The sequence below is a fragment of the Ceratosolen solmsi genome, unplaced genomic scaffold (genome assembly GCF_000503995.2).
Source record: "Ceratosolen solmsi marchali unplaced genomic scaffold, CerSol_1.0 scaffold29, whole genome shotgun sequence".
Lineage (NCBI taxonomy): Eukaryota > Metazoa > Arthropoda > Insecta > Hymenoptera > Agaonidae > Ceratosolen > Ceratosolen solmsi.
The window spans coordinates 2101537-2173625 of record NW_011948417.1 but is presented as its reverse complement, the minus strand read 5'-3'; the positions used below and the strand labels follow the sequence as shown (position 1 = coordinate 2173625).

General features: G+C 23.8%; 9 protein-coding genes across 9 annotated transcripts in view; all 9 read left to right on the top strand.

Moving 5' to 3' along the window:
- Nucleotides 1–6854, top strand: part of LOC105359620 (CAR1 transcription factor) — a 10200-nt gene extending 3346 nt beyond the window's left edge. Inside the window, exon 2 of the mRNA XM_011496249.1 lies at nucleotides 4576–6854. Within this exon, the coding sequence (XP_011494551.1) occupies nucleotides 4576–6813 (2238 nt within the window). The 3' untranslated portion in view covers nucleotides 6814–6854. The remainder of the gene's footprint in view (nucleotides 1–4575) is intronic.
- A 5020-nt stretch (nucleotides 6855–11874) lies between these two features.
- LOC105359961 (uncharacterized) lies at nucleotides 11875–18005 on the top strand. Its single transcript, XM_011496732.1, has 3 exons — nucleotides 11875–12127; nucleotides 14152–16779; nucleotides 16873–18005. The coding sequence occupies exons 1-3, from the start codon at nucleotides 12107–12109 to the stop codon at nucleotides 17944–17946; spliced, it is 3723 nt and encodes a 1240-aa protein (XP_011495034.1). The 5' UTR covers nucleotides 11875–12106; the 3' UTR covers nucleotides 17947–18005.
- A 3147-nt stretch (nucleotides 18006–21152) lies between these two features.
- LOC105359960 (uncharacterized) lies at nucleotides 21153–29025 on the top strand. The gene is made up of 5 exons (XM_011496731.1): nucleotides 21153–22348; nucleotides 23855–23980; nucleotides 24029–24355; nucleotides 25291–25650; nucleotides 28742–29025. Exons 1-5 carry the CDS (start codon nucleotides 21172–21174, stop codon nucleotides 29005–29007), a joined length of 2256 nt encoding a protein of 751 aa, XP_011495033.1. The 5' UTR covers nucleotides 21153–21171; the 3' UTR covers nucleotides 29008–29025.
- A 1260-nt stretch (nucleotides 29026–30285) lies between these two features.
- Nucleotides 30286–33971, top strand: LOC105359619 (uncharacterized). Its single transcript, XM_011496248.1, has 5 exons — nucleotides 30286–30427; nucleotides 31521–31778; nucleotides 32087–32283; nucleotides 32850–33087; nucleotides 33728–33971. Exons 1-5 carry the CDS (start codon nucleotides 30410–30412, stop codon nucleotides 33827–33829), a joined length of 813 nt encoding a protein of 270 aa, XP_011494550.1. The 5' UTR covers nucleotides 30286–30409; the 3' UTR covers nucleotides 33830–33971.
- A 3763-nt stretch (nucleotides 33972–37734) lies between these two features.
- On the top strand, nucleotides 37735–40250 carry LOC105359959 (proline-rich protein 2-like). The gene is made up of 4 exons (XM_011496730.1): nucleotides 37735–37746; nucleotides 38195–38268; nucleotides 38946–39178; nucleotides 39940–40250. Exons 1-4 carry the CDS (start codon nucleotides 37735–37737, stop codon nucleotides 40248–40250), a joined length of 630 nt encoding a protein of 209 aa, XP_011495032.1.
- Nucleotides 40251–45948: 5698 nt separating this feature from the next.
- Nucleotides 45949–48144, top strand: LOC105359618 (uncharacterized). The gene is made up of 3 exons (XM_011496247.1): nucleotides 45949–46014; nucleotides 46789–47251; nucleotides 47785–48144. The coding sequence occupies exons 1-3, from the start codon at nucleotides 46009–46011 to the stop codon at nucleotides 48090–48092; spliced, it is 777 nt and encodes a 258-aa protein (XP_011494549.1). The 5' UTR covers nucleotides 45949–46008; the 3' UTR covers nucleotides 48093–48144.
- A 6673-nt stretch (nucleotides 48145–54817) lies between these two features.
- Nucleotides 54818–58227, top strand: LOC105359958 (uncharacterized). Its single transcript, XM_011496729.1, has 4 exons — nucleotides 54818–54842; nucleotides 57050–57175; nucleotides 57258–57367; nucleotides 58045–58227. The coding sequence occupies exons 1-4, from the start codon at nucleotides 54818–54820 to the stop codon at nucleotides 58225–58227; spliced, it is 444 nt and encodes a 147-aa protein (XP_011495031.1).
- A 3142-nt stretch (nucleotides 58228–61369) lies between these two features.
- On the top strand, nucleotides 61370–63335 carry LOC105359617 (mantle protein). Its single transcript, XM_011496244.1, has 4 exons — nucleotides 61370–61432; nucleotides 61864–61987; nucleotides 62087–62256; nucleotides 63183–63335. Exons 1-4 carry the CDS (start codon nucleotides 61421–61423, stop codon nucleotides 63321–63323), a joined length of 447 nt encoding a protein of 148 aa, XP_011494546.1. The 5' UTR covers nucleotides 61370–61420; the 3' UTR covers nucleotides 63324–63335.
- Nucleotides 63336–67535: 4200 nt separating this feature from the next.
- LOC105359957 (zinc finger protein 512B-like) lies at nucleotides 67536–69524 on the top strand. The gene is made up of 4 exons (XM_011496728.1): nucleotides 67536–67567; nucleotides 67652–67757; nucleotides 68183–68461; nucleotides 69387–69524. The coding sequence occupies exons 1-4, from the start codon at nucleotides 67536–67538 to the stop codon at nucleotides 69522–69524; spliced, it is 555 nt and encodes a 184-aa protein (XP_011495030.1).
- The last annotated feature ends 2565 nt before the right edge of the window (nucleotides 69525–72089 follow it).

Here is a 72089-nt window from a genome sequence, read left to right as displayed (position 1 = left end):
ATTATTTATTTAATTTGTGTCCATGTGTACAATGCATGATTTTTTTTTTTAAATGTCTATCTAAACTACATTTCTAATTTTCTATTGCTTATTTATGTGAGTAATGAGCAACCGATCTTAAAGAAATTTCAAACATTAAACGTGTTTATTCGAGTGTATATAATTTTATTTGTTTATGATTCGTGTGAATTAATTTTTGGAATTGTGAATAAAGGTGACATAATTTTACTTTAGAAAATATACGATCAAATTTATGAGTTTCTACATAATTTAACATGAGTAGGTTAAGCTTATCGGGGTCTATTTTGCTATTCACGAGTATTTATTTTTATGTTTATAACTATCTTTCATATCTTAAGTTAGTATCTTCCAACAGAAGTTGGAAGATGCTTCATAAAATCTTGTCATTAATCCATTAGATCATTAATTTCTAAAAATGTATAGTATCATAATCATAAATATAAAACTTGAACAATTAATTGGTATCGAGGAGTAATAAAGTGAAATCAATATTTATGTTTTTAATTTGTCAATTCTTTTATATTTTTTTAAAAGTTTGTGTGCAATAATATTTAAAAATAAATATATTAATGATTATTCAGTTTCTATGTGAAATATAAAATAATAATTTTGTTTCATGATTTATATCCGACAAAATATTAATTATAATTAATAAATATCGCTTGAAAAACAGTCCGTATTTATGTGTAATATTTATATGTAATTGTAATGTATAAATATTAATATTGAACAATATTAAGTCATGATTGATCTGATTTATAAACTTTTAGTAATTCGTAAATGCCTAAATTTACAGAAGTTTATAGAGAAATGAAAATATTTGTGAAGATAAAAAAGAAGGGTTAATATGAAAAATATGTTTATTATAACTAAAACTGATATATTCTTTATTAAGTATTTATCCTTTGTCAGCAATGTTATTAAACTTCTATCACTTGATTAAATATTTTTTACACAACATTTTGAACTTTGTTCATAATATTTGATTCTATGAATTCAGATTTTTGTACAAATAAAGTAAATATGTGTTATGCAACTATTCGTTTATCAAAATGTATTTTAATATTACAATATATTTTCGATGAAATAAAGTCTTATAATCAATTTTAAACGTATGCCTTTTCTATGAAAATTTATTCCTAAACATGGATCACTTTCCATAAACTATTTATGGAAAAATATTGAAATTAGCTTAGAATATTCATAATTCATCATTTTTACAATAGTTTATCCTTTTATTTTTATTCTCGATATTAATTAATAAAATTATATTTATAATTTATATTCTTATTACCTAAATCATTTTATAATTTTAACGAGTCACCTGTTATAACATTTGAATTGAATTAGAATGTTCTCAACGAAGGTGAAGGTCTTCATAAGATATATGCAATTTTCGTTGATTATACTTTATCTTGTAAAAAATAAGAAACAAAATCTGTGTAAATTATAGATTTAAATTTATTCTTTTGTTTTGCCACAAATTAACGCAGATCCTGTAGATTACTTACATTCTCGAGATCTTCATAATATATAATTGAAGAAGTAGAATGATTAAATAAAAGATGATTATTATTTGTATAATAATGATAATGTAATATAAAATTAAGTAACTCCTTGAGTAGCATAATATATGAGTACGCGAGTCTAATTAATTACTGCGTGTGTTACTTTACTGAGGCTTAAACTTGAATATGGTTTACGGATAGTTCGACGCGTAGGATTACTTCCTGGAATTGGTGTCCCGTAATTGCACAGGAGAAAGTCGGTTAGTAACCTCAGCTGCCGCTATACGCGCTTTCGGTCTGCACCTGAACATACATACATTACAAATAAAACACTTATATAGTCTTGCGGCAGCGGAGAGTAAAGAAGATTCGCGTCGATTAAATGTGTTGGCTACGGGATGTCTCTTACGCGTAAAAATGCGGTCCACTGTCAAGTTATAACACGAAGGAGTGAAAGTCCTTCTCAAATCATTAATTCTATGCTCTTCTTCTTTCGCTATACGTATGAATACGTAATTCTAATATTATATTTATATGAAGCAATCATTTTTTTCGGACCTTCACTTTTTATGATTGACTTTGTTTAAACGATCTGGAGATTGAGATTTTTAAGACGTTTGTATTACGTTGTTGAGGTATTTATGGTGAAGTTTCATAACTAAAAGCATTACAACTATATAATTAATAAAATCATTAATTATATTAAACGTAAGAAATTGTTAAAAAATGTAGATGTAGTAAGATATAATTCATTATAAACGAGTACAAAATAATCGTTTTCACGATCTATTGATTAGTATATAAATCATTAATTTATTAGTTTTATTAGATGCGTGACCACAGATTGATGTATATTTATCATAACAATTGAATTAAGTTTATTCAATTTTACAAATTCTTTCTTATTCATACAATTTTCTAATATCTAAAATTGAAAGTTTTTTTTATATATAATAACACAATATATTGTTTTGTTCATTTTTATCATACGAGTAAATAGAATTTTTAAGGATATTAAACAATTATGTATGTTATTTAATGTTATTTAATTGATTTTAATTTTTACTCTCTATAAATAGAGATTTCTAGTTGATTTTGGCCATGTGCAGCTGCATGATCCGTATACAAATTGATATAGGAAATTTGAATAATACATAAAATAATATCATTTTTATTTAGTAGTGCAATCGAACAAAACCAAGTATAATGAAATGGTTGGTAGTCACGGAGATTCAATTTCACGCGCTATGATACTTGAAAAGACTAGATAATTTTTTCTTGATATTATCTTTTACGAAATAATTTAAGATTTGGAAAAGTAAAAAATAAGAAATTCTTGGGTAAATGTTCAAAAAGTTTTTGAATTTCTTAATGGAAATCTTTTAATGATTTTAATGATTCTCATATAGATTATATAGTAGGATAAATGAGCTTAGATGGTTATCTAAAAAGCGCATCGTGATCTCCGGAAGCGAATATTTATATTCTTTTTAAACTAGGACAGCGTACTCGTAAAGTTAATGTCTCACTTACGTTGATGTTATATACTGGTCATAGTTGTTTTAGTATAAATACGCGTTTCTAGATATTATACAAGAAAGTTACTAGATTAACAAGATTACTAGAGAACAGTCATTATGTAAGGACAGTTTCTCGTACATATAAGATATCGCGTGGGATATGTTTGCGATTAAATGTTTTTTATATTAGCATATGTAGTTATATTGGCTAAATACATACGGAATACATATGAAAATTTTTAACTTATTAATTATGTTGTCTTAATTTAATTTAAATCATGTAAAAATTTTGTTAAGGACTTGAATAAATAATACATGAAATATTAAATGATCTTCCAAAAATGCAAATAAATTATTTATATTGTAATTGTATCGTAATATTGAATGCTTATGTCATAACACATATGTAACAGTACCTAAAAATTTATCGTTTATCTTAAATTTACTATAAATGCTTACATAATATAGAAATAATAATAATTTAAAAAATTATATTTTATATAAATATAACTTGGGTAATAAATAAATTGAAAATAATTAATAAAAGATTGAAAATAAAATTGAATATAATAAACATATTTCTTATAAATTAATACATAAAAACCAGCATATTAATTAATAATTGACATTATGAGATGGAATGTCAAAAACTTATCATTGTGTTATTATTATTAATCAACTTACTTGTCTAATTTTACTTTTCAAACTTTCGGAATTTACATTATAAACTTACGAAAATCATTAAAAGCGCATAGAAAAATGAAAAATAATATAAGCTGAATAACTCTTGTTTATTTCTAATATTCCCTAAGTGATATAGTTAATATTTTAGAATTATGCATTGAGACTATTTTTCTATAAATTTTTAGAAATTGGTTACATCTTACAATTAAATAAAATGTGTTGAAAATTGACAATTTGTAAGAATCATCCTTTTTTTCATTATTATTATTCATTTTACAATTAACTATATCATTAATACAGACTTTATACAGACAATATAAAAAAAAATATATTATTCTTTTGCAATTTCATTATATCTACTACAGAAAGCATAAATCTATGACAGCTATTTAAATTACTATTTTAATTTTTTTGAAATAAATAATATTTGTTTGTATAATTGAACTTTTAAATAACAAATTGAAAAATGATAGTTATATACAAAAATTTTTTATATATAGAATTCGATACTTACACTGAAATTCTACTATATTCACTTATCCGAATGAAATGAATATGATATAATAAAAATAAAATTTATGAAATTATCGCAGTAGTCATATTAAACTCAGGATAATTTGATTGTTACCAATGCTTCGTACATTATTATTAAAAGGTGAAATTAGTATTTTTAAAAATGTTTGTACTTGCTTTAGTAATTAATGTAATAATATATATATATATATATAATTATAAGATAACAAATAAGGATTTTAACGCACACGCACGCACGCATACAAACACACACATTTATCAATGCCATTATCAATATATGACTGTTAACCATATTAATTTATTTATAGATTACCTGTATTCTAATGGTAGAGATGGTATATGTACAAGGAACTTTGGAAGTGAAATCAAAATCGACAGATAATATAGAAAATCATAGAATACAATTTCCGGAAGAAATAAGTGCAAACGGAGTATTTGATGAAAATTCGAACGACGATCAACTACCGATTTTACCCCCTATTATTCTTTTGGATTTTGTAAATGGAACAAGTCAATCATTCAATTTTACAAATTTAAATGATGATAAGTCCAAACGAACTATTGATGTCAATCTCGGTTACGGATTTAATCAGAATAATCTTTTTAATGGAAAGCATAATCTTTATTTTCCAGCTGGTAAAACAGGAACTGCCGTCAGCATTGAAGAATCTATAAGCCCATTTGAGCCAAAAACAGTTACTGAAATTATCAAACCCATATCAGAACAAATAGATGCAAATGTTACCCACGCGAGAGATAAATCTAAACCATCGGTTCTAGAAGCATTACCAGATCCTTTACCACTACAAAACGGTCGTGAGCCATTACCTATCTATCCGCCTTATCCACCATATGGGCAACGTACAAAGCTTCAGAAAACATCGTCTCAAGATTCAGGTCAGCAGGCGAGAAGACCACCTGGACAATTTACTAAGTCGCATCCTACAAATCCCGGTTTAGAAAATTACAATACATTGTTTGCAACTTATGCATCGATGAAACCAGCTGGTTACCAAGCTAGCCCATCCCATTTATCTGCATCTGGAAATACCAATAATTATGCAAGACCAATGACGTCTCACTACCTTAACAATTACATAACTGATATTTATAGCAATAGTGGGATTAGCAACGGTAATGGGGGTAATACTATCACTACAAATAGCGGTACGAATAATCAGAACTCAGAGAGACAGGAATATAATCTGGCAAATTATCCGAGATACACAGTTGAAAATGGAATTAAGTATGAGCATAAAATTGTTTGGAAATATCCAGATGGCAAAATTTCAGAAACACCACCTATGTCTTATGTAAATTCTTATTCTGAGTATGCTGAGCAGCATAAAGTTAACGGAGCAAATGCGGATAATTCACATGTGTCTAACGATTATCAATTTAATCCAGTAATTCCCAAACAGGAACAAAACGCTCAAGGAAACAGTTACACTTCTTATACTGCAGATGCCCAGAATAACGTTTACTCTCAAAAACCTGTTCAATTTCCAATCAATCAAGAACAATCAATCGGAGATAATCGAAAGGAGCAAAGCAAATTCATTTCCTCGTCATCCGCAGCTGTTCCAACTAGAAATCATTATGAATCTGTAAATACATATAATCCAACTAATTATCAAGGACAATATGGCTTAAGGCAGAATCCTAAATATAATTCTCGGAAACCAATAATCAATCATAAGATTCAGGATGCCACGTATAATAATCATAGGCCAACGACAAAGTACATCGTCAGTAATCCTGATTCTGAATTAAGTTATCAGGCTGAAAATGTACAAGAAAATTTATTTTCACCAAATGGACAAATTAACAAAGAAGTTTTAGCTAAGTATTCCCCCGAAGCTCAAAATTATTTAATGAAAGTTTTCTCGTCAGGAAAAACTACGATAAAAAATAATCACGTAACTGAAGATACAGGAAACTATGCCAATACAGATTATTCTCATTTACTTAACTATAATCCATCGATTACACAATATATTAAGAATCCTTCGTCTATATTAAATGCACAACCAACATTTGTTCAAGTTGGTAATTCACTTGTTCCGGTTATTATTCTTCGAGTTGATGGCGCGCCGCCTATACAACCAAAAGTAGGATCTAATATTAATTTAAAAGCCCTGCTTCGCCAATATTTAACTCAATACGCAACTAGTGTATCTAAGGGAAATGAGAATACAAATTATAATTTGGGAAATGTTATGAATGTTAATGAAGCTTCCTTATCTCAGTCAAATCCAGTTGAAGACTTGAAACATTTAACCGAAAGTCTAGCTTCTTTACGTCAACGTGGATATCGAGATCCAGATTTTACAGAAAATTATACACGTAGTTATGTGCAACAATCGCAACCATCTTATCACGATAATAGCCAAGCAACGCAAGATTATTCAACTAATTATAATCGATTTGTAAAAGATTATCAAAAGATTCATGCCGGCCAGCAAACCAGAAAATCGCAAACGAAAGTGAAAAATGTACAGATTATTGAAGATCCCAGGTATCCAGGATATAAATATAATAACTAGATAAAAAATAGAATAAGAACGTTGAAATAGATTACATGTGTGACGATTGAAGATTATATTATATATTGAACATTATATTTCAAAATTAACAATTCTTAATGCCAAGTTACAAATGCCATTTTATATTACAATTATATTCAATAAATTAATCATAAATGTGCTCTTGTAATTAACAAGATGTATAATAGGATTTTAATTAAAAATTTAACGTCATTTTTTCCGTCTGTACATTCTGTATTCATTATTTTCGAAATTATTGTTTAGCGCAACAGAAACTATTTCACACTGTAATTGTGGATGGTTCACTGCAGAATTATTAAAATTATTCATTTTCATGATAAATTTCCATATCTATAAAAATAAATGAAATAACGCCAGTATTTACGAGTATTGAAAATTTTTATAACCTAGATTTTATAAGGTAGAATAAACCTTATTTTTATAATATTAGATAAAGAGTATTTTGAAAATGTAATTTTTAATAACTTATGTGTCTTAAGATTTTATAAATTAATTATTGTATGTTATACTTCTCATAAATCTTATTGCGTCATTTGGAAAGATATAAATTGTTTTAAATTTTGAAAAACTTGTACTAAGTTCGTCTAAGCTTTAATTTAAATTCCGATGCATATATTTTTTTCTAAAACAGTTTTACAAAATTTAATAGCATTTTAAAAATAAAGTAAAGTCTAATTTATAGTTATTAATATATGAAGTTTCATATTAAACAAAATATTATACGCTCTGCAGTACATACAAGACAAAATATCTAACATTGTATATTGTCAATAATACTAATATTGCAAGTTAGATTTTTACGTTTATATGGTACTCAATCTTCATTTATCATGATTATTATCATTACAAATAACTAAATTCATACAACATTAATTTCGAATGAAAATATTGTCTCATACATTTTGTCGTATGTGATATTATCAAAAATTTTCTTCATGGAAGCTACTAATAATTCATAAATAGAGAATAGTTCTACAAACGGTACCTGAATTCTTAAACTTAATCTTTCTTTTAAAAGATTAATATACGTTTAATGTATAAAATGTGCAATATTGTATGTACAGCAAACAAATTGCATAAAATAATTTAATAAACATTGAATAATTTTAGATAATATGTTTATAAAATTAGTAATTGTAAGTGATTACTATACAGGTGATGATTATAATTCGCCAAATTTTTATACTTCACAAAGGTACCTTATTAAGCATAAACCTTTGTAATGTATATTTATAAATAAGAATTTATACATAAGAAATTTTGTATTTGAATAATAAAGTTTCATTATAATGAATTAATTTTTTTTATACGTGTTTTTAATTATTTCACTGGCCATCTTCTCGTCATATATTTAAATAGAAAAAAAAAACTTTTGTTTACTGTAATTTTGAAATAATAAAGGCTACATTAGTTAATACATAATTTTATATTTTTTAATTGGTTTTAATCTTTTCTATAATAATTTTATAAACCAATCATTGCGGGACTTATACGAGTATTCAATAACAGCATATGAATATTGACGTGTACTTTCACTCATACACGTGTAGACTAAATTATAAAAATTAATTATTTATATTATTTAAGTTTGTTTTATATACGATAAAATGCGTAGTACGTCTAAGCTTCGTGTATTTTTAATATTAAAAAGTCAGTGAAAGTAAGAAATCACAACAAATTATAAGTTTTTCATAATGATATATATGCTGTATTGAATTTCCTTTTATAATTGCCAAGTAATTCCAAGTAATTAAAATTACTTTAAATAATGCTAATTTTTTGCAACATAAATTTTTATTCTACTAAAATAATCTATGTTTTTTCGTCAGTATTTATTATTAATATTTTTAGTGGTACACTAACCATTTGAATTCATTACTTAATAAAAATTAAGATATGTATATATATATATATATATATATATATGCAAATTTTCATTAATAATATGCGAATCACACATAGTACTCAATGATTATCGATAATACATATACAAAGTATTCTAATTAGGGTTAAATTAGGTAAATTTATAAAGATTGACTTAGTTATAATCATGGACTTTAAATTACCTTATACTCAATGTAAAAAAAATATAATAATATATACGCTCTATGATTTTCTCAAGTGAGATTTAATAATATCTTTTAATTTTGTAGCAATTAGCCTCGAAAGATATTAAGGGAAATAGAATATTATTTATAAACTATACATGTTCATTCTGGGGAAAATGTGTGCACTTAGCCATTTGCTTAATTACTTTCACGTTATAATATGCATATACACTTTTATGTTTGTCTATGCTTTACTGTTCGTTCTAACATTTTATATTAAGCAAAAAAAGTAAATTGATAAAATGAACAATCAATTGTCCAAATTTATATTTATTTATAACCCTTTCACTAATCTAATGCGTAAATATGAATATGTAAATAGTATTTGATCGTTTTTTCAAGTATATGAAGGTTCAACGAAAAAACTGATTACTGCAAACTACAATACGATAGTAGTAGAAGTTAATATTATTATTCTCTCACATGTTTCATTTCAAATTTTATAGTACGCGTATTAAATATGTATATATATATATATATTTGTATAATCGCATGACGGGGAAACAGTGTTATTTTTATCTACGGTTTCATCTGTGATAAATTATTTTTCGTTATAATTGAATCAGATTATTAATTGATTTTAAATTATTTTATGATCTATAAATATATTTATATAGATTTAAATATAGATTTCATATTTATATCTGTGTCTTCGTAGACTGTATTTTATATTAAATTTGTAAAAAGAAATAAATTAATTAATTACTTTACTACCTAATAAACTATATGTAAATTCATTATGATTATTTAAATAATAATCTTCCTGATTTGATATTTAATAATTACAGCTCAATACTTGTATAATCATTGAATGGACTTCTTTGTAATATACGTCATCTAATGAAAGATCAAAATTAATATATTAAGTCGCACTCATAAGATAACATGTGTACATAAGTAATCTTGCGTAGTTGAACATATCCCAGAGTGAAATTTCGCACGTGCAATCGTGAAAGATATTAGGTAGATAGAATTCAAGTGCAATCCGCGCAACCTTGGATTGTCTTTTCCACGTGCTTTTGCGGTGATAGGCAGAGCATCCAAGCATCGAGCATAATGCGTGTGTTTTAGAGCGGATACAAACAGCAAATGAAAAAGTAATGTCCAATGAGTCTTAATGAATTATATTAGGCTTTTTATGCTCATTTTAAAACTTTTATTTTGGTGTGTAGCAATGAGGAAAAAAAAAAATAAGTGAAGACAATAATTTTAGGTTATGTATTTTAAAATTAGAATATAAGTGATTGTTGCCGTGGGAATATATTTTATTTAATTTTCATTTATGTCGAGTGGTTATAAATACAATAATCAATATTTTAACATTTGGAAGTACCATAATTTGTGATCGACTACTGCATAATGGATAATGAATTTTTAAATAAATTCTTGAGGCATCGCTCCTTAATGTTCTTAATTTTTAAATCTTAAAAAATCGGTTAAACGCAATTACTGTTAGTTACCAATAAAGATATTACAAAAGTCTGTTGAGCAGCATTTATTTATTTAATATTGTTATAAATTTAGAATATTATAAATGCTTAATTATAATATTATCTTTGGTGTCTTGTTGTAAGGTTTATTATTCGTTTCCTTTTATAGATTACTATTTTTACATTATAATTTTTAACATACTTACGATTACTTAATTCCGTAGATTTATTTACATTCTTTATTTAATTTTCTAAATTAATATTAATTTTAATAGCATATTTAATCTGAAATAAATTAGTCGTCGTTACTAAATACGTAAACTTTCATTTTCAAGATGTTACTTATAGTTAATAGCTTACAGTTAAGTACAATTATAATATATAATATATCAAATGTATAGTATATTTATTTGATATATTGAAATATCGTAGTCTTATATCGTAGTTTAATAAGGAATGGAGTCTAGATCTTTCCAGTACCACAATAAATTATCTGATAATTACGCTACAACTACCAGTGTACTTTTAAATTAGATTTTTCGCACCTTAAATATATAGTGTAGTACTCCTCGCATTTAGCAGTACATATAATACGATTTATGTTTCAGTGTTTCTTAAAAATTTGAAGAAAACCATTTTAGATTGAAGTTTATCAATATTAATAATAGTACATTATAATATGGCCTATAATATAAAATAAACATCAGTTTCGTTTTCTGTTATAGCTCTAATGTGCATCAAAATGTTTATTAAATATTTATGTAAAAAACATGTCCAACTATAGTAAATAAAATAGTGAAATTACAATTTTAATTATATTTGAAAGTATAAATTTCCCTTTTTTAATACAGAATATGTATATTTATCTTTAATATTATAAAAAAAAAATTATTCACTTTTACTAATTCTATGTTGCAACGAATAAAGAATTTTTTTATTGGGAGCACAAGCTAAAGCAGATACCGGACAAATCGTAATTGATCATGTACGTGTAATTTAATACGAAAAATATGAAAATGGAAAGTCAAAATTATTCTTATTGAACAGATATCGAAAAAAAAATTAATGACTCTTATAATCAACTCTTCTATTTTAAACAGGGAAAGTAGGTAAAACTGTAGAAATATAGGCCAATACATATTCATGTACATACATATAAGTAGTTGCATCATACATATGTATACATATTTCTAAGAAAATTTAAGAAAAAATATCTGATCTTGAATTTTATTTATTGATTTATTATTAGTTTTTTTTTTCTCCAATAAGATGTAGGAATTTTCATTTCACTCTAATTTCGCACTATATAATGATTCGACTGAATTATATGTATGCGCAAGTATCCTTGCGGACAATATTTATCCAGCAATCTGGTAGCTCGCATGTTGTAAATGAAAGTATCTTCTACGTGGTGGCTCTCTTCGCTATCCTATAAGATAATATTTAGAACGAAATTTTTCTCTTGGTTACCAGAGTGTATAAAGAAAATTGCGCATCCACTATGCGGCTCAGTTATCGTGCGGAGGCTCGCCACGCAACAGGCTTCGTCTGAATAGCATAGTAGTGAAGGATCACGCGTTTTATATCCTTGATCTGTTGTCTTATTCTATTTTCAATTTTTGGATATTTGCAAAATTTCGCGACCAATGTGTTCGTGCAATTGCAGTGACCCGTCTCTACTGGAGAAGTAAAAGACTCATAAGACCGGATTTGTGATTTTCAATCAGGGTCAAAATGATCTTTCATGCTGTCAACGTAAGATCTTAAATTTTTTATATCGTAAAGATCTCAATATATTTGTAGAATTGGACCTACTCGTACTCGATTGAAAATGTTTTGAAATTTCGTAATATAATACTAATGTCCAATTTATCCATTTGAGATATATTTATTTATTAACTCATATTAAGCATAATATTATGTGCATTAATTTTCTACTCACGTAAAATTGCACTTTAATGAAAGGGAATAATATAATGAATATTATTTTACAAGAATCTATGAATATGATCGGTTAATAATATATCATATTTTCATATCATTATAATATTTTAAAGAAAAATTAAAATTTCTAAAGTAACAAAAACAAAATATAAAAAAATTAACTAAGGAAGAGATTATTAGCAAATACAATTTTGTATTTTTATATAAATGTAATTCGATAGATTTCACTTAAAAAAAAAAATTAATTTATAACTATAGAAATTTATCTATCATACAAGGACTTATTTTATCACAAATAATAACAAAAATAAAATTAGAGAAATAATATTAAAATAGCAAATAAATAATTATTTATGAAAATACTTTAACTAAAATAATAGATTATTTTGAGAATATAAAACAGAATGCTAACAAATGATATATCAATAATATATTCATACATATAATAATATAAATATTTCTAAAGTAAACCAAAGTAACATTGATTAATCTTCACATGTACAGTCATCGTATACTATTATATATAATTTAAATATACTTTTGAATTATTTAATGCTTTACTTAAATATTGTATAAGTTTTATTATTATTTTATTGGAATATTTCATTTTTTTTATGGAGAAAAAATTTGTTTCCTATTTTCCGTTGGGACACCAAGCTATTCTAGTTACATGATTGTACTTATAGTGTGTTAATAATATTGATAAAAGGTGAACATAGAACAGATAAAATTCATTGAATTAAATATTTCAAATTGATAATATATTTCAATGAAATAAATAAAATTATATATAAATAAAATTGATAAGGTATTGTATATTTTTAATCGGCATTTAAAACGAAAAAGAAATTTCTTAGAGATTGTTTTATATTTTAGTTGGACATAATTTATAAATTAATTTTTACATAATATAATGTACATAGGTATAAAAACATAAAAAATTATTACAAACAATAGAAAAATTATTACGATAAAATGAACGATATTTTTTCTACTATGATTTTGCAAATAATTAATTTCTAGAAGAGCGAGATCTAGGACTGCTTGTAATGGCAATATAATTCATATATGACACATTTTACTATTTTTTAAATCTTAAATTCGTTTAACGGTAAATTTGAAAATATTCTATAATGATGAAATTAGAAACAAATTTTTTCAGCTATAATTTTAATTCCTTCCATGTATTTTATAGAAAAATATGCGTAAAAAATATTCCAAACTGATATATATATATATAATTTATATATATATATATATATATATATATATATATATTAGTGTTCGATTGAGATAAAAATTAAAAAAAAAATGTTTTGTTGATTCAAAATTAAAAGTTTTAATAGTTATATGAGAATACTAAGAATATTAAAAAGAAAAAAGAAAAATAGTCTTTCGATTAAATATGAAAAATACAATGTAGAATTATTCTAAATTACTCTGTTTAAAAACATATAAAAATTTTCAATCAAATATAAATGTATCACGAAATACATGTTTATATATAGGATTTGTAATATCAATGATGATTGTAAACTTATGAGAAAGTTTACAAAGTTTCGGTTTCATGCACATTTAGTCCTAATTTGTATAGCCTGCATGTTTGCTCACATTTTACTTTTCTAGTCTGCTTTTCTCTTCTTGGCCATTCTTTAACTTTCAACTAATCTTAATACATATTTTTTTAAAAATAAGTAACTACTATAATTAGTTAAATCAATTATTAATCCCTTCTTATTTAGCAACAGAATCATTAATTATGAAATTTTTTAAATATGTATGAATGACATGATTCATAAAAGGTAAATACGTGATTTTTAATTTTTTTATTCTAGGTTCTACTTTTTTTATTTCAATGGCAATCTATTGGATGTAAAAATATAGAAAATCTTTCTATTGAAAGAATTCTTGATCAAGTAGCGATTCCAACAAACATTATTAACAATTTTTTACATAAACCAGCAGCATTACCATCGCAAACTATTAATCCAAATGAACGAATTGATACTTCGGTGGTGCATTATGAAAATTCAAATGGCTTTATACCTTTAGTAGTTTCAACTCAGTCGTATGAACGTCGAAAAGATAAAAAAAATATCACTAATTCCAGCATTGACACTTTAGATGAATCAAATTTAGAAACGAAAAATCCTTTAGAAAATAACCAAAGTTTTTTAAATTTACCTAATTCAAGCAAAAATCGCAGATTGTTTAATGAAAGAAGCAATCAAAATGAATTTGAATTATTAAAAGTTGGCAATGAGACGCCACCTATTGCTAATTATAGTTCATTTTTTGAGAATTCCCAAGAATTTTCGTTGCCCGATACTTTTCATGTAAATACAAATTTAACTAAGTCGGTTAAAGTTAAACGACGAGAAAGACGTAATCGGATAAAAAATTATTTAAATAGACATGACTCTATAAATAAAAATAATAGACATCAGCTACATAGTGGACCCAACGAGCATAGACAAATTAATATTAATCATCAAGAAGAAGAACAGATTTATTACAATCCAGAAATAATAAGAAATTATTATTCGCAGAAGACGCTTTTACCGAAAACTAATCATAATGCATTAAGTATAGAAACAGCAAACTTACAATCTAACGGTAAAACGGAAAAAAAAGAAGAATATAATATGAGAAAACCAACACCTAAACAAAACGAGCAGATTTTGCAATTTAACGATCAATCTACTGAATATATTACTTCTACTTTAAATCCTTATACAAATTCAAAAAATAAAATTGATTCAACAAATTTAGAAGAAGGAGTGCATAAGCCACTATCACACGTTGAATGGATGAATAGAAATTATGAATTTTCTAATTCACGTGATTCTTCGGAAGAGAATTCAGATTATAGCGATGAGATCGAAAAATCGCGACGAATAGAAAAGACAATTAAAGAACGTCCTCGTCATTTTAGTTTATTGAGGAAAACACCGAAAGAGCATAGGCAAGCATATGTTAATGCGTTTGATGATCAAGGGAGAAAGTACTCTCGAACACGATCAAAATCGAGGTTGCGACAAAAGCCAAGACCAGCACAACTGATAAAAGATGATGATAAAAATGAGAATGAAGAAAGTAATTCTAATGAAAATACCAATGTAGCTACCAATGAACAGAATTCTAATAAAGACAATGCTTGGAATCAAATTTCTCCAAATGTTGAAGTATCTCGCTCGAACAGCTTTGAAATTAATCAAATCGAAAAACCTAAGCTTCATATTGTGCCTTTGAACCTTTTGTCAAATTTCGATCACGCCACAGCTTTAGATAATAGCCAAGGATTCGATATTACAAATGCTATGATTACTGGCTTTGTTCCTGAAGGATCATTAATTAGTACAGTCGCTCCTTTGCTAAGTTCTTCTGCAAATTATATTATCTCGAGTACAGCAAAACCGCAACTAGATATATCAACAGAAGCTGCTGACATTATAGTCGGTCAAAGCTCATTTCACAATCCGGTACAAACTGTATTAAATCCTAATAAATTGCAGCAAAATCTTTTTAATCATTATTTACAAAGTACAGTCGCCCCTACAGTTTTTGCTATTACTCATCATCCTGATCATTCGACTTCGAGTATAATACCAAATCTGCAACAGACATTGGATAAAATACAATCATCCTTTCCAACGAGTCAGCAACTTATAACCAATAAACCGATTCATCAATCTCTTGCTAATTTATTGCAAACAGCAGAGTCGAGTGTAAATACACAATCTTTAGTGTCGTCTAACGCAGCTGAAAGAAAAAAATTACATTCGCAGCGAATGATTCAACCAACGACGAGCCGAAGTCACACAAATATGTTTGAATCGAAGAAGAAAAAATTTAACAGTAATAGTGGTGAATTTCTAGCATCAGCAAGTTTATCTGTAGATGCAAATGTAAAAGACGATAATAGCAATATTAACAGTAATACAAAAAGTGATAATAATTTTAATTCTCAGAGTAATCAACAGATAAGTGATAATTTTAATACTTTATTACAATCTACCATGGTTCCAGCTATTTTACACACTGGAATTGGTCTGATTAATAATCAAAATCAACATCTAATAACGAATCCACTTTTTTTAACAAATCCGCAAGCAAATCAGCAATTAATTAAAGTATCAAATGCTTTGCAAAATTCAGTAAAACAATTGCAATATGACATACAAAATAATCGTTATCAATTGGCTAGTATTCCGGGAATTGATAATAATGGAGCTGCGAGTAATGCTGTTGGCATAAATCATAATTTCATCAATCAGTTGCAGAAAGCACAGTTACCAATACTTGGCACAAATAATGTCGAAATCGTTAATCCAAATTTAAATGCAAATCCATATTCAATAAATCAAATTCCCGCTGCATTAGTTACCACACCAATTCCAATTGTCACCACAGCTGGCTTATTGACAACAAAACAATTTTTGGCATCAACACAAGAGCCCGTGGTAAGCTTACAAAATTTTGTTAATTTCTTAACTCAAATAGGTACGAAGAAGCCAAATCATCATTCACAAATTAATTTGTTTCACAATTCACAGGATAATAGACCACTCTATAATCCAATAAATTTTCTTCCAAATTATGAGCTTATAAGAAATCAATCTTTTTTGAATAGCAACATAAGAAATGACAATAAAAATTATAATTTTATACCGTTAGTATCGATTGGAAATCAATATAAAAATTCCCAAAAAACCGGAGATGACTTTAAAGATAAACATAGGCTTAGCTTGGATCTTGAAAAATATGCAGAAGAAATGTTCAAAGAATCGTTAAGAACAATTTATAATTCTCACAAATGGAATAATGATCCTCCATCGTTAAAAAATGTAAGCCTCGTTGATAATTCCGATTTTGCAAAATTACGAAATGAATTACTTCGAATAAAAAATAATATGCGAGATTCAAAGTTTTCAACAGATGTATTAGAAGCTCATCATACAGAAAATAAAATACGAACAACGAATCCTGGATATGATTATAATAAACCAGATTCATCGTTCGAGCAGCATAAATACGGCAATAAGCCCTATTCTGACGTAGCGAAAAAGCCGCAACATCATTCTCACCATTACAGGCATAAATTTAAAATTAATGATTTTTTGACCCCACCTAAGATCAATTCTTTTGTTTCAAAAAATCCTTTACATGATAAATTACCAAAGAAACGACCTAGTCAAGGATCGCGTTTAAATACTAGACCGCGTCCAAGGCAAGGAGTCATATCTTATAAGTCCAAAGGTACCGAAGCAAAGGCAAGCACAATCGCAGGATATAGATATCCTTTGCGCTTAAATCAAGACAATAGTCCATATAGTCCGACAAATTATAACCGAGATTTACAATCTTACAACTATCCGTCGCTGATTGGTTCAATTTCAGAAAACGATAACTACAGAACGTCATCCGATTACAGCTCGTTAGAAAAGGATTATTATGATATTAATCATCCGCGAACACATAACTTATTTGGTCTTCTGATGAAAAATACACAGTTACCTCCAGGCAGACCGAATAATTATAGAAAACAGGATAAAAGTGGTGTATCAATGACAGGAGAAAATAAATGGATCATATCGCAAGATCATGAAAAGGGATTTCAAGATGTTTAAAGTATATTTATAGAATATGTAATGTAGATAATCGATTTATTGATTAACTATCTTCTGAATATGAGCTTACATGAATAAAAAAAAAAAAAAAATTATAAAGAATAAACTGATATCAAAGAATTTTCAGTCATTAATGATATAAATAAAATATATTATTAACTAATAATTTAGAAGATTTTTATCTGATTTTGAAAATTGTTATATATTTATTTCCGTATGTAATTTAATACTTAATGAATTACAAATTAATATTATTACTTTTACACCAAGTAAAATGTATATTAAATATTCATATACATGTGTGTGCGTGCGTGCGTGTGTGTGTGTGTGTTTAATGTATTCTTATGTAAAACATAATTATTCATGGGTTCTTAATGCTTCCAGTACTTATATTTTATTATTATTTTAATTAGTTATCATCTCATATATACATTAATTATATTTTATTAAACCGTAAAGGTAAAAATATACGTAATAAATTTTAGTTATTAATTCAACAAATAATTATAACATTATTATAATTATAATAATCAATTTATGTCAAATAAATTTATAAATCAATAAATTTATTAGTAATTACGATAAAAATTATATTGTAAATAAACAAATCTAATAATATATTTTATACGTTGAATATAGTGACTTATTATTTTCCATTCTATAAATTAAATTGAATGTTCTACAATAATTAATACATTTTTATTTTGATGTTTAATAGTTCTGTGAACAGATAAAACTGTTTTTATTATTAATTATATGCATGTTATTGTGCAAAATTTCTGAAAAATCAAAGCAGCTTCAAAAATTACCGATGTAATTTTAAATTAAAATATTTTCTAGTAGTTTTATGGATATATAAAGGATATATATAATTGTTATAATTAAATTTCATTATTAGATATATTTGTCAAATATTTTAATTAATTGTTTTAATCTATTAATTCATAATGAATGGGAATAAATTTATGAAGGTTTTATAATATAGATATTTTTATTGTTTGTGATATAATAATAAAAATGAAACTTAGATCTCGAACAATATGCAGAAAAAGTATAAAGTTAATAATAATTTATAATTCGCAGAAATAGAATAATCATCCATTTACGAAAACAAGTGATTATATTAAAAATTGTATATTTAAAATGTGATTAATATAAATTTTTTTTTTAATTATTACATGTTTAATTTAGTATATGTTTTATTTCTATATATAATTCTATATATTTAATTCTATATATTTTTTTTTCTGTATATATCATCATATATATATATATATATATATAATATATGAATTAAGGTGAAATTGTAGAAGATTGAATTAAATTTTTTATGAATTTTAAAGACTATATACAGTTATTTTTATACAATAGCGATCAGTGAGAAAGCTCTAATGGAGCAGACAAAATATACGCCAACCCACAACTTTTTTTACAATATTATCAATTTATCATGCATTATTTATTTGGAAAATGGAATTTTTATTATAATATTAGATAAGAAGAAGAAAGCCCATATTATGATTTTTTAATATAATCGGACTATTAAAACAGTTTTTATTAAAGGAATGTAATTTATAGAGTTAAATATATATTTCTAACATCTTCAAATAATATTAAAAAGTATACTGATTAAAATTGCAAATTATTTTATTCATATAATGTATTATGTTAAATTCGTATAATTAATATTTGGATTTATTATTTTTGAATATTTTGACAAACCAATGTGTAGTAACAAAATTTTAACAAAATTTGTTTTATGTTATGTATAGATTTAATAAATTCTCTAAAATTAAGAGAATGTTAGAAAAATCTTTAAAATTTTATCATATAAGAATCGATTTTACTAAACAATAATTTTAAAGTTATCTAAAAAATATAAATATATATTTATGTCAATTATCTCTAAATAAATGCTATAAATAAATATGTACAAATAACTGTCAAGTTTTATTTACTTTCATTACAATTGTATCTTATTTTATGAAACAATTAAACATTATGGAAAAATAATGAAATTATATTGAAGTATTATTAGCAGTTCATTATTTATCTTAGAATCAGATTTGTATTTTCAATAAAATTATTTATTGTATGAAAGTAAAATATTTTTATTTCGAGCAAATAGATTCGTTCATATAATTTTCTTTAAAATGATCATATTCTCTGATTATTAACCGCATAATGTTATTTATTTATTAAATATAAAAAGATTATATGGTTTCAGCCTCCACGAGGCAATAAGAAATTTAGTCTCTATCATTAAGTTCGAAGGATCGGCAAAAATGCCAGTGACGCATTGATTCAAAACGCTGGATAGTAGCGGGTAACGATGGACGTTAAAGAGATTAAGTTTGGTTATTCTTTTTATAGCTGTTTTTATTGAATTTAGAAAAGTGTAATCCGTTCCATTGTTTCGCATGAATAAATACAGAATATAAAAGAGCTCAAGATGCCGATGCAGTATCAGTTACGATTATAATTTGTTCTTCGTCGAATCGACCTGATGGATAACATGTTGGTACGTGATGTTTTTGTTCCAAAGCTTTTGTTTAATTAATTGATATCACAATTAAGTGTTAAGTGAATAAAAGTGATTCATTTAATTAGTGATATAAAACTGTTCAATTTTATTAATGGCATTACTTATGAAATTTTATTTTTTATTTGTTTATAATTTTCATTTGTAATAAAATTAAAAAATGCTGATATCTATGAAGACAGATATATGAATAATTCTTTAAATTTCCAAGATTCATTGATTTTTTAATCTAGGCAAACTATAATTATATATTGAAATATTTATATATTTGTCATAACAGATTTCCAATTTTAAGATATCAATTTTAATTGTTTTCATATTGAATTATTAATTAAGACAAATCTTTTAATAAAATTAATTTTTTTTTTTTTTTTTGCATGAAAATCTAATTTACGTTACACGAACTACAGATTAAGCAATTGTTATTTCAGATTCGATTGATAATTATTTTCTTTGGTCTAGTAGTGAGGTTATGTTTAGCCAAAGAGAATGATTCTGTTTTATTAAAAAACGATAGCATCGATAATTCGTTATTAAACTTAGAAGTATCACATAAATCAAAATCGAAACGCGAACTCAGTGAATTGGAATTTAATATGAATCTCTCTGATGGTTCTAATATATTTCACGATAATAAAATTAATAGCCTCACTAATCATAAAAATGATAATATAAACGGATTTATGACTCCCACATCTATAAAAGTAAAGCGTAGTAACTCTCAGAGTCTTGGGACATACGATCAAAACTTCGAATCTTCAAATTATCATTTAGCTTCTCAACCAACATTAAAATCTAAAGGAATTGCCAATCATAATAAGGATCAAGATGCTTTAAGTCAGGTTCATCATATTACCTATAGTAATCAAATAACACCCCCTTACTTTCAAAGTTTTTTGAATCAGCCAAATATTGCAAACAAGTTTAATACCATTTCCAGAGGAACAGAACATAAATCTCTCGCAAAACATCAATACAAATTTCATCCTGAATATACTGAATTTCCTTCTAGTGTACCTGTATATCATTCTATGGTACAAATACCTATCCAAACTATCACTACGAATCATCATAATCCAATCCAACAAGCAGGATCACAATATGCTCCATATACGGCACAATTAGTACAGAATTTAAGGGCTTTAGAACCCGTTTCCAAGAATTTCACACCATTGAACCGAAATATACATCAGCAACCATATCATCAGCACCAATTAAACACCTATTTCCAGAATATTGATCATCAGCCTTTCAGTAACGTCCAGTATTCAACACTTCCGAAAGTTGAAATAAATGGTAAGAAAATTACACTGCCAATTTTACAATTGCAAGCTAATCAACAATTTCCCGGTTATGTTCAAACAATCGAACCAAGTCCAGTGATATTTAGTTCTGAAAATGCTTTACAGTATAAAACTAATCCAAATTTTGACATATCTGTCGATTTTATTCAGCCGAAAAATATTAATAACAATTTGAGAACAAACTTAAATATACCGGTTACTTCATTACCATATAATTATGGTTCAAGATTGACACAAATTCTTCCACTTCGAAGCTCAAGTAGCACTGCGCAATTTCCGAAGTTTAAAGGAGCCAGTATTGGACAATTACCAAATAGAGCGTCTTCGAAATATCCCAATGATTATCAGGAGTTCAAATTACAAACTCAGTTACATTTTAATGGAAATTTAAATAATAAACCAAATAATATTATAAAACATGAGTTATATAAGAGACCGTTGGAAGAAATAAGAACAGATGTTGAGGTTATCAATAAAAAAAAACCAATACCACCTTTACCTAAAGATGACGACGATGACGACGATGATGAAAGTTCTGAAAATGGTAGCGATGAAGGTCAGTATTTGTTATTAAATATATTTAGAAATTTATTTCATTTCAATAATTGATTCTCTAAATTACATAAAACGTAGAGCAACAATAATTTTATTAAGAAGCAATATATATACATTTTTTTATTTTTAATTACAAATTATTTTTATAAGCGAACAAGTTCTCGAAGAATATAAATTAATGGAGTAGTTTATAAAATATATCAAATATATTTATCAAAATAATATAAATAATTTTATTGTAATTTTATTGTATTAGCTTATATCGATATCCATACATTTTTTTAATTTAAAATTTCATTAATATTTTTATTTGATGAAGATATTTAGGAAAGAAAAATATATACTTATTATATTGTAATTATATTAAAAATAAATTTTGTATTTTTGTGCTAACTAATTAGAATTATTTCAATATTGGTTAATATTATGTGTATTTAAACATTCATATTTTTTAGGATGGTATATTTTTATATTATATAGGGCAATAATAATACATATTTATTTATATTGATTGAACAAGAATAATTTTTATATTTATTATAATGTTAATTTCAATAAGAATTATTATATTGCATCAACTGTATAACAAATGACAATCATAAGATTAGTTTTTTTTTTTTTTTTCAAGATATCAATATTGTTAATAGTATTTACTCGTAATATAATTAAAATTGTAGTTGTACGAGATGGGCTAAGATTAATTTCTTATTTATTGGTAATTTATTATAATAAGTAATCAGTTGAGCAAAATCGTCTATAAATTAAATCTGCAACCGTAGTATTTTCCATTCAAAATATATATATGCAGATAAACTACTGTTAAATTAAACTAATTATTTAAGCTAAGGAAAATTTAAAAAGTTTAATTACAATTTTATACTTATAATAAGTTTAGTATTGACTATCATTCTCAATGTTTAAGCAACATGATAAATTCAATTGGTAAGTAAACATGAATATGATATATTTTTCTATGAGAATAATGGATATGAAAATTTAAAATATTGATTTGCTTCAAATTTTACTAAGTCAATTAATTCTATAATTATTGGAATAGATACTTATATTTACATAAATATTCTTACTCTTATACTAAATATAATAGTGCTAAATTAAATTATAATAATTACCTTTATAGATAATTTTTTTTTAACGAAACAAATGAAGCTTCTTTTATGTTAGATATAAATATATATTAATATAATATATCGTATATTAATTCAATATTAATAAATAATGAAAACACTTAAAAGATCATAGCTGAAAAATATCTGAATTAATTAATTGCTTAAAGCCTTTTAATAGCCTTATTTTCATATTGTACAATAATAAATAATTTTTAATATAAATTATAATAATATATTGATATATATTTCATGCATAAAATTAAATAGGATTGTTAATTAATAACACGCTACGCAATTTTTGATAACAGTAATTTTCATGATAATACCGATATAAAAAAAAAATTTTACAAAAAAAAAAATCTGTTTTAAATGTATTGTAGGTTTGAAAAACACGGACAGTTACTTTCCAAAATATGAATACGATGAATTTCCCGGATTATCACGAAAATATGTTAAATTATCTCACTTACAAGGTGATTTTTATCCATCTAAATTAGTTCCTCTGAGTGAATATGATATAAAATTTGATAAACAAAAAAAAATGTCCATACAAGTTAATAATGATGATGATGAGGAGGACGATGATGAGAATGTGAATTTGGCGGCCAAATATCGTTATCGTGTAAAGTCTAACTACGATGATGATGGTAATCTTAATGATGATGAAGAGCGTGATAGTGTTGAGGATGCATCTCAAAGTAAATATACAACGCAATCAACGCAAGAAAAATTCGAGAATCAATCTAGTAATGAAAATAGCGATCAAGAGGAGGATATACTACAACAAGATAAAAGGGAGAAGATAGTGGCGTTTGATCAGGCACAAAAAAAATATAATATAGAACTGGATAAAACATTCAGAAAGAAGCAGAATAAATTTAGTAAGATAAACATTTTTTATTTGCTAAGAAAAGTTTGAAAATAATATATAGATTTTACTATTTTTGGTATATTTGATATTTTTCTTATTTCTTATGTTCATTATACGCAATAAAATTAAATTACTACTTTTATTTTTTAATTGAAATTATATGTTTAATAATTTATTTTATATAAAACTCGCATATCTTAAATCATTATAGCACATATCATAATTTTGTAAAAAGAAGTAGAGTTTTTTTCAATAAATATTATAAATAATTAAAAATTTGATCGTGTATTATAATTCTAAAAACTAGATAAGAAAAATGTAATAGCAAATCAACAACGTTTTTTTAAATATCGTAAGGAGTCATTGTTAAATTTATATTTTTTACAGTTGAATATTTTTGTTATATATTTATGACTTGTGAAATAAATAGTATAATGATTATTCATAATAATCGCAAAATTTTATTCATGCTTCTGATTTTATTTCTGGCAAAACAATAATTATTTGAATCTTATTTTGATTTTACATTTTAATACCAGTACTCTCACGAAATACTTTATTCACATTAATATAAATTACTGAACCATTAAAATTCTTAATATAAAGTTATAATATTCTTAATATATATGTCTAATTCTATTTATAATTAAATAATATATAGTTCGTTATAAATTTATGATGAAAGTTTCTTAATTTCTTAATTATTAATTGATTTATAAATATATAAATAATAAAATTAATGCCTGTGGAATACCTTAATAATATGCAATCCTATATTTCTATTGCTTTTTATAAATTTTTTAATGTAATTTTTCGTTTATAAAAGATACTTTTTTTTAAAAGTAATGAAAAAATATAATATTTATTTAAGAGATATAGGGAAATTACAGATAAAAAAAATTGAAACATTTATTTTGAATAATGATTGAAAATTAATGTGTTTAGATCCGCCCAGTCACCAAATAAAGGACTACGTAAAATCAGAAGAAACTCAAGATCCTCCGTACGTTAAACATTGGATGGACGATAAACTTGAAATGCCTGGAAAATCATCTAAAAGGACACAATATAATTATCATGACGCAAACGATGACCCATCTATCAAAAGTTCCTCATTATCGAGTTCAATACGACACTTTCCGCAGAATGATAAATTATTTGATAGCGTTGGCCACGATAAAAGCCAAACAATATCAAAGAAAATTAAATCACCTCAAATTGTTTGGCAAGAGTCATATGGACTGAACGCTAACAGTCGCGTCGATGAAAGGGAGTATCCGACTCTACGAAAAAAGAAATCTGAAGGTGAGCGTTCATCAAACATATTTATTAATATGTAGTAAACTACGAATTACAAACAAATCATATATTTTATAGATAAACAAGTCTTTAATGTACAAGAAGATTTTATGACGATATTGTTCCAATTCTCATACTTTCAAATAACGCTTATTTAAAAATAATTTAAAAATTGCCTTACAAATAAATAATTTTAATCCTGAAATAACCATATATTTTTTTAAACTTATTATATAATTTAAATATTATGTTTTCAATATCTTTAGTGAAAATGAACTTTTATAAAAAATTTAATAAGTGTTATTATTTTTTTTTATGATATAATACTTATGACACAAGCGGTATAAAAAACAATAAAAACTGATTTATTTTTTAAATATAACTTAAATATTTTATATTAAATTCGCCATTTAAACTATTTTAACATTATATCGATATCAATGATTTTAGTTAACAACATATGTTTATGATTGAATTAAAATTTTAATATTAATTAAGAGAGTATATCATAACGTAATTGTTTAATTTTTTCGAGTATTTTGCTGCATAATAAGTATATAATTCTCCAATTTTAGTTTTTCAATTTTTTTCCTTGGCCTATGTATCTACTACATAGTATGTTAAGAATTATTTATTCCCTTCGATAATTGAAAATTGAGTTTAAATACGTTACTTCTTCATACTAATTTTTCTTTTAATTATATTTACATATTATTTAAGTTTCCAATTCATAGAAAAGATAATCATGTAATGAATTTTAATGTAATAACTAATTAATTTAAATTATGTTTTCTCATAGTGAACAAGTAATATTATCTGATACACATTGTAATAATAAGTTACTCAATATATTATTTATATATTTATTGAAAATATGAATTCATCTATCGTGTTCTTATTATTCTGGAATAGTTTTGAACATTTTATACTGAATTATTTTCAATGAAATTCAAAATAATTTATGAAATAGGAGTATCAATTTTTAACGAAATTTCTTTAAGGAATAAAAACGAAGGAACGAAGAGTTTCCTTCAAATAAAGATTTCTCTAATTATTGCGAAAATTTTCTTGAACAGCATATTTAATCTTCAATTTTCGTTTTCAATTAAAATTAGATATTAATAGCGTTAATTATTAAATAAGTAATTAATTGTAATGAAGTTTTAATGAAAGTTTCTTGAACATAAAAAAATTGTATCTAATTAAACGATTTAATCATTATAAGGATAAGGTATCATAATTTTTTAATAAAATAACGGATGTATGTAATTTGCAATAATTTTCAGTTCTCAATATATTAACATACTTATTCATTATAAATATCCTGAATTTCGATTGTATTAAAATGATAGAATGTAAAGAAAAATTATTACACTTAGTCTCGACATTAATTGCATATTTCAGTAATTCTATGGTTTTAAATTAGATTAATTTATTAAAATTATATATATATATATAAATACTGACATTGTGTATTTATGGTAACTACAAATTTTTATAGAAAATAGTTGGAGCCAAGATTGCTTTTTATTTAAAAACATGTCCATTAATGCTTGAATGATGCTTAATGTTACAATTTAGTGTTCCATAGTGTTCTTATGATAGACTCCAAATATTTCATATTTGAAGATAAATAAATTTCTACGAAGGAAATACGATATATGAAATATTATTTTTAATTACATATTTGATAAATACAGGAGATAAAGCTGAGAAATTGTTCAAAGATTTAAAATTATTTTTAATACTGATTATAAATAATTTTTTATTTTATCAATTAATCCGTTTGTAGGTAACAGAATTATTATTACATTTCTGTACTCGTGAAATTATACTTGTTCGAGTAATTAAATTTACGAATTAACACTCAATGTTATGGAAGAATATAAAAGATATACAGTTACAAGAGTTTTATGTATAATTACAAATAATTAACTTAAGCAATTAACAATCAGTTTTTCATTCGTTATCGTATTGAAACTCTTAAGTAGACTCATTTTTAAAGTCTTTATATATTATTATCATATTTAATACATAATTTTTGGAATTGACTTCATTTTTTGTGATTATGTATTAATATATATAATTTTATTAATATTTAATAATTAATATACATTATGTATAATATATATATATATATATATGCTAGATTATATATTATATTTTTATATTTATAAACAAATTTTAAACAAATTTTTTAATACAATAAATAAGATTTCAAATATCATATATATGATTAATTTAGATATTATCGAGAGAAAAAATATACAAAAAATAAATACTTAATTTATTTAAATGGCTCTGCTTACTTCATTCAAAATTAAATTTAAAGAATCGAATAAAATTAATTTTCATTACATATAATTTAAATTTCATTACATTTAATTTAAATTGTGATATATATGTGATAATATTTGTGGGTAAATATCCTTTTTTTATTTAATAATCTTATTATTGACACAAATATTCTTTTTAGAATTTAAAAATCTGTATGTAGATATAATTAAATATCCAATTTCATAAAATATTTAAACCTATTTTCAATAATTATATAAATTTTTAATCAATAATTTATAAATATCAGAATTTTCAATATATATAATACATAAGTAAATTATGAAAATATTATATACAACTATAAAATATTATATATAAATAGTCAATATTTCTTGACTAATATTTGGCATCAATAAATATTTTTTAACATAGATTAATAAGAAAATTGAACGAACAATAATTTTATGTGTACCGAAAATACTTAAAGAAAAAATGGAATTCATGATTTTAGTTTAAGAACAATAATTATTTTAATCAAAGATCAAATTTTTATTAAACGCTCTTTGTTTCCTAGATATTTGAGAAACCAATATCGCAAGTCAATGTCACAAGTATAGTAATTAAAATATTATATTAAAAATAATTCGATTCTGAAAATATATACATTTTTAAAAATGAGATTCTAATGAATAGCTTCATAATAAAAACTCTCGAACAATAAAAGATATCCAAAATTTCATTACGTTTACAAAATTCACTACGTCTTATAAGATTTTAAAATCGCCTAAATCTTGAATAATTTTTTCTTTTTGTACTTTAGATGTTATTAGTCCTGCAAAGACCAGAAAATTACCACAAGAACGTCTGGCGATATTATCCTTCAAAGCATCAACGAACGTGCCTAAACAACTAATCAAAACTGATAGTGGATCTTCGGCATTGAGTTCTCATCCTCTTTGGAAATTCGAGGATACCTATACTAGATCGTCTAAGCCAACTCCAAGATCTTTAGTTCAAATGAAACAAGATCTTTCTGATTCACTTTCAGGTCACGCCGAGATTTACTCGAATAGTAAACAAACTTAAACTATTCTGTACGATATTCTGCTCACAAATTGTTTTAATTAACAAATTCTATAGAGTGTGATTTTTCATATTTCGGAAATAACAGACATTACGAAAAAATATAGTACTTACATATTAATTTTCTTAATTAGATTTAGAAATTTATATTAAATATTTGTTATTAAAGTACATGCTTACAAAATAGTAGTGAAAAATCAAATTGGCCTATTAATTCTAATAACTTTTAAATTATCAAATAACTAAGGTTGACCAAAAACAGAATATCGATTATATTTTATCTCTACAATTGAAATAAATATTTAATAATGAATTATAAACAATTTTAGATGTAAAATTTACTTTATATGAAAATTGACAGTCATACGACTGTAAAAATTTATTCTAAACAATAATTATATTACGTTTTTATTTTAATAAAATTTAAAAGATATTTGAATATTGTTATAGATAACTTAAATGGTTTTTGCCAAAAAAAAAAAAAAAAAAAAAAAAATATATAGGTATATGTTAATTAAAGAAATTCTATTAACTATTATAATGGACTGATAAAAATTCGAAATTACTTTTCAATATTTAGTTACGAATAATTCAGTAATGCATTTGATATGAAAAGCTAAGTATATATTGTTTTTTTCTTTAAACAAATTTTGAATATATTTTCTATGTATAAAATAATTGTATTATTTCAAAATTAATTTTGTATTATTTTAAATTATTTCATTTTGAAGAAATTAATGCTGATTAATATATAAATTTACAGTATATATAATAACAAATAAAAGGATAGTATTTTCCTATATTAAATCGAGTCTTTTTTATTGATTTATTCAATTCATTGATCATTATAATATAAAAATTTTATATTAAAAAATATTAAGAATATTAAATTTTATACAAAATATAATTAAAAATTTTGTTATTTCTTTTCATTAAATTATAATTATATTAAAAAAGTACATTTAAAACTTATATGTAGTGGTATTAAAAGTAATATATCATTAAAAGTAAGAACATGGTTTGGAACATCGAAAATATCATTATTTTAAATACCAATAACAATTACTATTGAATAGTATGAAAGTAAATATTAAAAATTGAACAAAAGCTTATCTTGAAATTGAAATTGTGATTACTTCCGTAAATTCGTTATACGAAGGTGTTATTTTCTATACTTTCTTGGGCAGAATCTCATAGAAGTGGATCAATTTTCGTTACGTCATTCCTATATCCAATTTATTACATACTAAAAAAATGTCATTACTCCGTAAATTAAATAAATAAATTATATTTCTGCCCATTGTTCAGTAAATAGAGAAAAATTTAATAATTTTGCGATAGGTATATAAACTGAGATCCTAGAAATTCTACATCGCATTGTGACATTGTACACGAATTGGGCAACATGAATACATTTTTGATAGTGAGAAATAAATTTATTTGTTGTTTAATATTTCTCTTTCCATGATCTTTTGTTTTATTTTGTATATTATTCAAAATTTATTTTCAAAAGGCTAATATTATTTGTACTTAAATAAGTTTATAATTAAGCAATTAGATGTTCTATTATGAATATTTTCAACAATTTCATTTCCACTTCTTTACTCAAATTTAACGCAAGTTTTCTGATATAGAATATAGAATAAATATTTGAAAGTAAAATTCCGTGACAATGTAATGATAAAATTGAATAACGTATATTAAAGGTCTAATTGTCTAATAATAAAACGATAATTGCTAGAGATTTATGTTTTAATTTTAATTAACGTTACTATCATATTAAAGAATTAAATATGTTATTATTTTATATTCGTTTGAAACATGTATTTTGTGCTTTAACATATATAATAAAATATTTTCATTGTGGATCTTGATAAAAATTGAATTAATAAAAATACATGTGCATTATCAATATTCTCCTAGTATTCGAATAAAAAATTTATGATGGAATATGTTATTTTCAACAAAATTTAAATATTGATTATATAAAATAATTACAAAATACGTAAAAATATTGAAATAATTGGATTATAAGTACGTTGATTTCTACTTTAAAGATAGTTAGTTTAGAAAATGAAAAAAAATAATAATTTTTCAAAAATGAACAATAAAAACTACTTAACTTTTTTTTTTTATAATTCAATCTTATTGAAAAATAGATATTATGTTTGTAATTGCATTGTATATTATAAAATCAAAATTATTTAATTAGAAACTGTATTTAATAATGTTTTTTTTTTTTTATTTTATAAGTAATGCGTCTGAATAAACGAAAAGAAATTAAAGAAAAAGTAAACAATTGGAATTTTTAATTCGCTTTATTGAAGGGAAAAATCATTATTGTAAAATATAAAAATTGAATATAATTTTCTTTTATGTAAAAAAATATGTTTTAGTTTAAAAATTAATAATTGCTCATATTTTAAATAGTTATAGTTATAAATTAAATAATATATAAGCTCGTATATACATATATATCTGATTTTAAAATAATAACGAAATTTGATCACAAAAAGATTATTTTCACGGTGACTGTGGTTTCGGCAAAAAACGGAGAAAATTCATTGTCATCCAAAAAGGATAAAAGGGGTGTCAATTATTACGGGCAACCAACCTTGAATGTAGATTCGCTTAGTAGCTTTCCAAACATTGAATTCGGAACTGAAATTTGGAATCCAAGTGGGTTAATATCGCCTTTGTGGAAATCAGCTAACCTGCCCGATTTAACCCTCGGTAAGGTGCAACTCCAAGCAACGCATAATTTAGCTTTACAGGTAAGCTATGTGATCATTGATCTAGACAGAGTATTAACTTTTTTTTTTAACTAAAAAAGCTTACGTCAATGACGAAGACGGGCAAGTAAAGTCTCAATGATATTTTAATATTAATAATCTTTCGAAAATCGGTTTCCTTAACGATCACATATTCATCAAACAAGTAATTATTACACTTTGACACATTGATTAAAGTAACCTCATTATATTATTAAAGATGATCGAAAAATTTTCTACAAAACACAAAATGCGCTTGCAATCTCGGTCTGCTGTGAAAATTAATTAAAAGTATGCGATATACTTCACAGGCTTTGCACGATGCTCGATCTGGTACTCCTAGCATCGTATACTCTCCCGATGTTATACGAGCTATCCAATTCGCTAAGGAAGCTAATAATAATGTACATCTCGCGCAACAAAGAGTCGACGATGCTAAACAAGCCGCTATCCTTCAGCAGAGAATTGCTCTATCAAAGGAAGCCGCTGCTCGAGAGGCTGCTCACAGGTATTCACTAACATATTTTAGCATATATTTAGAAAGTCGATATTATACTTCTGTCCTAACTATTACTTTCGTAATTATTCGTAATAATCATACGCATTTAATGTCTCAGCACAATCAAATAGTTCACTCGTTAGTGGCATACGTTTAAATAACTCATTAGTCACTTGTTCTTTAATGAATTAGTATGGAGCGAGTGTTTTTTTTTTCTTCCTTTTTCTTTCCATTTATTGCCTATTTTAATATGAAAATTAATAAGCAACGTTTCTATGATAGTCAGTTTAGTAAAAGTTAGCTCGTCGCAACTTGACATACACCATTTACTTAGTGTAGGATTGCAATCGACCGTCGAATGGTGCCCTAAGCAATTCGCACCTCCTTAAATCCTCCATTATTAATTTCGCAATTAAAACTATTCACTATTGACTTTGCGAAAATCGGCACATTATTCGATGTTCCGTGCAAAGATAAACGGCAATGACAATTACGTACTACCCGCCCCCGATAAAAGCCATCCCACTACGCATATGAAAGATCCATGTAGATTAAGAAGATTCTCCTGACTTCAGATCGGCGGAAATTGCCACGCACGCGGAGTTGGAAGCCAGGACCTCGGCCAAGCAATTGGTAGCACTGCAGCAGAGACTCGCAACCCTCAAGGATTCCGTGGCAGCGGCGCAAAGATACGCGGCTGCTCGTGAAACCGCTGCGGCTGCGGCCATCCAACGCAATGCTGCCGACACCGCTGCCGAGCTGCGCAAACAAGACGTGGACCACCAAGTGATGCAGAGCGAACGCGAAGCCAAGGTTTGCACGACCCTTTACGTGTATACTCCTCACTACGGCGAGATGATGGGATTCGAGATGCTTTCAAAACATTAATCTGCATCGGTGATCGCACGTTGGCACTTTTGCCTTTAAGCAGCCCCTTTGCTGTTTCATCGGCAAAGGCGTTAATTGATTAAATACGAACAGTGAAGAATCGGTGGTACATTTTATTTCGACGAGTAATGCAAATTATTAAAAATATGAGGATTTTATATCACAATAGGGAAATTCAGCTAATAAGGAAAACAATTATAAGAAATTATAAGCTCTTGATTCGTATCGGACAATGACTATTGAGTTGAATAATGAAATTCTTAGTAAATCATACAATAATACATCGTCATTACTTTTTCATAAATAATAATTATGAATTTTAGTGAAGTTAGCTGTGCTAAGTATGCTAGTTATGCACAATTACAAAATGTATTCATCATATAATTGATAGACATGTGCGAATAAAAAGTCATTCTTTGAATGGGATACCTAATTAACATTGAAATTGAATTGTTTCTGCGCGATATTAGGTTCGCAAAAAGAGTCGAAGAGAATATTTGAATCACAATACCTTTTTATAATAAATAGTAATAAAGTATTAATTAATTTTTTCTATATTTCTTAGGCTAGGGACTTAGTGGCAGCAAAGGAAAACGCAATTTCACAGGCGTTGCACAATAATGTTGCACGAAAGCACGCACCTGTTCATCACCCTTGGGGTCGATAGACACAGATTTGCCTCTATGAGATATAATGAAATATAATTATACAGAAAATTATTAATTTTCTAGCTGCACATCAGTATGAAATTGAAATTAAAGTGCTCGGTGGAGGCCCGATATTATGTCTATCCAAGAAATTTAATTGTTTATGCCTACATTTTATACATACTTTATACATACTACATATATTTTCTAATAAATAAATATAATTAACAAATTTTATATATAATGTCTATTTTACTATTTACACATCTTCTAATAAATAATGTTAAATTATACTAGTTTAGACTCACAACAATATGTAAATATTCGTTACATCTTGGCGTATGTGTAAAAGTTTTAGAATTGCCTTTAAAAAGTACTGAACTATATTTAATAAACCTAATTATATTATTATTATTATTACTCTTACTATCATTATTGTTATTGTTGTTTTTGTTGTTGTTGTTGTTGTCACTGTATTGTTGCTATTATTACCATATATTTAAAAAATTCTACATGATAACTTAATAATTTCTTTATCAATTAGAATACTAATTAAATAAAATAGAACATTATATTTTCGTTTCCACCTCCTATATTCGAAGAACTAATAAGGAAACGAGGGAAATGCAGATGAAGGAAAAGAGAAAGAGCCATAGAGTATTATGAATAAGAGAGGAGGAAAGTAAGCGGATGCACATTACATTTCATACTTATGATGAAAGTCGAGGGTGAAAGTAGATGATCGCTCACAGGACTGTGTGATCTTAGAAAAAAAAATGATAATCGACAAAGATCCACACAAATAACTGTCACTGACACTAATCCGCTTGTTTTTAAATTTTTGTACAGTGGAAATTCATGATCTTGCACGACAGTTTAAATGATTTAAATTGTCCTTTAATATAGACTATATGATTAAGGAAACATTGCACTATATTGTGCACTGTTACATGATTTCAAATTCAATAGGCTAATAGTTCTTGTAAATAAATACAACATTTAAAATATCACAAACATAATAAGTTTTCAGGATTTTATTAAATTTTTAATTTCCTTTTAAAAATAAATATATACATAGAATTAATAAGTACATGCATATTTAATAATATTTGTAGAATCTTTTTTCATGAATTACAAATATTTATTCTTAATGTTTCACAAATATCCCATGTAAAGAAATATAAATACTTCGAAATATACAAAATACAATACTTGAATTAATTATAGTCAGGATTATTTCTTTGATAATACACTACGGATAAGTACTGGAAACTAAAATAAGAAAAATCTATATATATTTTTCAAGTACTTTTATTTTATCTGATTTCAATCCTTTCAAACATTCACACAACGATACATCAACATGGTATCTCAGGACATGCAAACAGCTTATATATGTTTTCGTGAAATTTATTTGTACTTAATTTTTTTCAATAAATTTCTATAATACTAAATGACATAAATTATTCAATTAAATATAATATTAAAGAATATAATATAAGGAAAATTCAAAAAAGGTGGATGAATGAAATTTCATTAAAAAATAACATTAAAAATTAATGTTAAAATTCGTTTATGTTATTTTTTCATTATTAATAATTAGACTACATGTTAAATAATATAAATGGCATAAATTTAATTAACTCGACAATGTATCGTATTATAATTTTATGCTAGTAATTATTCAGTCGTCCAAATTTATTATTTATAAGAATAAATGATAAATTTAGGGAAGTCTGAGACAAAAACATAAAATGATAATGCCTTTATTGTAAGAAATAGAATAGTGAAAGTATTTAATATTGTGTCGATCTCATGTTTTCGGAATTTAAGTAAAAAATATGTAAGGTCAGTGTCCAGTTACGTCTGAGAATGAAAATAATATAAGAAAGGGTGGAACGAACAGCAGCCGGAAACCTTTCACTTGATTTCCTATTTACTATATAATACTTCAATTTTTCGAACTAAAACTATTCTATTTCTCTTCCAACTTTTTTTTTCTAAAAAATATTTATATGGAAGTACAATAGCTTCCTCATTTATAAAGCATTTTGTATTAGATTTACAAATATAATAACCGTGTTCAACGGTTACTCAGTACCTTGAATACAATTTTTTAATTTTTATGAATAATGAAGACAATTATTTAAGAGTCTAATAATCCACTATGACCCCATAAACACATATGAATAGTAATTCATTATGTATAAATTAAGTGGAATTTAAATAGCAATAGCTTATGTTAGCAGTAACTGATAATTAAAATCAAGTATAAAAAAATTTGTGTACAAAATCGTGAAACAATAGTTTCATTTTAATTTATAGAAAAGTGTTTCCTAGTATTAATATATTTGTTTTAATATTCAGTTAATTAGAATTTTTATAAGATAGGACCTATTTAAATTTTATAGATAAATTGTTTTTTTTTTTTTTTTTTTTTTTTTTTTTTGAAAGATAAATATGATTTGACCATTGAATAAAAAAATTAATTTAAATGATAAATAAATAGTTAGCTAAAACTATATAAATAAAGAATATGTTTATTTACGGTCATCTTAGGAAAATGCGCCAAGATTATCTGCAATTCAAATATTCATATACATTGATATAAAACATTTATTTTCTTTAAATGCATTATAATAATAAATTATTAATTTATTTTTTATTTTCCTGGACGAGGACAAAGAAATTTTCATATCAAACTTTTTCTCTAGTAAGTATAATTTAAGCCTTTCACTGTTTTACCTGATAGATCATATCGATCACACAGGTCATGTCTGATCAAGACAAAAAAACGTAATTTCTCTTTTATCAGAAATTTGTTCTTAAAATACGTGAAAGAGTTGATTTAAAGTATAAAATTATATAAAAAATAGATAAATTATAATTATTCTAATAAAATTTTTAATATAAATTTCTTATAATTAACAATAAATCATATATAAAATATGATTATGTTAATTAAATTATGGAAAAATAATACAATAATGTTATTATTGTAAAATTAATTTTGCTAACGAATTTATAATTAAATTCAACTATTTATTATAATTGTCTTTATTCATTTTAATAGCTAATTCATATAAGAATATATAAAACATGTAATTTTATTAGAAAACTTAATGTATCGTAGAAAATAGAATATAATTAAATTATCAAATATCTATTAGTTGTTTACTTATCTACAATGAAAAATCTTATATTATACAGATACAATAATGGAAATCAATTACAAATTTTAAATAATACAAATTTTACAATATTAGAACCGCAAAAATATTTGTTTTTTATTTATATTTATCTGGCAATTTTCCAAAGTCAAATTTTTCACAAATTAGATAAAAAGCTATATCATTCAATTACATGTTATGAAATTATATTGAAATTGATACTATTAACTATTATGCATAAATAAACATGAATGAAGTTTGATGGAATGAGGAACTGCAAAGTTAGCAACTAGCATGGATGCGGAACTGGTCGATTAAACTCAAGAATCAGTTTCACTTGCTGCGGTGAAGAAACGATAAATTCACTTTTACGGCTTATCCTTGTACTTAGTAAGTTACCTGTATCTCCTATTCTATCTTTCTATTTCAAGCAAAGCTTAAACGATAATATTATTGAATAGGCATCTGATGAATTGGCAAATATTTACGGGATCTAAGTATATGTAACATCCCTGATCTTGTATGACCAGACGCATAACTCGTCTTGCAATTTCCGTCTTCTAGTTTCAAGTCTACGGCTACTGATCAAACATAAAATTATTTCAACGAATGTAACTAGTTTGACAATTATGTATAAATGCTTTACTACTAGTTCTTCGTGATTCTATAAAAATGTGAGCTTACGTCCTGCGACGCGTAGTTTCCGATCAATCGTTAGGCGATTCGATCGGTTATTATCTAGCAAGAGTTTTAAAATGCTATTAAATGTAAGTTAAAGTCATAGAAAAAATATTTCCAAATGAATATTATACTATGTTTACTAACATGAAATTGTCGAAATCGTTTAAAAAAAAAATTTGTTTATATTAAAACAATAAGATAATTATAATACAGTAATTTAAAAATAGAAAATAATTACGTTCACTTAGAAAATTTATCAATAAATTTACAATAATTTGTAATGAAAATAATGCGAATGATCTTTATTATTTAAAAATATTGCCAAGAATGCTTTATATCGATTTATTAATTATAAATGAAGTAATTAATATAATTCGCAATTCCTAATAAATTCCAAAATATAATAAACGTTGAGTAATCAATTTACTAAATGATCCAATTAAACATTTTGTTATCAATTTATATAATAAGCTTTTATAAATAATAGAATTTGGATTAAATAAAATAATTAATGTTTAAAATTAAATATTTTAGATTTGGACCACACTTATACTTTTAAAATGTATATCAATCAATTATGCGAGTGGTTTGAATTCGGCCGAGTGGCAGTAAGTAACCTAATTTAATAATTAATATAAACATAATTTAAATATTCATTTAGTATATAACAATAATAATTCAAAATATTATTGTATATAAAAAAAAAAAATACAAAGAAGAAAAAGAGAGAAAAAAAATATATATATATATATATATATATATATATATATATATATATATATATATACAAATTTTTCTTCAATCTTTTTCTTCTTCGTATTTTCATTTTTTCTTATCTATGATGTAAAAATATAATATTTCCAAGTATTTTATTTATTTGGAACAAGTCATAATAAAATTTTAAAATTCCAAATTGTATAATAGATACATGTCTCTTTTAATCTAAATACTTTAAACAAAATATTTGTTAAAGTTACGTTAAATTAAAGTAATAATTGTTTACTTCTTTACAAATGCATATTAACATTAAAATAACGATTAAATAGATCTATCTTAAATTGTCTAAAAGATTATACATTATTGAAACTTTCTTAGAAAGTTTGTATAAAAAGTTATATTTATATAATAGGTTTAATAATAGCAAAAAAACAAAAACAAAAAAAAAAACAATTCATTGAATAAGTAAATTACAATATTGGCTTAAAACAATATCAATATATTAGTATCATGTAAATAATAATTGAGATTTAAAATAATTATATTCAGATTCCTACATTTTTCATAGGCAGTATTCGTCAAATGGCAACTTAGATAGTAATCATTTAACTTATGGAGGTCAAAAGCAGGATCTTAGCTCGTGGGCATCACTTAGTGGTGGAGGATGGAATGGTCACATTAGTTCAGAAGGTAGAGGGTGGAATATACCTCAAGAGCAGATTCATCACACTCATACTATACCAATTGGTCACCACATAGAAGTTTTAAAACCGATTGCTGTACCAGTTTACAAACATATTGGTATAATATATGATTTATAAATTTACATGAAATTATTTCTAAGATATTTAAAAAAATATTATTATGTAGTGTATAGATCGAAACATATTATTATATTCCCTCTATACTACCTACTTAAACTATATTTTTACATGGTTATATATACTGTGACAAAGGGAATATTTAAACATTGCATATTTTACACATGTTTTTAACAGTTACAAAATAGCTTTAAATATTCAACGACTACGTAAATTTTCATAAGACAGTTATAAACAGTTAAGAATTTAAAATATAAAAGAAAAGTGCATCTATATACATTGTGTGATCGATTTAGTAGTATTTAGTAGATTATGATATAATAATAATAAAAAATAATAAAAAAATTTATCATTTGATAACTGACATATATATACATTTTATTATGAATTTCAGAAAGTCATTATAAAAGTTATTTATCGATAAGATTTAAAATTAAAATTAAATTATAAAAATAATAATATCCCATTAGCTTAATCCGCATTAATAAATATACACACAAGAGCATAGAAAAACAAATAAAAAAAGACACGTGCGCTCACTCATTCACACGCGCGGATACACACAGTCTAATCGTATATAAGTAGCACAAGATTAATTTAAGGTAGTTTTTATACATACAAGAAATTTTTATTTAATAGTAGTATCGTAATGATATTATTAATACATAATAGTTGTAATATTTCCCTTTCATACAAAAGAAAATTTTATTAGACGCATTATGATAATAATGTATTTTTTAGGTATCCCATTAGCCCAACCCGTTGGTATTCCAGTAACACACGTTAAAGCTATTGGGGTACCACAACCTTACCCAGTACATATACCTGTAGCTCACCCAGTACCCATACCTGTGATAAAAACTATAGCTACGATAGTGGAAAAAAAGGTACCGTATCCCGTTGAAAAAATCATACCGGTACCCATTGAGAAACCGGTACCCATTCACATAGAAAAACATATTCCTGTTCCTGTGGAAAAGCCGTACCCGGTTCACGTACCGATCTATAAGCCCATTTTACATCGACATAGAAGCCATGGTTGGGATCGCTAGAGACATTGACAATTAATATTTAATCATCGGGAAGTCTATCAGAATGATTAACGAGATTTTGGATAATGAACTGACTCGTAAGCCAAGAAGTTAAAACAATAATAATGTAACGTGCGATGGAATTATGGATTAAACAATAATTCTATCACTGAATAATAATACATTTTATATAAAAGTGTAAATATGTTGTTAATATTTTATATACAATTCATGTAATATGTTTGTTAATATTTTTTTTTCCAGTATATTTATTTCTTTTACATTATAATTCCATTACAATAAAAACAAAATATGTCAAAAATACACGATGAAATTTTATATTCCAAGTTGTACAAATCAACTAATTGTAAGAATTAATTAATAATTTAATAAATGAAATTATTAATTTACTAAATAATTTTTTTTATTAGTGGTGCGACAGCTACTATAATGTAAATGAAATTAAAGTTTTTTCTAACATAGACAAGATAAATATCATGTAGATAATTTTTCAACAACGAATTACTACGTTTACTCAACAGTAAAAAAAAAGAAAATTTTACTCGTGAAACTTTACATAGAAGTACACATTAAATAGATTTGTTTTTTAAACTTTATTATTTAATACAAGTGATAATTTTTCTTTAGAATAGTTATTTAAATTAAAAAAAAATTATTGATATATTTTTCCTTTTGATTAAGCAGCTTCAAACAAAATTTGTTTATTTACATACTTTTCTTACCTATTAATTTCATATATACTTAAAGATTTGATTTTTCAATGTATATTGTTAAAAAAAATAATCGTTTATAATTCAAAGTTTATTTTGAAGAAAGAATAATTACGTTTTAAAATGAATGAATATATTAAAAAGATATGTAGAAAATTATTCCTAATTTATTCTTTGATACATATGCAAACAAAAGAATAAATGCTTTTATATTATAAAGTACTTTTATATTTTCACACGCCTTTAATATATATTTAAGAACTAAAAAAATATTTCTATGTTAGTGCCTTAAAAATATTGGAACATAATATATTAATTTAAATCCATATTTACTAAATTTCAAAGTAACCCAGAAAATTTCAATTAATTTTAGAATAATAATGGTAGACTATGAATAGTTGGTAACTTAATTCATTATAAAGAAAGAAAGTAAAAGCGCACGTAGAGGAAGTAGACTGGGAACAGAAAATCAATAATGTAAAAAAGTACAATATTAAGGGATGCTGAGGTACGTAAGGTATATTTTCGTTTATCCTTGACATACGCATATATTTTATTAACTAATTTTTTATCACTTAAATATCAATACTACATCATAGCTTACTATCATACATATACATACTATCATCATAGTACATTCGCCAGCTTAACACATACATACAATTATAGAGGCTCTATACTCCGTTAGCTTTGCCTAAGATTTATAATCCCACTTTTTTTTTTGAATATAATACAAGAATGAATTATGATATATTTGACTTGAATTTATCGATCGTTCCGAATACATATATTACAACAGAGAATTGTTCATTTGTTTTGTGAAATCCGAGCGAGTGAAGCACGGTATTTGGAAATTTGTTAAGGTCCTTTTTGTTTAATTCATGTTTTTAATCAGTACTGTACGCCAAACAATACAAAAAATAGTCGTATAAATTGATTTTGCTTAAACGTGTTTATTAGGCCTAATTATATTTATTTAGATTGTCATCTAGATTAGGATCTAGATCGAGGCATCGCTAAATTGATTCATTAATCATCAATTTTTAATATTTTGCGGAATTACAATTCTTACATTACACAAATAATATATTTATATATATTTATTGAAAAAATAAATAAAAAATTATTACATTTAATATTTCTTGATTTACATCGAGAATATTTTAAAACTATATTTAAAGCGATTGCCTAATTTTTTTTATCTTAAGTAATCTTGATGCAATTTAATTATTGATGTTCCCGGTAAAGTCAGATAACAAAACTGTTTGGTATTTCATAGAAAGATATAATAATCTTGTTGTATTGTATCAATTACCAATTTGAAACATTTTGTATATAGCTTAAATTATTATAATTTCAATGTTGGTAATAACGGAAGATTAATAGTGGTAGAGATAAAAAGTTTAACTAACGCTGTTCTTTAAGATATAAATAAGGAATAATGACCTGTTAATTTTATAATTTACTATAAAAAATAAATAGATATTCATGTTTATTATTTAATTTCCTGATTTTTTAACGATGGATATATATAGCAGCGTATATGAAAACTTTTATTTTTGTATTGGTTTTTTATAAATGTTGAGTAGCTACGAAATAGGAGAATTTTATAGCTCGTAAAATCACAGTGTATTATAATAATTTGAATAACCTGATTTTTTCCAATATAATTATTATTTTTTAATTTCTCGCCTAATAATCTTTTATGTTTAAATAATACAGTTAATTATTTACAAATTCATCCTAAATTGTATACACGTAAATTGGCATAATAAATCTTTCCATTATCTAAAAAGTATTTGATGTTCAATTTAAGTCAAATTAATTTAAATGAATTCACAGTAATTTTATTCGTTATACGTATAAATTATTATACACATTTGATTAATTATATTTACTCTATATAATCAGTCCATGTAAAATTCAAGAGATAATATTTTAAAAACAAATATTTTACCATTAATTTGAATATATGTAATTCAATTCTTAGTTATTAATTTTTACAAAATTATGATTTTATCGCTGATTTCACTCATTTGATATATTCGCAAAATAAATGTAATTACTGGAATTACATGTGTAAACCAATGATTTTTTCATAACTATATACAACTATTGATAATTAAATATTAATTTGTAAGAACGTTTTAAAGAAATAATAAATACTTAGAAAGTATGCTGAATTTCTTCTGTCTTTTCATTTATTTCAATTGCTAATTACTAATTCTAATTTCTATGACTACAATGATATTTAGTATACTTTCATAATGAGTTTAAACTTAAATTTAGGTTTTATATATGTTACCTAATTTTATAACAGAAACATGTTTGTTCATCGTATGGACTTAATTATAAGTTATATGAAAAATATATTAATTCATTTGGGATCTCTTGTCCAATTAGGAATAGACGTATAAATACATTCGAGTATTTCATATAGTTTATATTAACAAATTATTTTGTAATCATTTAATAATTATAATAAATGTATAAATTTTATTTATTTACTGTTGCAATTTTATCAATATTTTTATAATGTTCATTATTATTTATAAGTGCAACTTCAAATGAAAATAATTATTAATTAAAATTTTATTATTTTATTGTATTATTATTCACAAATAACGTTTGCAAATGCATAAAAATTGTTTTTATAATTTTAACATTTCATTATTAAATAAAATTATTATAAAATATATGTATATATATATATAGATGAAAACAAGTGTATATTAAATGCATAATGTAAGTTTTCGAACAAATATTGAAGATTTTAATATTTAAATTTAGATAGTTAATTTTAAATAGAATTTTCATACGCTTGAGTATTTAGTCATTAGATTAATAAATTAATGCAAATATTTTGCGTATCCATACTCCAAACTTGTAAAAATATGTGTGTAAGTTTAAATTTTATGTATTTTAATTTTTTTTTTAAGTAAAGTTAAAGATTTATTGGCCACTTTAAGATGAGGACGAATGATTTCTACTAAATGCCTATCTCCTTATGTAATATTTTATAGTTTTTGAAATTTTTATTTATATAAATTACTTATATATTTTAAATAATATAGTCATTTATTTTAGTTATGTTTACTAGTTAAAAACTACCACAGTATTATTAAAATTTTATCATTATATAAAGTTGTCGGTGTAAATTTGTATAATTATCTTAATCTTTTTAGTTAAATCAATTATACATTATGTATTACATTACATTTTATTATCATAACATTTTATCCAGAAATACAATAAATAAATATTTTTAAAATTCTTAAGATTAACGGATTTCCACGGGTAAATTTGAAATTAGTAATCTTCATAAAGTTACAAATGTATTGGTTTTGAAAGTAGCACAAATATTTAACTATATTACTATTTTCGAAAATAAATGCAGTAAGAATAAATCAAAACCTTATTTATTTTCATATTTATAGTATAATATAATAAAAAAAATGTTATTAATCCTTCGTTCGAATGCATTTTAAATTAAAGTATGTAGTCATTCTAAAAATTTCATGTTGTATTATTTAATTGCACATAAGTTAAAAATAAATAAAGATTTTTTTCCTTTTAATAGCCTTTATGATATAATTAGAAATCTATTATTTCACTATAAGTTTATATAGGCTTTAACAAAGTCAGTAAGAGTTATTGAGATTTTAAGTTTAATTAAATAAACTTTGAAAGATTAATTATATTTTAAATATTAATTGAACTTACCTTTACTATAACCGCTTACTAATCGAAAGTGTATTTTTTTTTTTTTTTGTTTGTAATTCGTACCATGGAAAGATTATTTTTGATGATAAAATATTATATAGTCATCAATTGGGACTAAGTGCTTTGGCATGAAAAATCATTTTATTATGTGGAAAGTTTATTATCGAGAAAATTAGGTAGTGTAAACGGGCAAAATGTTGTCAAGTAACTTGTTAGCATATCGATTGTGAGAATGAATTTTAATAAATTTTGTTGATATTATTTAATAAATTATTCTTTCGTAAAGAAAATGTTATAAATATCTTACGTAAATCGATGAGATACGCATAGAGAACAATATATTTATCACTTAAGATAAATTAATTTTATTTAACATATTTAATTAAATATATTTATTTCATTTCACGTAATAGATATAAATAATTTGTTATAAAATGTCATTTATAAAATTATTATTAAGCTTTTTTTTATATTTTAAATCACGAATATAATTTAATTTGAATATTGTACTTCCTGTTTTCTAAAATTATACATAATTTTGAAAATCATATTGACTAATTAAAAACTACTTTATCAATTTATACTGTAATGAAACGATCGCAATTATTAATTCAGTTTTTACTGGTGTCCTCGACTTTTTCTATCCGATTATCACGAAAAATGAAATTATATTGTATATTATAAGCTTTCTTCAGCAAAATAAATAAATTTCTTTTGTAATATTTCAGACTGTTATTTCAAACAGCTTGTCAAAAAAAAACAAAAAAAATAAATAACATTTAGTATATTTTTCATAAAACAAAATCTTTCTGTTAGAATAGAAATTTAATGAAATATTAGCTTGTAGGAGAGCTGATGTAGCTGATGTACGAAAGTTCGTGTACTGTGTCAGATATTGATTTATAATCATAATCCATTTAAGGAGAAAGTAACAGGATGCATTGTTATTTCCAATTACTTTCCATATCATGATTCAAAAATTTGCTCACTGTTCAATTCGCACTTCCTTATGTCTTAATCTATTTCTGTACATCAAATATAATTAATGGAGCGATATTTTCCGCATTACTTCATCAGTTCCTCGTTTATAGACTAGAATTTACTGTCTAGTGATTGTGTTGGCAAATAATTGGCCACTACTAGTATAGATTCTCAGCGAAAGGTTCACGGGCAACATGTAGCCGTTGACAGTGAAAGGGACGGTTGGCGTCATGGAAGTATATTTAAGAAGTAGACTGTTCGAAGATGTGTCAGTCCGACGACTACGCCTAAACTATCATAAGGATAATCGTATAATAGTTACGTGCGCCTTGAGAACTATTGCAATGTTTGTGAGTGCGCATGTTAAATAATATGTATTGAACCGGACTTTGGAAACTAAATCACTTTTTATTAGAAAGGATGGATATTCGGATATATAGAAGGACAGATTAATTTATTTTCTATATTAAAATACAATTGACTTTATTATATAAATTTAATTTAAATTTTATATTTAAATATGAAAAATATATTAAAGTTACATCTTAGTTACTACATTAAATAATATTATGCTTAATTAAGATATCATGAATATTTAAATTAGATAGTAAAATTTAGTATATATTATGATTGTTTTGATATATTAATAAATCAATAGTCATTTGCGAAAATATAAAATAGAGTTTAATAAAAAAAAATTTTTTTAATTATAATGTATTCGTTAATATTCTTATATAAATAAATTAATTGTTTTAAACATTAGTTATCAATGTTTATTCACAGGAATTAAATGATTCTTCAGACATATGTATATAACCTATTATTGCGTAACTAATATTTGTAATAATATAATGAGTTCAATATTTTGAAAAATTATATACAACTCTTTCTCAATTTTTTATACCTTTGATTTTATTAGACATTTATTTGTTTGTTTATTTACTTCTTAATGAATCAGAATTTTTTTTAAACAGCTCAGCACTGTACAGTCAATATAATAATATGTAATATAACATGAGTATTAAAATTATTAAAAATACATTAAAATAATTCTGACTCCGTACCATAAACATAAATGTAATTAATATAAATTTTTAAATTTTCCCTTCGTAATACATTTTTAGATTCTGCTGTCGGTTTTATTAATGTTTGCATCGGCGAATCCAATTATTGTAGCTCACTTTCATCGACAAATCTCAGTACCAATAACACATGGATCCGAATATGAACGGAAATTTTATCAATTTGATCATGAAATAGAGCGAGTCGACAATGAAAATGATCAACAAAGCTTTAATCCTGGACATAACTCCTACTACAGTACCCATAATCAGCAAAATAGTGCAATAGTTAAAAAAGATGAGTCTCGGGATCAACATGATTTTATTGAACAACAGCAACATGATTATTCAGCTTACACTAAATTCAATAGTGATTCGCATGATTATGGCGATGAAGCTGAGAGTGAATATGACAAGAGTCTTGAACAACAACATGTTGGTGAACATCAATATGTACAAAGCATACCAGTCTCAGAACATGTCGAGGTCACGAAACCCGTTGCTATTCCAGTTTACAAAGAAATCGGTAATTCTTATATCATTCATATATAATCCTAAATTCATTGACTTTTTCAATTGGAAATAATATTAATTTAATTAAAAAAAAAAAAAAAAAAAAAAAAAAAAAAAAAAAAATAAATAAATAAATAAATGATAATTCATGTACGATTATTAAGTATTAGCTGTGAATATGTTTATTATTTATTATACATAACTTATAATTAAAATTAAATGATTTTAACAATGCGTGTAATATACATTTGGCTTTATTTAAAAAATACTTATTAATCTTTTAAATTTTATAATAATTTTTAGTTTTTTTTTAACATGTAGTTTATTTCTAATTGATATTTTTTTAACCACTTGCTCATGTATATATAATGAATAATTTTGTTGTCGTATCACCTCAGGAATAAAATTTCTTAATAAAAATTACTATAAAAAGTAATAATAACAATAACAATAATAAAAATAATAAATGTATTACTTTGTTTATAGAATGTTTCATTTGTCTATTTGTGACCAATTAAAATCTAACATTCAATGTTTACGTTTCAGGTGTTCCAGTACTACATCCAGTAAAGATCAATATACCACATCCCATAACGATAGGTATACCTCAACCATATCCAGTTGCAGTTCCAGTATCCCAACCATTGCCAGTTCAAATCACAAAAACAATTGCTGTGCCAGTCGAGAAAAAGGTACCTTATGCAGTGGAAAAACATATTCCCATACCAGTGGAAAAGTTGGTACCCATCAAGATTGAGAAGCATATCCCAGTACCTGTTTACAAACCCTATCCGATTAAGATCCCCGTGTATAAGACTATTTATCACCACTTGAAGGAAACTTATAGTCATTGATATGTTTATAATTGAGCACATGACCATAGTCAACTAATTTAAATATTTAAATATAGACACTAAGTGAGAAAGTCATCAAATTTTAAATATTAGCGGATTCTCACAAAATCAGAATTTCTTAGTTGAATAGGTTATTTACAAATATAATAATACGTAATAAATACTTTTATTAATTAATAAAACGTACTTCTAAGCGTAATATTAAATTTGATATTGATTTTAACATTGTCATATATATTTATAACAATTAAATTATTAATGTTCATTTAACAAACGAAAAATATCTATGTTTATAGTATAGATATTGGTTTGACTAGTATTATCTACTAAGTGATACATCTCTCTCAATCAATATAACATAAACAATAATTTATACAACTAAGAAGTTCTTTAAATAACTTTTAAGCGTTTATTGTATAATAATGTTAAAACTTATTTTTCCGCTTCCTGTCGAATACTAAATAGTGTTTGTATAATATTAAAAATAATTCTGCATCAATAATGAGCATATATTTAGAGAATTAAATATATTTATATGAAACATCCTTTTAATGATTATATTGGAGACTTTCTATATGTAAAAGCATAGAAGCTCATTTACGACAGCAAATTAAAAAGTATTTTTATCCCAAAACTACTTAGAACTCATTTTCTACATTGTTTGTTCAGATACGCATTGTTGCTTTTATCAAGTGTTTTATTTGTAAATATGATTATTGCGGCGTTACAGTTATATCATTAAGTTTAAATGGTTTTGATTTTTGTAATAATATTTTTCAGTAAAACAATAAAAGTATGAAATTATAACATTTGATTTCAATATAATGTAAAAAGTAAAGTTTGTTTACAGTCAATTATTGTATAAATAAAATAATGTATATTTCCCATATATTATACATGTATTATAAAATTTTGAAGTTAATAATATTTTAATTCAGACCAAAATTCTAATTTCATTTAGCTAATGATTTTAACAGATATCGTGTAACTTTTAATTGAACAAGATATTTTTAGTAAGTATAATAATATTAAATTTTTTTTTTTCTTAAATATTGCGAAGAAAAAAAATTTTTAAATTATCAAATAAATTAGAACTATATTTAACATAACCCAATAAACAAGTATATAAATAAAATAATTAATGAATATAGAAAATGACTAATAAAATTTATAATTTCAAAATTTTAAATAAATTCACAATTAAAATTTATATATAATTGATACTTTCTATAAATTTGAACTTAATAAAAATACTTTTACGATAAGATTATTTATTAATGCTTTTATTAATGCAGTAGGATACCTTTTAATTTTTAACCAATTATTTTAAGATCGTTATCAAAATTTCCAGTTTCATACAATACACATTAATCATTTAATTTTATATTTTCCTATAACGTATCATACATTAATATATTTCTTGGAATGCTGTTATGTAAAAGCAAAATAATATATTAAAGAGGTTAAAGTCTATATTCCATATGAAAATGAAACAATCAATAAATCTATTCGATGTATTATTAAAGCCGAATATCACAAAAATATTAGTATATATATATATATATATATATATATATATATATTTGAAATTATTAGGTATGAAAATTAACTACGTGCATATTAATATAAAATGTGCATACATTCCTGGCATAAGTAAAATTATGAAGTATCACTTGCACATTTATAAATGTTTTTGTATCATATTTCTTTTAGAAAAGTTCGAACATATATAAATATGAACTAATTATGTTTCAAAAAAGTTACCATTAAAGTTTATATAGCAATGCTGTTAAATTATCACGACTCTAAAAGTTTACTAAGTAAAAAATTGAAAGTATCATACAAATTTTTCTGTATAATTCGTTTTGACTATGTGATTATGTTTCATCATTATCGATTGTTATGGATTAATTAAATTAGAACCGGGAATAATTCAACGCATAGAACAATAGTCTCTTTTGATATGTCATACTTTATTTTGTGATTCGGGCGTACTTTAATAAGTAAATTATGTATGAAAGCTCTGCTCTCTGATAAAATAAAATTTTATAAAACATATAATGAACATGGTTATTTATATTATCCATTTGCATCTCCATATATTTATAAATTGAAATTTAAACATAGAAAACTAATTGCATATCTATTTTTACCCAATAATAAGTGTTTATGCGAAGTGTATACTTGAAAAATTTACTGTCTTGACATGAAAAATGATTTTTTAGAAAAATATGAAAAATATGATCTACGTACATTGGCTTTTCTAACTTAAAAATACCGTAGTCTACTCTATCTTTCATCGGTTTTCAATTTTTAGTGACTCCCTAATTTTCACAGCATTCTCTATTTGAGAAATATAGACCTTTCATTTTCTAAGTGAAATTTATTATGAATGAAGTTAAAAGTAACTTACCTTTTTATTTAATCATAGTGCACTTACCTAGTTTGATTCGTTTTATCTTTCATAATTTTTTTATTTATGTCTTAGTCATTTGAATAATAATCACCAACTTCTAAATGTCAAATGAAATTTTGAACTTATAAAATAATATTCACTCGTCAGTAGTTCACATCTAGATAAGCTCAAATCTAAAATATTTTAATTACTTTTTTTTATAGCAATATTATACGATAAAATTTAATTGATTGTTAAAATTTAAATTTGTATAAATATAAATAACTTTCTTTTCTTAATAAAATTTTGCAATAAATTATAGACTTATTTATAACAATTATTGATTAAACTTTAATACGAAAATCTATATTTAATTTTCCATAAGGATGTAGCGTATTCTTGCTCTAAAAAAAGTAATAAAATAACGATTAATTCAGAAAAAATTATCGGTCAGAAAGTAAATAATTTACTACGGAAACTCATTTAGAGGCAAATTTATGGTATTGAGATGGTGGATACGCTAACCACGAGTTATTAGTGGTAAGTATTTAAGAGCCAAATGCTATTCAATATGGAATCTTTTCCACCCAGTTTAATATTGGCATTATGCATTGACTAGAATGCGAAAGACTGTCTGGGGAAAAAATTGAGAGATTGTGAACTTTTTGTATTTTAGAAATCTATTCTAATCGAAATCATTTCTAAAATTATGAAACGAAAATTCGGCAGGACAATATTAAAGATTAGTTTAGAATTCTTAAACTAGAAGTTTTAGTATGGTATTTATTGTACCCGAAAATAACAAAAAAAAGTACACGAAGATACCTACTATACTTATATTCATCATTGACCAGTTCATAATAGGATTATTTAAAAAGTTCTTCTCTAAATCAAGAAGATAATATACATTTTGTTCTCTTTATCAAGTATTTCGAATTATTCATGCAACAATATGATACTAGATCGATTAGATTGGTAAGTGCTCTTTCAATCCATGGCATGTAACTTTTCTCTGATAGAAATTCTCTAATTGCTTTTAAAACCGATTTTATTAATAATATAATAAATACAAAAAATATTAACAAATTGAAGGTAAATATATTAAAGTAATATATATATATATATATATATATATATTAGGAAGAAATAAGAGCAAAATTATTTACTATTAAAAGGTTATAGATATATTATAAAATATAAGTAAAAATATATTTAAATAATTGTAACTCTGACAATATTTTTTAACGAATACCAAAAAGTTAAACGATTAAAATTTGCATCGAATTTTTTGTCTATAGACAATACCAAACTTAAAATTTCAATTTAGTAGTATAGATTTGTCGTTCACGTACGTTTATTTATTATATTTATAAATAATTCTTTGGTTCGTTATCGTTTCAGTTTACTTAACAGAGAGTTATTAAGATTTACGACTATTATTTAATTCATTACATAAAATACAAATACTGAAGTTTTGGTCTATCTACTTAATTCATAAAAATAAAAATATTTTATTTAAGTAAGAAAAGCATAGGTAAGGTAAATAATTACTTTAATATAACTGCACTGAATAATTTTATACATATTTATTTGTATTTTATTTTGATTTATTCTTAATTATATTATTGAAATACCTTATTATACTAAGTAAAATTGAATGTTTATTAATGTTATGTATTATATAAAATTAGTAATATCGTAGAACATAAAATCTATGTTAGAAAGTATTATGTTATTTAGTTTTATGTTATTTATGTTATTTCCAAATTCAGAATTAGTATTAGATCCGTTAAGGATATATACTTCTAGATTTGACTTTGATTGAAAATCTGAAATAAAACTGACCTTTGCTTCAAACTTTTTAAAGTTTATTACAGTATATAAATAATTGTACATCTAGTCAAGACTTACTATATATTATAGTAGTGGACGTAGAGAACTGCAATATACAGTTTTTAATAAAAATGCAACGCTTGTTCTATTTAATGTACAACGCAAAAGTCATCCTTATACCGTGTACTTTTTCCATTATTTTCACACATGTTACTTCCATACACGTTTTTAAAACATTAAGAGAAATAATTGTTAAGGAAAGTAAAAGATGAGAAAAAGGAATAATAATGATAGATATAGAATATAAAGAATTTGCCAATCTTTTAGAAAATCGAGGAATTTCAGTATGTCCGTATATATTAGTTCGTAGAAGATCAATGATTTACGATATCTTGTTTTGTATTATAGGGGTAAACGTGACGAGTAAGGTATAAATAGCCAGTCGATTGATCAAAGGACTCCGATTAACTTAATCTATCTACCCTTTATAATTCGTTGTAATAAAGAACCCTTGCATCTTTAGTATTTGCAGACATACAGAGCATATGTAATAGACTATTTATTTAATATATTAAGAAATATTCCGTTTTGTTTTAATATTGATTAAATGAGTTTAAGTAGATTAAAAAAATTTTTTTTAAAATATTTAATAATTAATTCACTTTCTTGATTTATAAGGCGATATTAAGATTGCTTTACTTAAATATATAAACTCATCTTTATAAGTTTTATAATAATATATTCATTTATAACGTTTTGTAAAATATTAACGTGTAATCATAAATTAATTAATAATACAGTTATATTTATTCTATAATAATTTATATATCTGATGCCAACACTATAAATGATTTAATGCAGTATAATTTAATTAATATATTTATATAGTTATAGTGTTTAATTTTTTTAAATATAAAAATAAGACTAGATGAATTTACCTTTTTGAATAAATTTTATAACATTATACAATTGCTGAATAAGTAAAAATCACTAGTTTCATAAGAAATGTGTAACATCAATAACTTTATGCGAAAAATACGTAATCAGCTAGGGACATAACAATCAAATATTTTTCTTAGTTTTAATATTGGTAAATGTTAATCTTATATTAAGTTTATATACTATATATAAGTGTAGTCTTAGTTGTGGAACCATTATTTCTGAATAATAACTATATAAAATGGAACATAATTTTAAAATTCAAAGAGACGTAATAAGGATTGAAATTATTTATTAAAATTTATTTGTACTTGAAAAGTCTACATATAGAAATTGAAAAAAAAAATTATTTTTAATAAATATTACGCTCTTATATTATGCTCTTTGAACTGTGATAGATATTGTAAATATATAAATATTCAATATGTAATATATCGAAAAGATTTACGATATATTTAAAAAACTTATTGTTTAAATTAAGATTATTATACATCAATTATTATCTTCATAATATATTAATAAAGAAACAATCATTAACTGATCTTGACATGAATATCGTTAAATATATAAATTCGATATATATATATATATATATACATATGTGTATACTTATATATTAAAAATATCGTATAATTATGTACATGCTTGGCTTTCACTAAGATTTTGTATTGTATGTAAGTACTTTTGAAATCGTAGAAAGTTAAAATTGCAAAGACTTCAGAAAAGTATAATTGAATCATGAATTGGTTTATTTTGGTTAAAAGTCTTAATCGTTTCTGGCCTAATCAAGAAATAATAGTAGTTAAAATGACGGGGAAATGCTTTCGTTCAGATATTATATCTCATAATATTGGAATATATAATATATAATAATCTGATATTTATCGCAATATTACATTCCAATTTATATTTGAAATAATACATACGTGTAACTCTAAAGTCAGTCTATAAATAATAAACACTATATTTTTTAGAATTAATGAATAAAATTTCGTTCAAAAATTAATAATTATAAAAGCATAGTTTCAAACATATGAATATTAATAACTGCGAAAATTGATAACTATGAAGTCAAAAAATTTTCTTTAAAATTAGCGCTTAACGTGATTCTTGATTTAAGTAGGTTTAATAAATAATATTAAATTTCAATCTCATTTTGATCATTAAGAAAGAATAGTATGGATTATATTCAAATTTTCTAATTAATTTATAAAAAATTTAGAATATTATCAAGATTCTAATTATTATTCATATAATATACTAATTAAATATACCGTATTTTCCTCGTAAGTTGGTATGCTTGTTTAATATTTCATAATGATGTTGAACGAATGTTTTAACAATATCTCCAAATATCGGAATATTCAGAATGAGTTAACAATGTGAAATCATTAATTTTACTAAAAATGCAAAGGCTTACTAGAAAGTTTAATCAAGTAATTTTATGAAATTGAACCACTTTATTTGACTATTTAAATTATGCATCTTTCTGAAATAGACTGAGTCATATTTCAAATAAACTAGACCGTAATTACGAAAATATGGAATAATAGTAAAAATGAGAGTTTACTACACCATTAAATGTAATAGAGTGGGGTCGGTTCTCTGCATATTTCTAGATATAAAAGCACGAATGTCGAAGATTATGCTAGTCTTCTTGGTACTTTATTCCTATAAACTTACAATTACTATGATTTGTTTTGTATGTAAACAAATCCGTTTAATATACTCATATTAGCCAAAGTTAAACTTTATCAAATTAGCTTATTTTATAAATACTACGAATTTCTTTCGCCAACTAAACATTTTCGTAAAAAATACAAATTAGAATAAAATGTATTTGTAGTGTTGATTTGAATTATAATATTTTATAATATATCCATTCTAATATTGGATAGTATATTGGAAATTTTATACTTTAGTATTTTATATCATATCTTTAAATTTGTTTATTAAATAAACTTGTATAATATTGAAAAATTGGAAAATATATTTTCAGAATATTAATGGAATCGTAACGAAAGATTTTTCATAAATATTTCATATTTATTTTATTATATAAAATAAATTATATAAAGATTTACAAATCTCAACAATTAATTATTATTTTTCACTAAAATTGCTAATCAAAGGTATTATCTTCAATATTAAAGATGGATTTATTTATAATGTGTAGGTAGAAATCGAATGAAAGTTTCTTGAATAGATTTTATAGTACTAATGTAATTTCAAAGTTTACATCAACGTGCTAAGATAAATTTTATAGTTATTGATTTTAGGTATCATTGAAATTTGTCATACGACGGGGTGGGATTTAGGTCGCTTCCATGGTGATCTTAATTTTGGCGAAATCTCTTTGGACCACACTTCGATCGATCATGGCAAATATCTTTATATTAATAGCGAATTCCATCGAATGTATAATTAGAATTTCAATTCTGACACTGCAACTGTGTTTATTCATAATTACATCTTTTTCGCAATATTAGAATAGACGATTTATAGAAAATATTGATAAATCAACTAGAATGATATATTATTACACACAAATTTTAAATATGCAATACTGTTATATTATATAAAAAAAAAATGACTATAAAAAGCCGGAATATATTTTAATAAGAAATTCTAACTATACAACATAATATACAAGTTAATATTTATATTTATAATTACTATTAATTTTATAAAATCATAAAATGTTTTATCAAATGTTCTTAAATTTATATAAGTGAAATATAATAAATTTCATATTTAAAAGAAAAATTTATATTTTTTCATTTAAATGAAAGTAAAACAGTCTTTATTATATATATTTGCATATGAAAGTGAGTACTAACGATGGGGACTTTTATCTTTAAAAATAATTTTGTTCTGTAGCATAAAGTCTATTCAATTACTGCTTTAATTACAATACCACATTATTTAAAATATTTTCATTAGATTATATTAATTAATAAAGTCAAAATTATCATTAATGGTATTAATTGATCAATGTTAAAACAATATAATACATTTATTAAACATTAGTATAAATTTGTATGAAACTCGGCATTATTCTCTTATTATAAATATAATACTAATTCCTAATGGAAATTCTAAAATTAGTTATAAAAGTTTATTTATTAGTCATTATTTTAATATAAATTATTCTATTTAAGTAAATACTCAAAGCCAGTTGCGAATTAAGGGTATAAAATATCCCATATTGTTAAAATGTAATCAATGCTCTGAGAAATTATTGAAAAAATATTGAATATTAGAATTATATTAGAGAAATATCATTAACACATAATTATAATACCATATATATATACATAAATATACAAGCCTATACATTATAGGCCCATACAAATATTTTTTATTATTAAATTTTAATATAATTAATAATGTTCATCCAATGGAATATATATTTTTACAAAATATATTTGATTATGTGATTTATTGTTTGTTTCCGGACGAAATTTAAAAGTGCTTAGTAAATGATTTATATAAAAGTGAGCAGAATTTTTGTAAATTTGCCTTGGGAATGGGTTTAATCAGATTCGAGTAATAATTATATATTAATATATTATCTCATAGAATCTAATTAATTCTAAATCTAAACTTCTTGAGTTGTTTAATAAGTAAAATCTAGGATTACATTAAATTATTATTCAGGCAAAATTTTTACGTATTTTTACACACTTGATCATGATAATAATAGTTTTTCTTATAAGATTAATGTTGTTAACATTAAATTTGTTCTACTTAGTAAATACTAAATTTTTAATAACTCACCTTCGTATAGATTCACCCAAATGGAAATATATTAATACCGATGGAAATTCAATTAATGGACTTCAGGCTTGGATAACTGATGTTGTTGTTGGTAAACATAAAGCAAACCATATACAACCGATTATTAAAAACATAGGTTAGTCGAATAACCATTGATAGTATATATAATGAAATTATATATTGTTGTTGGGAAACATAATGAAAATCATATTTTATAGGATATCCAGTTTATAAGGATGTGGAATTTAAAATTCCATACCCTGAAGTTCATCATGCACAGCAACCTTATCCTGTTCTAGTTCCAATGCTACATCCGGTTCCCTTTGAGGTAATTTATAATTAGTTTTTATTGTAAATATTACACATATTTTTTTAAAAAATATTTTCTGAATGTGTGTTTCTCAACGTAATAAATAAAACTGTTATAATTAAATAACAGATATATGAAATAAAACGAAATATCCTATATATTTATTAATATAGTATTACAAATTCATTAATTTAATTAATAATATAAAATTCGAGAACTTTTTCGAAATCATACAAATTATTATTTTATTTAAAATACAGAGTATAATTTTTAGTAATAAGATTTTAAGTAAATTTTTTAACAAAGCTATGTTTCTAAAGATAGCGAATTTGCGAATTTGAATCTAATTAAATACTTTAAATACAGTTAATATATAGAATTTTTTGTAAGGTTGTAAAATTAAATTCAGATATATTCCAATAATTCTACAAAATACAGTAAATTCTATATTAAGCAATATTATAAACGATTATATAACATGTTTTATTTTATTTTTGAATTATAATGAACTATAATTATGTTTTATAATTCTTAATTTAAGTATATCTTTTAATCAATTGATACTTTTTTTTTTTTAACTACATATCAATTCTGATAAAACGTTCATTGTATTAATTTATCAACTAAAAGAAAACCATGCTTTTACATTACTTATAATATAAATAAAGTAATGTTATAAATATTGATTAATTTAGGTTACGAAGACTGTGGTAAAAACAGTCGAGAAAAAGGTTCCAACTCCAGTTGAGAAAATTGTTCCTGTACCAGTGGAAAAACTAGTACCATTTAAAGTAATAAAACATGTTCCTGTACTTGTCGATAAGAAAATACCCATTAAGATCCCAGTGTATAAAACTATTCATCATAAAGTTCACTGAACTGCTATAATATTCAATATTGTTAAAAATTATAAAAAATATATTAACATAATAAATATAGGTATATATATATATATATATATATATATATATATATATATATATAATTATTTTTAGACGAATTTTTATTATTATAATTTTATTATTCTTGTTCATTATATTAATTTTATCACTATATATTTTAATAAATTTCTAGTAATATTATACCTTTTGCAATGTAAGCAGTAAAAAAAAAATAACGTTAAACCGATGAAATAATTAATATTTTTATATTAAAATCAAGTAGTTTATAAAAATTTTAATCATTTACTCAGATAATTTATTATTATATTTCATCATTGTCTTCATTTCATTATATATTAAAAATATTCAAGACTAATTGGGCTTCCTCTGTATATGTTGGCATCATCGAAATTTGAACTTTATACACCAATAAAAAGTATATATTGTTTTATTATAGAACATATGTATGTATAATAGTAGATAATTTATGGAGTAATAGTTCTTTTTAATGTAATTTTTCTCAAATTACATAGTTACACATACAGATGCAAGTTACACATCTCAAAATAATATAGTTTTCCATCAGTTATTATTCGACAAAATACTTTCTTCATTTACAAAATAAATAGGATTTTTATTAATAAAAAAAATAGCTGCGGAATATTTTTTAATAATCATAATAAATATAGGATTGATATCACACTATTTCCAATTAAATATAAATTTATAAAAATTACAAAATCCGTTTGATTAATTCTAATATTGCTTATTAAAAAAATAATACGTAAATATTGTATTTAACTTAAAAGCTACTATAAATAAATTAATTTAATAGCAGTTTTAATCGACAGGATTACGAAAAATAATCACTTATAAAAGGATGCACCTTAAAGTTCAAGTCTTACAATACCGTAATTAACTTTTAAATATCTTAAAAGTACTATGTATTGTTCAGAAGTTAGTACGACTATGGTAGTATATATAGAAATGGTAAACAGAACCATTTTTACTAAATTCTATTACAATTACAACTTTCATCTATACATCTACTTCAATGAAACAAGAAAATGTGTGCATTTTTAATACACTAGTTATTAATATATATTTAGTAATAATATAAGACGTTTTATACTTCTTCCACGAGTATAAATACATAATTTTATATTGAAATATAATTTTTATGGAATAACCGAATTTATTCGTGTTTCATAAAAAATATAAATGTAAATTAAAACAGGCATTTTTTACTTGTTTTTCTAGAAAAACGCTTTAAAACATTGAAAAATCTTAGAAATTAATTTTAAATTGAAATATAAAAAATTGTATTAGTTCTCAATGTAACGAAATTTTATTTAGATCCACTATTTTATTGTATATAAAATCTCCAAATTTGATTAAAATTCGGAAAACCTAGAAAACTTTTTTTCAATAATAATTTTTAATATTTACTGTAGGTAAATAATACATGCACATAATAATAAATAATAAATTTACTGAAAACACAAACATTTAAATAAATTTAATTTCTATATAAGTTATGTGAAATTAATTATGAAATACAAGCACACGTTTACACTGAATACGGTAAAAAGTTTGAGACATTTATTCTATTTTATGTTAAGAAAAGAAATTTACGAGTGAAAATGATACTTGTAATATAATTAATAATAGGAACTTGAGATATTTTCACGAATAATTCAACACCTAATTAATTAATACTATACTTAATCTCCCTTAAAAAAACTTTCATAGAAATTTAATAAAAAATTATTCGCGTAATTTGTTACGAGTAACATAAACACTTTACAAAGTTACAAAGTGAATATATATGTGAATGTTTCAAAAGATCCATTGGTTAAAATTTGCAAAAAAAAAAATTGTTAGAAAAGATAGCTGTAAAAGACATTTATATCCACAAATATTATAATTTTACGGAGTATTAAAATATTACTAAATTATAATACAAATTGGAATACATTTTCGAAAACCATGCATAACATTTTGTATTTACATATTTACAAATTTTCATCATAATTCATTATATTCGGTAAATTTAAAGAGATGGATGGATAATTATTTTGTTACCTTACTTATAACATTATTCAAATAATAAATGCTCAGTTTTACAAGAAATCTATTTGTATTTCATTCAATATTATTCCTATTAAACCTTATCTAATTAACAATGAATAGAATTTCCTTGTCAAATTTACATTAAGATAATGAATAAAAATACTACAGTGATTGATGTAAATATTATCTTACCATAGAAAAGCAATTTGCTTCCGGTAAATGTAAAAGTTACGAATACCAGAGTTAAAAGTGATTTCTTCGAAAACGTCACTTTTGAACAATTCAGTCCTTTTCCTATAAAATTATATGTACTTATTTTTCTTCAACTTTCTTGCAAAAAATTTGCTTTTATACGTTTTTTGATAGTTGGTAAGAACTAATTCCAATAAGTAAAAGAGAAACGTACGTACATGAATTAATGCAAGTATCTAGGTGGGATTACACAGAAAGGGAGGGGGAATAAATTATATAAAAGTATTATAAGGCAGGTTTAATTGTGATGTAAAAATTTATTAATTTATATTATAATTACAGAAGGCATTCGATGTATTGATAAAAAAAGAATCTTTAATATATAATTATATTTAATTATCGAATTTTCTGTGATAATATGAATCTCATTAATCTGATTAATTTAATTCGAGAAAACTACATATATAATTATTAAATACATACAAAAATATAAATATCATAGAATTGATTTAGAAATCTATGAGAGTCTCTATATATTTCTCCATATAATCTATTAAAGTTAATATACCGTTTCTGTTTGTGTCATAATACATATAAAAAAAAAAAAAAAAATCTACAAATTCCTTTAGCTTGTAGAAAATTAAAAAAATTGTAGCTATTGGATACAATAAATTTTTCGTCTTACATATAACTTTACAATTATAATACATATTCAACAGCTGTTAATACCTTCTTATATCATTATCTATGATAAACCATGGATCAATTATTCCTGGATGGGAAGGGGGCGGCATTATTAGAAGAGTGGATTCGAGAGAAAGGTGGTGGGTACTTGAAAAGTATATAAGCTTAGAACATGGACATTCTATTCACTCAAATATACGTTCTTCTTTCAATCGTAAAATAAGAGCAAAACTCTATCAACATGTTTAACATTGTAAGCGTTTTCGCATATTTAAGAAGTATTTATGTTAGATATGTTTATAGTATCGCAACTAATCATATATGCCTACATTCATAATTAAACGATGTTCAAGTAGTTAAAATATTCATTAAAGACAATTATCCATTGATAAAACGCATAAGGAATATGTTAATTTACGAATTTATAAATTGCTTTTTCATTTACTATTTTATAATAAATATAATTTATATTTGGAATTACTGTTAGATATGAATCGTTGAATAAAAAACTTATGTAATAAAGTTTTTAATTGTTTACTTAAATAATAATGTGATACAATTTTTCATTTTTATCGAATACTAAAATTTTTCACTTTTATTAATTATTGAAACTTAGACTAAAATAAGCTTCTCCCAATAAACATATATATGTAGAATATGTTACAGCTATAATATAATTTTCAGATTTTTGTATTAAGCATTGGAGCTTATATATCATTAACATTGGCTAGTGATTATGGAGGTCATGAACATCATAGCTATGAAGAAAAAACTCATACCGTTGAAATCCCAGTCTACAAGAAATACGGTAGGTTTGTAGCATTTTAGAATTTAATAGCTTTTAATTATTGAAAAATACTATAAATAATAATGCGATCAAATAAAAATAGTATATATTTTCTTATAGCGATTCCAATTCCTCATCCTATACCAGTTAAAGTTCCACAAGAGATTAAAATACCCATTCCGCAACCATACCATGTGCAGGTGAAAATTCCACATCCGCAGCCTGTGGAGGTTATTAAACATGTTGAAATTCCAGTTGAAAAGCCCGAGCCATATGTTGTTGAAAAACAGGTAAATAAATTTATATTTAGATCAATAAATTAATTAAGAGCCATTTCTATCATTTATCAATTAACTTAAATGATAATAAATATATTGTCAGGTTGACTTTAATTTATATAATTGTATGTTCAAAAAAAGGTATTAAACGAATTAGTCTATTAAAAATTTTATTACATATATCTAGATCGTTATAATTTTAATACAATCTATAAATGGCAAAATATCATAACACAAATAATTTGAAAAGAAATTTTATCATCTTAAAAGATTATTACTTTTTCAAAAATAACTATTACATATTCCTTATACGAGCAAACTCTAGGTCTATGTATACATTTTAATTATTTCGAATAATTGTTTCAATTAAAAAGTATTTTCATATTTATATTTTGCTGTCCTTATATTTATATACAATTCATACAATATATTTTTATTATAGATATAAAAATCTATAAATGTCTATTTTACATGTATTAATTACAATGAAACTGATTAACAAAGAATACTTGCAGTTTAGAATTTAAATATCAAATATATTCTAAAATAATAATTCATAATATTGACAATATTATTAATTAGCTTAATTATATGAAATAAATATTTATTTGTGTCTACTTATCTAGATTATTGAAAATTTCTTGATACTCTTTAAATATTTCAATTATGTTTTAGAGCAATTTTCACGTTTCCTTAGTTTCTCTTTATATTATGCTCTCTAATCTTTTAAAATAGTATTATGCTTGAAGAGATAAAAAGAATTGTACATAATTGAAGAATTTACTTATCATTATAAGTATTTAAGTAGTTGGATAATAAAAAAGCTGAGTCGGTGAACCTATAAAAAAAAACCACCCGCTAGAAGCCAGAAGCGGAAGTATGCGGCTATTTCAGGTAATAGGAGTTCGTTGACGCCGCGTCTACTCTCTTGTTCACAGGTACCTTTCGTGGTGGAGAAGCCATATCCTGTTTACGTGGAGAAAAAGTTTCCCGTCCCAGTGGCTAAACCATATCCAGTTCATGTTCCCATCTACAAACACGTTATTATCCATAGCACCAAAGGCAAGGGCTGGCACTAGTTTTGACATTTATTAGCTTTATTCTGTTTTTTTAGTAAAAAAAAAAAAAAAAAAAAATGTGCAAACCTCACACCATACACATAACAAGATAGTTATATGCAATTTTATTAATAAATATTGCAAAGATAGAAAGTTGTTAGAAATTTTTAATTTAATAAATATGAAGATGAATAAAGATGATTATTTTATAATATTTGGCTATAAGCATTACGAATCATTTCATATAATGGGAATTCAAAATTATTATTATACGATATTCATTAATACGGTAATAAATTAATAACTAAATTACGCAACAGATTAAATTTGTAATGCCTGTGTGTTAAAATATTTTATTGCTGTGGTATTTTAATATAGTAAATTTATTAATATAATCTCTCGTTATTTTATAATGTTTTCAATAGGCTAATATGTAGAATAATGAAACACGAATATGAAGAATTTCATTTGATCGTCTTAAAAAAAAACTTATAAGCTTTTAATTGATTATGTTGTAATATGAACAATTTTTTAATGCAATCATGGCAACATTAGCTTATTTCAATAACATTAGTTATTTTCTTCACCTACTCTTTAAAATGTATTTTTCATTAATTTTTTAATTATTCTGGAGATATTTCCATTATTACTTCCTTAAAAGTAGAGTTAATTTTGAATATGTAAATTTATGTTTAAATTTATTTTACAAAGTATGTAAGGTATATAAGATAAATAAGATTATTTATTTTTGAAAATAATCATATAAAATAGTAAAAGTTATACTTTATTATGTTTTTATACCTAAGCGTCAAACATCATGTAAGCATTTTATATGTAAATAAATTAATTTATTAAATATGAAACGATTAATTGTATTATTTTAATATTATGAAACATTTTTGCATCATATTATTAAGGACCATTGTCATTTATCCACCTTCTCAATTTCAATAATATAAATTAAAATAATTAATATATATTTAACTTTACTTAGGGAAGCTCAACATTCGTTATAAATAAACGAGCTGATAGAAGATTGTGTATTCTACGATTAATATAAAAAATATTGCTTGTATTATAAATATTTATTATAACCACATATTTTTTATAATAATATATTTTGAAATTACTCGAAATTATTTCAATATGAATTTAAATATTTCATTAACAATTAATATGTGTTAAAAATAAGTTTTTGATATAAAATATCATTGTTTTTTTTTTTTTTTTTTTTTTTTTTAATAAAAATTCGATATTTAATTGGTGCGCTTTGTAAGAACATTCTTTATAAAACCCCATAAATATATTGTTTCTTATTATGGTAACAAGACATTAAAAACATAAAAAGAACTCGTTAGTGTTTGTCCATTCACCTGCATTTCTAGAGGGAAAAAAACTGGGCTTCGTATCATATGACTGTGTTTATTCGTGTATAATGAACATAAATATAGTTTTTAATTTGCAATGGAAGAAAAAAAAAACTGTCCTTTAACTAGTATCGCAGAAATATTGTTTTATTGTTACTTTCAATTATAGATGTTTATAAATTCGGTTTAAAATCGTGGTCGACTAGCAAAGAAATTATTTTATGAGGCAAAGTAATTTCAAGTAGTTTTCAGAAACATAAATTACAAAATCCGTCAATCATACAATTAAAAGACCTAAAAGCAAATTCTTGGTTCTGAAATTTTACGAACATGAATAACCATGTTGTGTCTTATTTTTCACTGTATCATTCTTTTTTCACTTTCCATGAACAGCAACGTTTTTCATATAAATATATAAAAATAGAAATCCATACTTATTCGTAATATTTTATAATGACGAATGAGAATAAATCCCAACATTTTTAAAGCTTAAAATATATTAAATATTGCACGAACACATTTATTTTTTATGCATCTCGTATATAAGTGGATAAAGAATTTAAATAGAATTATAATAGCGATTTCTTAAAGAGAATATTCAGTGGATATTTTCCTAAATTGTAAAGGTGAGCGTAATAGATAATTAAAGTATACATAATGAAATGTATTACAAACGAAAATTTAAGCAGATGTATTTTAACATGTATCGATAAAAATAAAAATAGAACTTTCTCTTGGAGAAAGCACAATTGTAATTCACCTTGAAATTTATAGCTGAATCAGTATTACATTTTTATCTTAAATTATATATTCACATTTCACCGCTTTGTGAGTAAATTTCGTACCATAAATAAGCTCTGCTCTTTAATTTCCTCATGATAAATAATCAAAATTCTCACGTATCACGGCTAATTCGAGTAGCTGCGCCTATTCGTCATCTTGATCTGCCGTAATCAGTTATAAGCATTTTCTTATGCCCGTATGTACGTGCTAGAAACCACTTGTGTTGAAGAGCCGCGTCGAAATTCTATCTATACTTTCACTCTTTTTCTCAAGGTGTGCACTGTACTTTAATTGAAGTACAAAGCCAGAAAGATATATAAGTATATATGTCTAATATAATATAATAATTGGATTGAAGACTAAAAATACAATGTTTTATATGAAGGTACGATGTATTCTTTTTATACATAAATAGAAATGTTGCGTACAAATTCAATTTCATTTCCTTAAATAAAATTGTATATTTCAAATTCATGATTGATTAAAATATTACATTTACGTTCCATGACATTTCCTTTTAATCAAACTAATTTGCGTATAAAAATGTTTTATTAGTTATATTGTACTAAGCTATCTCTATAAGATTAATATTTCTACAATTTCTATAATTGTCGAAGCAAATGTCTAAATTAGATAATTAAACGAATTTATGACGAAAGTAATGCAAAATAAAAAATATTTCTATTTTTAAATATAAATAAAAAATTTATGAAATTAAAAGACATAAATTTATTGCTGATGCTTTGTTTTTCATTTCAGATAATAATTTTGCAATATCTCATAGTTGAATAGTATAATACATTAGAAAATTTATAATACAATAATGGAATTAAATATTTCGTGTAAATGTTCGGATTTAAAATTTTTCTATTTTCAAAAATCTCTTTATGAAATAATTAATAATTTTTTTTTTTCACTAACCTGTCGTGTATGATATAATTGTGTAAACTTTTTAATCTATTTTTATGTTTAATTAATATACATTTTATATTTAATTAATGTGCGCAGAAATGTATTAAATAATAATTATTAACTAGATATTTCCAAATATTATGATAATCATAGTTTTATATTAAAGGGAATAGAGATATTTTTGAAATTTACATTAAATTATAATTAATTCTTTTTATATCTAATATTTCTTAAATCGACACATTTTAAGACTTAATAAATGTTGGCTATTTTATCATTTGTCTAATTCATAAAAATATATTAATTAGAGTTCTCAAATTACTGTTATAAAATATTAATATTAGTTAATACATTAATATTAAAATTATTTTACAAAATAATTTTATTTAAAGTCTAGGATGTCTAGGAAGACTACGAGTGAATATTTTAATATGAATTTTATATCAGCTGGTGCTATTTTTAGAGTTTATTTGTCATACAATGTAACAATTTTAAAAATAAAACGCGTTATCTCAAGTATAAATTAAATAAAAATTAGTATTATAAAACATAAGAAAAACTAGTGTTTTTTATTATTCATTAATAGAATAGGGAAACATATCCAAAATATTATGCATTCGTCTACAAGCTTCATTCTTATAAAAATATCATTTTCATAATGTAATAACATTGAAAAGTATAATTTTTATGTTGTGATATAAATTTTTCTATAAAAATTTATAGAACATTATCATTTTATGCTATTAATTACTATTATTATGAAAATATTACTTTTTACATTGTATTTTTTTTTTTTATCAAAGTTAAATAAAGATAATTAACTAATTAGTTCATTTCTTATATTTTATGGGATTAACTGCAATAAATTAAAAACCATTAATCTGTAAATTGTACATTTTAAAATTAGTACAAGGTGAATGCAAAGGTATTTAAGCAATATTTGCAGTGTTCTTGTGAAATAAATGTTTTAATAATTATTAGAAATTATACTACCAATCATTTATGAATTTGAAGAAAAGCTCCGAATGAGTCATTTCAGAAGAACTTTTGACAACTCATTCGTAACGAATAACTTATGACGTAACAGACTAAACTATGATGTGTAGTGATGTTCATTAAAATCTTTCATTATTTATAGTAACTTTTAATTGACGATTAAATAAATAGAGAAATGCACACGAATCGTTCAACAACCAGGATAAGGTGAATGTCAATCCTATTGTAAGGAGAAGGGAGAAAGTTTAATATTACCATGGGTATATAAAGAACGTGACCGTGACTTTGAAGATATTACAGCGACGGAGACAGTGACCGTGAGGTACATTTGAATACGGATGACAGTGAATCTAATTATTATAGAACCTTTGTTGGAATCATTGAGATGAAAATTTCCGTAAGTTTTCTCAATTAGTAATCGTAGAAAATTCTTAAGAAAAAAAAAACCTATAAAGCAGCTAAAAATTATAAGAATAATGAATTCATTAAAATATTTTCATGACAATTTTAATTCAATTTATAGGATAAAAAAATAAATTAAGTAAAAGTAATTTTCATTTGCAAATGTATATTTTTATTCTATAGCATTTCGTAAATAAAAAACCTTACAGTAATTATAGACGAATGCTTTTGCAAATACTGTAAATTATATATTTTTTTAATAATAATGATTTGAGAATATAGATACAGTAATTGATTTATATGTAATCGTTCTAGTTAAATATTTCAATAAATTCTATATTCAATACTTTAAAATGTTAATACACGTGTATATTCATAAAATTAATAAATACTTGTAACTTTTAAATTATATTTCATTAGATCATTACAGCCGTTTTTGCTATGGCAACGACGAGTTTCGCCAGTCAGGGCGAAGTTACTTATCACGAGACACACAAGCCGGTAGAGATTCCAATATATAAGAAATATGCTATCCCCATACCACATCCGGTTCCAGTATCGGTTCCACAACAAATCAGGGTACCAATTCCCCAACCATACCAGGTTCAAGTTCCCGTGCCACATCCAGTACCTGTCGAAGTAGTGAAACACATCGAAATTCCCGTAGAAAAACTAGAACCATACTACGTTGAAAAAAAAGTATGCACAAACGTATATATTGTTAATCTATACAAAATCCAGTAAAATCATTTAATTATACATCAAAGAATAATAAATTAAAATTTTTAATTTTCTTGCTTACTATTTCATTATATTTCAATAATAATATTTTTAATTTTACTCTAGTGTTAGAGTCAAGTTTTTATAAATAACAATGCTTCCTATATGTAAATATATATATACTTGATGAATTATATTTTTTTTATAATTAAATTTCGTATAACGGAGTGAAAATATACCGAATAAGAAAATAAAATTCTAGACCATTTGTTGAATATGATTTTTAATAGATTGTTTTTAGTTATTCCTAAATGCCATTAATTTTAGTAGATTAAAAAATAAAATCATATTTTAAAATTAGTTTTCAATTTAAAGATTTCAAATATAATAATACCATAAATGTGCAATAAAACAGAATTTTAGTTTATAAATAATAAAAAATGATATTTATAGATTTTGAAATTAATGAATAACGAAAAATTCAATTATTGGCTAAGTTCCTTAATTTTGTTAAATATAATGAGATTATAGAATACTTAATTAATTTTATTAAATAAATTAAAATTGAATTATTCCTAAATGTATTATCTTAAAGATGAGATTTTCATATGCAATATATAATAATTACAACTATCCAGAAGCTACATATTTTTTATACTTTTATAATAATGTTTTAAGGTAACCTTAGATTATATATTATGCAATGTTCATATACCTAAATGACGGTTAGTAAACTTTTTTATTTTATTTTTTTTTTCGATTTAATATTTTTGTACATTAATTATTATTTATTGTAAAGATGATTGACTTACGAAAAGAAAAAAATATATTTGTTATAAATTTGAATTCAATTAAATTGATGCTTTGCTTCAATGAAATTATCCTATCGTTTTTCATATTTCAGGTGCCATATGTTGTTGAAAAACCTTATGCAGTGACCGTGGAGAAACATTTTCCAGTACCAATACCAAAACCATATCCATTACATGTACCTATTTATAAACATGTATTTCATCATCAAAGTAAAGACTGGGATTTCTGAAATTAATATTTTTTACTCAAGATATTATATAAATCTATCATTATATTTTTTTATGAAATTAGTTAATTTCCAAGTAAAATTTTTATATTTGACTCATTTTTAGTTTGGCGTTGAAAATCACTTTTATTTATATAGTTACATGTTATAATGTCAAATAAATATTTAATTTTTATAGTGCATCGACTCAGATAGCTGAGTAATATAATTATAAGAAACATCTACTATAATACTTCTTTAAGTATTGATCTAATTTTTTATTATAATATAGTTACAAGTAAAGTATAAATAAATATTAAAATTACTTTGTTAACTAAAATTATTAAATTAACAGCTTATTCTAAATTACGAAATGAATTATTAATATTAAACCTTATTATTTATTATTGTGCGATAATAATTTTGTAATTCAATAAAAAATTATTGTACATTTAGAAGTTAATTTATTTCAATTAATCGATGGTTTTAAGTTTTACATATTTGTACGTTTTAATTATTGTGTCGTATTTTTAATTAATATATCTTCATTCGCGGGTCATTATTTAATTAAAATTTAATTTGTTCATCTACTAATTATTTGTTTCATTAAAAATTTTCATTTATTACTAAAAATTTACAATAAATAATAGTTACCTATAATTTGATACTTATATACATCAAGTAGATTATAAAAGATGTATATATAAAAATATATTTTTTTGCATATTATATTACATTTTATTTATGATCTAATTAATAATTCTATTAAGATATTTATGCAGAGAAATATTATGTAAAATAAAGCAACCTATTAAGTCTTTAAAATAAAAAAATCGTGTCCAATTTCATTGACTATCTGAGATGAAATATTTTCAAATTTTTAAGTAAATTTCAGATTTTGAAGTAAAATCTATGTAAAGAATAAAAGAATACAGTGGTTAGTTAAATTATTTTTCCTATTTAAAATTATTAAATACCAATAAGACACTATAAGATTAATGATTTTAAATACCATCTATTTGATAAAGAAATTAGAAACTTTGCAAAATACGTATTTCATTTTATATATTATTTTACTAGTTAAAAATTGCATTATATTTCACGTAGGTGGTTATTTAAGTATTTAATTAAGATTATTGAAACATATACATACAAATTCTATATATAATTCAACAATATTCAATCTAGTAGTCTAATTACTTCCAATCATGATCATTAAATGAAAATACTTTCTTATATGTATATGTATGGGTATATGTAATAAAATATGTATATCATAAATATCGTAAAAATATAATAAATTTAAGTAGATTCTAATGAATTAAAAAAATGGCAATGTTACACTAAATGTTAGAATAAAGTTTGTAAAAATATGAAGGAAAGTATTGTAAAGATAAAAGGAATCCATAATTGTATTTTAAAATAAAAAAACATTTTAGGCATTTAGCTTCCATGATTGGTGTAAAATTTACTTTTGTACATACTCATAATACGCATCTCATAATATTCATAATAATATTATGAAAGGCACATGGACTTGTAACTAACGGAATTTGTGTGAAATTTTGTATTATTTATTGGATAGAGTATAAAATGAAATAATTATAGACTGTATCGTTATTACATTTAAAATCGAACATAGTAATTATATTCATTATAACTAGGTTTAAATTTTTACTAGAACAGTTGCTTTCCAGTTTATGTATAATTGTCTTTTATTAATAAAATGACTCGTTCAATTTTTTATTCAAGTAGTTGTTAAAATAATTTTTACAATTCGCTCAATAAATGATTAATAAATTGAATGTATCAAATATCTTGTATGTGAATTGTTAAAGATTTTATCGACAGCAATACCACTAGGTCCATTGGAAAACCATATTGTTATTGAAATAAGAAAAATTAATTATTATGCTATGTAGCATAGTAAACGCAATAGGTAGCATTTTGCATTTAATTTATTTCATAGCAATTGTTTTATTATTCGATTTTAAATGTCACAATCTTTGGCTAAGCAAAGATGGTAGCAAGACCGTACGTATTAATTGTTTCAAAATATTTGTTTGTACATTTACTTCAATTAATTTTAATATAAAACCATTCTTTGTGTTACATTCCCTGTGACAGAATTTGTTACCAAATTTAGAATATCGTAGGTCTGCTTCCATTTCAATCGATATTCTTGACGATTACAAATCTATTAAACTGCTTGTGAAACGCTAAATTATCAGAGGAAACTCAAAAATAATTCCTAATCTTGGTATATTAATGCAGTTTATCAGCGTTATTGGTTTTGAATAATTACTTATTATTTTCGTGTAAATATAATTTTTAAATAAATTTAAAAAAAAAAATTAATATGTTTTTTTAAATATTTAGTTTTTTTTTTTTTTAATAAATATTATATTTTTGAAATGCTCATAATGGTTAGAAACAGAGACGGAGCTCATATTCTGTGTATATTAAGATTTGTGTTCATTTTTTTTTTCTATTAAATGCCTTACTCATAAAATATATATCTATAGAATATCTACGAAGAAATTTCTATAATAATATTATTACATTTGTATACTTAAATAAATTTTAGCT

Excerpts from the sequence above, each read along its gene's own strand:
- LOC105359618 (XM_011496247.1), top strand. Across the intron at positions 47,252-47,784 it reads TCCAGTTTACAAAGAAATCG|GTGTTCCAGTACTACATCCA; the intron begins GTAATTCTTATA and ends TTTACGTTTCAG.
- LOC105359959 (XM_011496730.1), top strand. Across the intron at positions 38,269-38,945 it reads TTGAATTCGGCCGAGTGGCA|GCAGTATTCGTCAAATGGCA; the intron begins GTAAGTAACCTA and ends CATTTTTCATAG. Across the intron at positions 39,179-39,939 it reads ACCAGTTTACAAACATATTG|GTATCCCATTAGCCCAACCC; the intron begins GTATAATATATG and ends TGTATTTTTTAG.
- LOC105359960 (XM_011496731.1), top strand. The coding sequence starts at position 21,172 with ATGACTCCCACATCTATAAAAGTAAAGCGTAGTAACTCTCAGAGTCTT. Across the intron at positions 23,981-24,028 it reads ATCTAAATTAGTTCCTCTGA|TTAATAATGATGATGATGAG; the intron begins GTGAATATGATA and ends TGTCCATACAAG. Across the intron at positions 25,651-28,741 it reads ACGAAAAAAGAAATCTGAAG|ATGTTATTAGTCCTGCAAAG; the intron begins GTGAGCGTTCAT and ends TTTGTACTTTAG.
- LOC105359961 (XM_011496732.1), top strand. The coding sequence starts at position 12,107 with ATGATCTTTCATGCTGTCAAC. Across the intron at positions 12,128-14,151 it reads TGATCTTTCATGCTGTCAAC|GTTCTACTTTTTTTATTTCA; the intron begins GTAAGATCTTAA and ends TTTTTATTCTAG. Across the intron at positions 16,780-16,872 it reads CATCAACACAAGAGCCCGTG|GATAATAGACCACTCTATAA; the intron begins GTAAGCTTACAA and ends CACAATTCACAG.
- LOC105359619 (XM_011496248.1), top strand. Across the intron at positions 31,779-32,086 it reads CGCATAATTTAGCTTTACAG|GCTTTGCACGATGCTCGATC; the intron begins GTAAGCTATGTG and ends TATACTTCACAG. Across the intron at positions 32,284-32,849 it reads GCTCGAGAGGCTGCTCACAG|ATCGGCGGAAATTGCCACGC; the intron begins GTATTCACTAAC and ends TCCTGACTTCAG.
- LOC105359958 (XM_011496729.1), top strand. The coding sequence starts at position 54,818 with ATGAGAGTTTACTACACCATTAAAT. Across the intron at positions 54,843-57,049 it reads AGTTTACTACACCATTAAAT|ATTCACCCAAATGGAAATAT; the intron begins GTAATAGAGTGG and ends ACCTTCGTATAG. Across the intron at positions 57,368-58,044 it reads TACATCCGGTTCCCTTTGAG|GTTACGAAGACTGTGGTAAA; the intron begins GTAATTTATAAT and ends TGATTAATTTAG.
- LOC105359957 (XM_011496728.1), top strand. The coding sequence starts at position 67,536 with ATGCACACGAATCGTTCAACAACCAGGATAAG. Across the intron at positions 67,568-67,651 it reads CGTTCAACAACCAGGATAAG|ATATTACAGCGACGGAGACA; the intron begins GTGAATGTCAAT and ends GTGACTTTGAAG. Across the intron at positions 68,462-69,386 it reads CATACTACGTTGAAAAAAAA|GTGCCATATGTTGTTGAAAA; the intron begins GTATGCACAAAC and ends TTCATATTTCAG.
- LOC105359617 (XM_011496244.1), top strand. Across the intron at positions 61,988-62,086 it reads CCCAGTCTACAAGAAATACG|CGATTCCAATTCCTCATCCT; the intron begins GTAGGTTTGTAG and ends ATTTTCTTATAG. Across the intron at positions 62,257-63,182 it reads CATATGTTGTTGAAAAACAG|GTACCTTTCGTGGTGGAGAA; the intron begins GTAAATAAATTT and ends TCTTGTTCACAG.